A 72,089-nucleotide genomic window follows, 5' to 3' on the forward strand; every position below is an offset into this window, starting at 1 on the left:
CTTAAAGACAACCAACCCTTCCTCTGGATGCCGGATTGTCAGGAGGCGTTCTGCAGCCTAAAAAGAGCCCTCATGAATGCTCCTGTTCTCACCCCGCCAGATCCAGCCTTACCTTTTGTGCTGGACACGGACGCAAGTAATGTCGGCATGGGGGCGGTGTTGTCACAGGTGGGGCCGGAAGGTGAGCGAGTGGTGGCCTATTTCAGCCGCACTTTCAATAAGAGTGAACGACGCTACTGTGTTACCAGACGTGAACTGTTAGCAGTTGTTTTGGCTACACGCCATTTCAAGTATTACCTGTGTGGCGTGCCTTTCACCATCAGGACAGATCACGCCGCACTACAGTGGCTGATGTCATTCAAGGAACCAGAAGGCCAAGTAGCACGGTGGCTGGAGGAGCTGCAGGCGTTCCACTTCACGGTGGTACATCGGGCTGGAGCTCAACATGCCAATGCGGACGCCCTTTCCCGGCGGCCATGTTCGGTTAGTGGCTGCAGCTACTGCGACCGGCGGGATGCCAGGGAGTTGGAGCTGCGTGGGGAAGCGACTGCTGCTGGACCGTCATGCTGCACCTTGGAGGCTGTGGACACTACAGAGTGGGCTGCCAAGCAGGAAGAGGACCGTGATCTCAACCCTGTGTGACAGTGGGTCCAGAGTGGCAGGAGGCCACCCTGGGAAGGAGTGATGGGACTCTCCGCTGCCACCAAAGGCCTTTGGAGCAAGTTTGCTGTGTTACGCATGAAGGACGGCGTGTTGCAGCGTGCCTGGAAGGAACCAGCCACCGGGGAGGAGAGATGGCAGGTGGTAGTGCCCGGAGCTCTTAAAGAGATGGTGCTGAGAGCATGCCATGGGAGCACTGGCTCAGGACACTTTGGCAGCACCAAGACCCTCCGACGGCTGCGCCAAGGGTTCTATTGGGGTCAGCATCGACGGGACGTAGAGGACTTCTGCCGGCGCTGTGACGAGTGTGCAGCCTACAAGGGACCTCAAGACCAATTGCACGTACCGCTTCAGCAACAGAGGGTTGGGGCGCCCATGGAGAGGATTGCTGTGGACATTATGGGCCCTTTCCCCGTGACGGACAGAGGGAACCGTTACGTGCTATGTGCGATGGACTATTTTACTAAGTGGCCTGAGGCATACGCACTGCCAGACCAAGAGGCGGAGACAGTGGCGGATGCGCTACTGGAGGGCATGTTCTGTCGGTTTGGGACTGCAGATATCCTCCACAGTGACCAAGGTAGAAATTTTGAGTCCAAAGTATTTGCTGCTCTTTGTAAACGTCTGGACATGCAGAAAACACGCACCACACCTTTGCATCCGCAGAGCGATGGTCCTGTGGAACGATTTAACCGCACCATGCAGCAGCAGCTCGCCATCCTCACCTCCAAACACCAACGCGATTGGGACCAGCACATTCCGCTGGTACTGATGGCTTATCGTTCGGCGGTCCGAAGTTCCACGAGCTGTACTCCTGCTCTGCTGATGTTGGGCCGGGAAATTCGGACACCGGCAGAGATGGCGTTTGGAAGACCTCCCGGCAGCTCAGAGGACCAGCCGGGACTGGAGTATGCCCGGAGACTGCAGGATCGGCTGGAGGCAGCGCACGCGTTCGCACGGGACCAGCTTGAGAAAGCCGGTGCACGTCAAAAGCGGAACTATGATGTGCGGAGCAAGGGGCGGAACTTCCAGATTGGGGAACTGGTTTGGGTGTATACACCTAAAAGAAAAAAAGGGCGCTGCCCCAAGCTCGACAGCCATTGGGACGGTCCATGTAGGGTACTTGAGCGGGTGGGAGAGGTAGTTTATCGGGTGGCAGTCCCCCCCAGGGGCAGAAAGGTTGCCCTACATCGGGACAGGTTGGCCCCCTACCGGGGCAGCGGTGTTCCTGTATTTGAGGCGGGGTCCGCTTCATCCACCAGTTCAGAACATGTGGTGGATCCATGTTCCCCTGATCCCACCAATGTTGTCCCAAGCTAGCCGGCTGAAGGTGGTATTGACTCAGAGCCAGGCCGACCACAGAGGCTGAGACGAAGACCACGACGGCTGGAGGACTTTTTTTGTTGAACCCTCGGGGCGAGGGTTTCATAAAGGGGAGGGCAGTGTAATATCTGTTTCTTGTATTTGTGTGACATCATAGGGAGGGGAGGAGCCAGGTTGGGAGAATATTGGCTCAGGCAGTTAGTCTGAGTGAGGAGCGCATGGGCGTGAGTTGTGGCTAACAGCAACTCCTTTGAATGCGTGTGTTTATTACTTATTTTGTTATTAAAAATGATTGACAGTATCAGCGACTGCGAGCATCCTTCTCTCCGCTACTGAAGGGCATTACAATACTCTCAGGGTGAACTCATCGTTACCTGAAGAAATTATTTGAAACATTTTTATTTTACAAGACTGTATATATTAAAACTCGCCAAATCGTGTAGCCACCCGAGGTGCAGCTACTAGTGGCACCCTTCAATTAAGTTGTCATGGGAAAGTGTGTCAATTTACCAAATCTATTTGAGTTAGGGTGCACTACTTCAGGTCACAGTGAGATTGGCAACAGCAGACTCTAGTTAGAGTCAAGGGGAAACCTCCAACAGGAAGAAAACACACTGAGTTTTTTACAAAAAAATATATTGAGTAAATATTTACAATAGGAGTAGATGGGAAACGGAATTAATACCGTACACTCCTCTGAACCAGAATACAAAAAGATGAACAAGGAAAAAAACATAAGTTAAATGGTTCTCAGTTCTTATCAGTTGTTTTGGTATCAGATTTGACCCATGAAAAAAACGACTGAGATCTCAGATTTAAAAAAAATGCTGGTTTCGTCAGAAAAAAAAGCAAATCATTTCAACTGTCCTACCACCCTCCAGGGGACGGGTGGCTTTGAAGTCCAAGATTTAAAACTACTTTCAAGCTCATAAACGGACTGGTTTCTTCATATCAAAACGACAGTATTTGAAATCCAAACCACTCACGTGCATGCATAAGTTTGGTGTCTTTTATTTTGAAGGTGGTCAACGGTGGTCTCTGTTGGCAGCTTTCCGTTTTGCAGAGTTTTCACAATCGCTGTCTTGTCCGCAGTCCAGGATTGATGAGCGAGGAGGGATCTACACTCTTGACTAAATTCTCCTGAGTTTGTTGTTAACATGTTCAAACCTCCACTCGGGGCGTCCACCGTCATCTCGCTGGACCAAAACATCTTTCGTTGAAGTTTCATGCCCGATTAAAGTCGTCTCGGTGGACATTGGTGTTTCTCGGCCTAGTTTAGCTTCGGTTAGCTTGCTCGCCGCAAACAAAGGCGCTCGTGCTCAACACATCGCTCTGCAGAAATCGTAAACGTAAAATTGTTGTTGTAATTTCAGTGTGAACAATGTGCACAAGGACATCAGAATACGAGGAGGAACTTTGTGGAGAAAAAGAGGACCACGAGGGACAACGTCAACTGCTGGACGCCATTGGCAGGATGCAGCCAAGAGTTCTTCACAGATTAGGTTTGGTCACAACGTTCGTTTCGCTTGTCTTGTACTCTTTTTAAAAGCCTTTAAATGCTGTCTTTCTTGTACGCAGTGAGTGTGTGTGCGTATATATGTATATATATATTAGAGCTGTCAAATGATTAAAATATTTAATTAAAAATGCAACTGTCATAATTAACTCAAATGAACTAAAACATTTATCGTGATCACTCACGAATTTTTTAGCCTTTCTGAATTTCCTTTTATATATTTTTTTGCCCTATTTTTCCCCATTTTCATGCTCTCATCAACATGGAATCATGAATCAGTTTTCTATGTGCAAAATGCAAATATTTACTGAAATAACAATTTTGATTTTCAATTTTACATGAACAATTTTCACTTGGAGCAGTTATTCACACATAATCTCTCACACAATATTACTGTCCATCAACAACAGTGAAAAAAATATTTTGTCACACGACAGCTGCTTTAACAGCTCTTTTTATGGAATCAAAACAGAGCAATATAACATTATAAAGTGCACATCTAAGGTAAACTAGTACTCAGTCTTTAGTGGATTGAAGCCATGGTTGCATACTTCGTTTTTCTCAAGTTTGCTTTGAACACAGCAGTCAGGCTATGTTGATTCTGTTGGTCCTTCTTGCGCGCAAGTCTCTACAGTTTTGTGTAGACATCATTTCGGATGACTAGACTTGGTTCGATGACAATACTGGAGACGTTTTATTTTCAGTGTGGTCGCTACCACTGCACCGCTAAACTCTCGACGTGCATCAGCGCACAGTCGGTGCCAGACGAACACAGAGAAGCTCCACCCGCTTTATTTATACGGACACAGAACACTGTAACCTTCCACACAAAATAGTTCCAAACAAGTAGCAATCGCGTCAGTGCCATACATCGAACTCAACGTAATGCCTGCTCTTTATTCACCAGAGGCTCATCAACCTAGTCTCTTATTTCTCTCCCGAAATAGTGTCTTCTTCCGCTTGGTGTACCTTACTTAGCCTTCTCCGCTACATACAATTTCTGTACACAGCTTGTAATGGAGGCTCTCGCTGGCAATCCGTAGTGGAGTTGTTAGATGCAATGCGAATGATTTCAGCTTGAGTCGAGCTGTGGACAATGTTGACAGCTTGCATGCAGTAGCCATACATTTAGCTATGGCTTCAGCAAATTTGTTTTTTGTCGTGTTATCCATTTTCTTCACTTTGAAATGATCCATTGCTGTCTGTCTGAGACGAGTCAGCTGTGTGCTTTGCCATTAAGTGGTATTTCAGACTCGACGTGCTATGATGATAGCTCAGTTTACGACTGCAAAACATACAGGTAACTTTGGTCTTGTCATTGGAACAATCTGGCAACTTTTTAAAAGTAAACTTTCCATTCATAAACTCTTAAAGTATCCGTTTTCGGTGTCTCGCGTTGCCGTGGCTGGCAAAACAAACGTGCGTGGACCTGTGCAGCGCGCTTGTTGTTTTGTTTCTGGTTTATTTATAGAGAAACATAACATCCGCTGTGACGTGTGCCGCGTTAATCTCGCGAGAAAAAATTTAATCCCGTTAAAATTCATTGAAATTAATGCCAACAAAAACGCACTAAACTGACAGCTCTAATATATATATATATCCATCCATCCATTTTCCGAACCGCTTGATCCTCACTAGGGTCGCGGGGGGTGCTGGAGCCTATCCCAGCTGTCGGGCAGTAGGCGGGGGACACCCTGAATCGGTTGCCAGCCAATCGCAGGGCACACAGAGACAAACAACCATCCACGCTCACAATCACACCTAGGGACAATTTTAGAGAGTTCAATCCGCCTGCCACACATGTTTTTGGAATGTGGGAGGAAACCGGAGTACCCGGAGAAAACCCACGGAGAACATGCAAACTCCACACAGGGAGGCCGGAGCTGGAATTGAACCCGGTACCTCTGCACTGTGAAGTCGACGTGCTAACCACTGGACTACCGGGCCGCCCACAAAGAGAGAGAGAGAGAGAGAGAGAGAGAGAGAGAGAGAGAGAGAGAGAGAGAGAGATATATGTATATATATATATATATATATATATATGTACACACGCACACACACACACACTGTATATATTCACGGTCACACCTCGGGACAATTTTGAGCAGGGGTCGGGAAACTTTTTGACTGAGAGCCATGAAAGCAAAATATTTGGAAATGTATTTCAGTGAGAGCCATATAATATCGTGCATTTTAAAAATGAATTCAACATAATGCCCGTATAATAAGCCTCTGAATGTATTCTTTGAAATAGTTTTGTTATAATAATCACTATTAATGGAAATGGTTTTCCGTTCCTCACTATTGCTCAAGATCCAGCAAAGCTAATGGACTTGCCGGCGGGTCCATATGCGGAGTTGCTGCTGGCCAGCTTGCATCCTGCTCAGTAGCTTGCACGCTTCCTTTCTGCTGTCTCCGGCAGTGTGTTTTGTTTCGAACGTAGAATGGTGTCAAAGTGCCGCGCGACATCAGACTGTTTCATCGATGGTATTTTGTCATCGCAAATTCGGCACAGCGCAGAACCTGTTCTCTTCACAAAAGTGAATGCTTCGGTCCATTCGCCCTGAAGTGGACCATACTCGTCATCTTTTTTTTTCCTTTTCACCAACTGCTTTGTTGAAGGTTAGCTTTGAGCGAATGACCATGGCAGACTGATTCAAAAGGGGGCGTTTACCTGTTGACCCAGCAATGGCCAACGTAGTTTCAACAGTATCATCCACTTGTTAAATGGATGGATGAAACAAGTGAAAATATTTTGTTTTATCTGCAAGCCAGATGATATCATCCAAAGAGCCGCACCTGGCTGGCGAGCTATAGGTTCCTAACTCCAGATTTTTTTAGCATCAGTGTCCAAGTCGTACTTGATTTTCCCAACCACCCGCATCACTGCATTTCCCTGAATTTGTATTAAATCCACGAATACAGGACATGTGGTACCGTGTTTCCAGATAAAAACACCTTGTGTGAAATCTTCATGTCCAGTTACAGTTGTATCGGTACTCGTCAGGACTTCTCGGCCGAGTTTAGTCTGCTCTTAGCTTCCTCGCCTCGAATCGAGAATTGTGAATCGCTTGCTGGGATCAAAAACAGGTTTAAAAGTCAAGTTTAAAAAAAACGATTTAAATCAGATTAAAGTTGGTAAAATTATTAAATGCTGCATTGTAAGTGAATATTGATTGAGTCTGAGAGTAGAGTGATATAGAAATGTGCCAGTGTACATTGACTTTTTCCTTTCAGATTGCGAAATGCCAAATGAACAATCAATGACAATTTTAAAATAAATCAAGTTAAAACTCACAAAAAAACAAGGGGTGGGACTAGATTCGTTTTTTTTCTTCTTACTTCCTTTGACCATGTATATTGTGTTCAATTATCACTATTTGTTTTTATTTTTTTTAACTTCCCTTGCTCCCAAATTTCTGTTATCTGTTTCTTAGTTCAATAAACAAACAACCCAAAGAAGGCCCTTGTGAGGATAAGCGGATCAGAAAATGGATGAATGGGTGTACCGTGCCTCAATAACAATGTTTGTGATGCATGCTTGTCCAATTTTTTTCTTGGCGTCAAAGACGGGTCCAACCTGAAATGCGTGTTACACAACTCACTGCACAGGGTGTCCTCGATTTCGGACAGTTTCCTTCCAACGTTGGAAATACTGCATAACCCGAAATTTTAAATCGAAGTGTGCTGATCACTTTACAACCCGTCAGGATTTTAGTGTACATGTGTACAGAAAAACGGCTTTTGGCCATGAATGTAAAAGACACGCAAAAGGGTTGTTCTTGTACCAAGTGTAAAATAAACTTCAATAAGATCGTGGCTCACGTCGTTCAACCCTGTCATCAATCGAGGACTCCCGTTTGATTGACCAGCCAGTTGTCTGCGACACAATTTTGGTGACTAAACATTACAGAAGGACTGCCCTAGGCGAAGATGCCGACAACAGATAAACTACCTGCGTGATCATGCTAAAAGTACTTTATACTTTATTCTGGAGTTCCCCGCTAACTTGAGTTAGCTATAGCTGAAGCAGGCTTGCTAACACGAAAGAGTGACAAACGATCACGGGCAATGACTAAATACACAAACATGTTCTGGATCCATTGGGATGTGGAAGTCTTCTGGTACACGGCGAATTTTGTAAATAGCTCAGCAACAGGGACGTGCGGTCAGGGGAGGCAGGTGAGGCAGAGCCGCACCTCTGAATGCGCAATTATCACAAACTGGGTTGATACATGCAACTGGCACATGCTGCTTGCCGTACATCTGCACGTCGCCAATATAATGGTTGCAGATACGTTTATTTGACCTGTTTTTCCACAGTCTGGCTAATGTTTTTAACCATTAAAGGTTAAGGTTTTTTTTGTGTGACATATTTAGATTTGCTGATGGGAAATAAAACCGCAGCGAAAAGGCACAGGTTGCGGCAGATAGTTCTCTGCCGCAATTAAGAGGGCGCACGTGAGCCAACCGGTACGTTGCGCTGTTCTTCTGCGCAGAGGCGCCAGGCGAGTCAAGTGCGATCCTTTTTTTGATTTGCTACGTCGGACTGCCAAAATGGAAGAAGAGGATTATATATCAAAGCTTAAAAACTTCTCAAAACTGGACTTTCAGTCAAAAGTGGACGTGATTAACACAGCTAGACCAACGCCGGAGCGAAAAGGTTTGCTTCAAACTACGGGACAGCCCGGACAACTTTTCAAACGGAGTGGTACAGCCGAAAAGAACGCTGATGTGGTTGTCCTTCGAAAACCCGTCTTTACTGTTTTCCCTGCTTTTTGTTCTCAACTTGTGACAATGTCTGGACTAACACGGGATATTGTGACATGAAAAGCGCAAGGATCGATTTGGCACTGAACGAACAGCGCGGGCTCAACGTTAGCATCCACAATGCCAAGGTAAAGGAAAACCGAGAGATTTTGAAAGACCTCATTCATGCAACCTGCTTTTTCGCGAAACAGGAGTTGGCATTTCGTGGTCACGACGAGAAGGCAAGCTCTTCTAATTGTGGCAATTATGTAGAACTATTACATGCTTTTGCTGAGAAAGACGAGAGGTTATCTAGACATTTGGACTCATCCACTGTGTTTTCTGGCTTGTCCAATAGAATACAGAACGATCTAATTGAAGCAATCGGTGATGTGATAATAAATGATCTAAAAAGGGAGATCAATGCTGCCCCATTTGTTGCTGTAGAGGTGGACGAGACTAGGGACATCACAAACAAAGCACAGATCTGTTATTTTGCGCTATGTAGCCAAAAGTGAAGTGGACTGTGTGGTGAAGGAAGCATTTTTAGGATTTGATTACGTAAGTGATGATAGGCGAGCCCCTGCTGTAGCTGCGTATGTCTTGGAAGTGTTGGAGAAAAACAGCTGTGTTAAAAAACTAGTAGCGCAAACATATGATCCCGATCACTGGGACAATGACACTCAAATGATGGATGTCACTGGATATGATCGATGGCTGTCAAAAGCATCGACGTGCTTTTTAATGAGGGCATTTTCAGCGAAACTGATGCACTTTTTAGAGTGCTGCAAAACAAAGTCATGGACATTGGATATTGTTGTGCGCAAACCCACATCACCATCAGAGTTGTTGAACGCATGAGACGAGACTTTAACACACTGTATGATTGATTTGAGCAGAAATGCTGCACACTTGGCCGAAACGACAGCGGAAGAAATCAGTCAGTCAGAGATGAGAGCAAACAAATGTTTTACAAGATTATGGGCAACATCAGTGTTCAGATGAAATAAATTCTATATCCCCCCCCGCGACAGAACTTATTTTGTGATTTTCTCGCTTGATTTTCTTCGTGATTTCATTGAATAAAAATTAATTTACATTTTTCGTAGGTGGCCATGAACGCCTCTCGAGTGGAACGGAGGAAAGCACGGAGACGGACAAAGACGTACAGTACCTGAACTTTCTGAGACTGTGAAAATCATTGATAAAGTCTGCGTTTAAAAAAATAATAAAACCACAACCACAGCTCTCCTTTTTTCAACAAATACAGGTGAGTCTTTGTCTGTCTCAGTGCCTTCTCGTATTCCGTTCAACAGGAGAGGCGTTCATAACCACCTCCGAAAAACGCATTGGCATTTCCTGTATTGTAGCTCCACCAGCACGACCAGATAAGATAAGATAAGAAAACTTTTAATAGTCTCACAATGGAGAAATTCCCACTTCACAGCAGCAGTTATGAGAGGAAGAAGTAGAAAAACAAAATAGGAGCTGCTGGAAAGGCAGCCACTCTCACGGCGCCATCTTGAAGTCAAAATAACACAAGATGTCAGTTGTAGTTATGTATTCCTTTGTTGTGAATTCACAAATGATGAAATCACAATATAAATTCCTTCGGGGGGGGGCTGTTGAATTTATTTTGTGATATCCTCGCTTGCTTTTCAGTTTTGATGGATTATTTTCAATTTTTGTCATTTCATTTAAGTAATCGTTTACGTTTTTCGGGGGCGGTCTTGAACATCTCTCGAGTCGAATGGAAGAAGGCATGGACAGACAAAGACGTACCTGTATTTGTTGAGACTGTTTGAAAAAATTAACAACACAGCTCTCCTTTTTTTGGAGCTGCAACACAAACTTATTTAATAAAGCAGCGACACAGTTCACTGAACCAACAGCAAGTTATAACATTGGAAGCATAAGGTGCTCGGTGAGCTTTTAAGAAAATGGAAGACTTTTTGGTGCGCTCTACAGTGCGGAAAATACGGTGTGTGTGTGTGTATACATATATATATATACATATATATATATCAGTGTTGTGTCCAAGGACCGGCAACCCAAGGCCAAGACCAAGGACATGACTCCGAGGCCAAGGCCAAGGACTTGGAAAATTTTCCGGGGCAAGGCCAAGGACCAAGGACTTGCCTCCGAGGCCAAGGACCAAGGACTGATTTTAAAACTGAGGCCTAGCCGAGGACATGTATAAAACAATGCTATCATACCACTTGGCAGGTCTTCATGATTTGCAACACCCTTCCATCATAACCCTTTGCACTCCCGAACGCTTGAATGAAGATGTTTTTATTCAAAGAGTAGAACAGTCAGGGTACGTGTTATTTATACTGAGAAAAAAAAATAAAATCACATGGTATACATTTATGAATTAATGTTTCAGTGCAGTAGTTTCTTAATATGAAGTAAATCAACACTCAACAGGCATGACATGGCTCGGAACACAAGTTGAGAAATGACTGCATAGAAGTCAATCACTGGCTGCAGAAAAAGGGCTAATCTCTCAGTCATAATTTTACAGTTTACCGGCAACGAGTCGCAGGGACTCGCTGATCAGAAAAGTAGGAGTGCCATTATGGATTGAGAGAGTCCCAAATTTCGAAATCTGAAAGGGTCTACTTATTCAATTGCATATGATAATAACACAAACAACAACATATAAATACAATGATAAACAAATGCTGCAAAAATTTTAATAATTCAGGAGCAGGCCTGAGGATTTCGGAAATTCATGGTAACCGTTTTTCAGTTCCGTCGGATTACTGAATGGGAAACCACGATAACAAATGTTGGGTTCCGTAAACGTTCATCATGGGAACCCATTTTTCTATTTTGACTGATCTTGATAATCAAGAATTCCCAAACTCAGAAGTATAATGTTTCAAGGCTCAATGTTTGAAATCTATGCATTAACAATGAATGAACATTACAACAGCAGCCGTGTACTCCAGGTTTATTTATTATTATTTATTATAAAAGATAAATGGATCAAAAACTGGTGTACTCATGTGGCATCATCAGAGTATTTTTTCCAATCTCACACTGCAAAGATTAATTGACTGATAATCATTAATACAGGTAAGTATTGATGTGGCTTGACATCCTCTTCCCAAGAAGATGCATGTGTAATCTACGATCAATTTGACGAAATAATTTAACACACGTCATCATTCGTTCTACCAACAGTTAACATTAGCATTACTACACCTTGTGACGAATATTTTATTCATAAAGTTACCATGCTACAACCAGTAAATTATAGAATAACCAATACTGTTTCATAATATTTTTCACAGCGATTAGCCTACAAATCTAATGACCAATTTGCCTCGTAATCGTGCCTCGCGTCGTATTTCGCTCTCGCGTTCTGTGCATACGTCACAGGTGAGTTTAGTGATACGCCCTTTGGACGATTCATACGAAAAATCAGACAAGCATTCCCATTTCTTAAATATCGTAATTAGTAGACCTTGGTGAGTTTTTTTCGCCGCCATCTCAAACTTTCATCCGCGCGATTCCTCAGTTTGCGGACTAAAATAACAACCCGCAAGCGCACATAACGTCATCTGTTGTGTCCCCCCCAGCCCTGAAAACAAAACAAAACGAAAGTAAATTAGAAGAAACACACACCACACCACATCACAAACACACATACAGGTGCAGTGAAATCGCGTGGATCACACAGTCAATTCAAGTGCGGTGACTTTTATAATTAAACTATTTTTCGGAAACGACACGCGACCGGAAACGATTGTTACTTTGAAATCCTCAGGCTTGCCGTAGTTTTTTTGTTTGTTTGTTTTGACTGAGAAATTTCTTTGCGTCCGAAAAACGCACATTGTTTGGAACTGTGCGTCACGTGAGAAAATTATGCGCCTAGGCCGCGGGACGCAGAGGTAATGAGATGGCTGAATCCCGAACCATTCTCTGAGTACGACTATTATTACCACTAATACTACATTAATTACAAGTTACATTAATTAATACCTTCAACTTCATAATAATAATAATATAAAAATGATTTATTAGATACAATCACATAACGGGGTAGGACTAGATAAGTTTTTTACTTCTTCCTACTCCCTTGAACATAATAACTGTGTTGAATGAAGATTGATTTCTTTCTTTTTACTTTTTTTATCTACCTTATTTTCTGTCAAATTATTACTGTATATATGTTTTATGTTCAATAAACAAACAAACAATAATAAATAATTAAATCAACCATGATTTTATACTATGTATTATCAATATTCATTATTCCAAACATGAGAAAGCATTCAGGAAACAAAACTGGAATCGAGCAAAAGGACTCCAAATCCCAACGGCCAAACCCGGAAGTGAACTGCCGACATTATTGACTCCAGCTGTAACGCAAATTACTTGGTTCAAACAAACATTCTAGTGCAACCGCACAAACGTGACGACTGTGCAAAAATAACTAAATAAAAGACACCACTGTTACAGAAAGGCTTTACACGCTATTTAAACTGCCGATCGCGAACGCAACAAACCGTGATTGAAACTAACTGTGATGCCGCTCTTTATCCGTTGCGCCTACTGTTTTCTCTCAGTGGCAGACCAGCCCCTCTTAAAGCGGCAGAGTTAATCCATCAATATGGGTTTCCTTGGAGGGAATTCAATAGATTCCTTCGTAATTACTGCGGTTCTTATACAAGGGATTCGAGGCTCAAATCCCTCATTGTGTCCGAGGACCGGCAATCCAAGGCCAAGGACTTGACTCCCGAGGCCAAGGACTTGACTCCGAGGCCAAGGCCGAGGACCAAGGACCGCCCCCTGGTCCTCGAGGCCAAGGACCGGCTCGAGGAACACATCTCTGATATATATATATATATATATATATATATATGTATATATATATGTATATAAAAAATCCTTTTCTCACCCCTCGGCTGGTGTCTGTCCCTCATTCAGCTCGGGTCCCTACCAGAGGCCAGGAAGCTTGAGGGTTCTGCGCAGTATCCTTGCTGTTCCCAGCACTGCACATTTCTGGACTGAGATGTCCGATGTTGTTCCCGGGATCTGTTGCAACCACTCATCTAGTTTGGGGGTCACTGCCCCGAGTGCTCCGACCACCACAGGCACGACTGTTACCTTTACCTTCCAGGCTCTCTCCAGCTCCTCTCTGAGCCCTTGGTGTTTCTCGTGTTCCTTCTTTCTGATGTTTCCATCACTTGGGACCTCTACATCCACTACAACGGCTTTCCTCTGCCCTTTATCTATGATCACGATATCTGGTTGGTTCGCCATTAACATCTTGTCAGTCTGGATCTGGAAGTCCCACAGGATCTTCGCTCTGTCATTCTCCACCACCTTCGGAGGTATTTCCCATTTTGACCTTGGGGTTTCCAGTCCATACTCCGCACAGATGTTTCGGTAGACTATGCCAGCCACCTGGTTATGGCGTTCCATGTCGGCTTTCCCAGCCAGCATCTTACACCCTGCAGTTATGTGTTGGATCGTCTCAGGTGCCTCTTTGCACAACCTACACCTGGTGTGGTATATCTGTGCCTCAATGGCTCTGGTGGTCAGGGCCTGCTCCTGAACAGCCAGGATGAGTGCCTCTGTGCTGTCCACTGATAGGACTTCTTGAGATCAGCCACTTCAGTTATGGTCCGGTGGTACATCCCGTGTAGGGGTTCTCTGAGTACGTCATCCGTTGGAGCCTTCTCCTTGATGTATTCATGGAGCTTGGATAATTCATCCTGGACAGTGGCTCTCACACTCACTAGTCCCCGGCCTCCTTCCTTTTGGCTTGCGTACAGTCTCAGGGTGCTGGATTTGGGATGGAACCCTCCATGCATGGTCAGGAGCTTTCGGGTCTTAACGTCTGTGGTCTGAATCTCTTTCTTTGGCCACCTTATTATTCCTGCAGGGTATCTGATCACTGGCAGGGCATAGCTGTTTTTTGCCCGTGTCTTATTCCTGCCATTGAGCAGGCTTCTTAGGACTTGCCTCACTCGCTAGAGGTATTTGGCCGTAGCCGCTTTCCTTGTTGCCAGTTCGAGGTTGCCGTTGGCTTGTGGCATACCGAGGTACTTGTAGCTGTCCTCAATGTCTGCTATTGTTCCTTCAGGGAGTGAGACCCCTTCAGTGCGGACTACCTTTCCTCTCGTAGTCACCATCCGACTACATTTCTCAAGCTCGAATGACATCCCGATGTCGCTGCTGTGGATCCTGGTTGTGTGGATCAGGGAGTCTATGTCCCTTTCACTCTTAGCATACAGCTTTATGTCATCCATGTAGAGGAGGTGACTGATCGTAGCTCCATTTTTGAGGTGGTATCCATAGCCTGTCTGGTGATTACTTGGCTTAGGGGGTTTAGTCCTATGCAGAACAGCAATGGGGAGAGTGCATCGCCTTGGTATATGCCACATTTGATGGACACTTGGGTCAGTGGCTTGCCATTGGGTTCAAGTGTGGTTTTCCACATCCTCATCGAATTTGCAACGATGGGTCTTAGGGTCCTGTTCACCTGATACAACTCCGAGCATTCAGTGATCCATGTATGTGGCATCGAGTCATAGGCTTTCTTGTAATCCAGGCTGTGCACAGGTTGGTATGTCGGGACCTGCAGTCTTGTGCGACTGTTCTGTCAACCAGGAGCTGATGTTTGGCTCCTCTGGTATCTCTACCAATGCCCTTCTGTGCTTCACTCATGTATTGATCCATGTGTCCACTTATCTTAGCCGCAATGATGCCTGACATGAGCTTCCATGTTGTGGAGAGACAGGTTATTGGCTGATAGTTGGATGGGACTGCACCCTTTGAGGGATCCTTCATGATCAGGATCGTTCGGCCTTCGGTTAGCCATCCTGGGTGAGTCCCTTCCCTCAGCAGCTGGTTCATTTGTGCTGCTAGGCGCTCATGGAGTGCTGTGAGTTTCTTTAGCCAGTAGGTGTGGACCGTCCGGGCCTTGTAATGTCCAGTTCCTCATATCTGAGACTCTTTCCTGTATGTCTGCCACTGTTATGGTAACTGGGTTCTGTTCAGGGAGGTTGCTGTGCTCCTCTCTCAGGGTCACAAGCCATTGTGCACTGCTGTTATGTGCAACCTCCTTCTCCCATATGCCTTTCCAGTACCTTTCAGTTTCCAGTCTTGGTGGGTCAGCTCTGTTGTTAGGACCCTGCCACTGAGCGTACACTTTCGCAGGTTGTGTTGCAAACAGCCTGTTTATTTGTCTGGCCTCATTCTCTTTCATGTACCGCTTTAGGCGGCTGGACAAGGCTTGGAGCCTTTGTTTGGCAGTTTCGAGTGCTTCAGGTATGGTCATCTGGATATACCTCTCGGGTATTGGCCTTTTCATCACACCTCTCTGGGCCTCTGTCAATTGACTCACATCTGTCCGAGCCGCCTTGATCTTAGCCTCCAACCATCTTTTCCATGGTAACCTGGTATGACCTCCTCCTCTGATCTGGCAGCCCGGGGCCCTTCACCATGGAACCTGCGTTGTACCTCATCAATCTCAAGTTGTGACAGCAGTTGCTGTTTGTGGATGTTGGAACACTGAGCTACTAGTTGTTTCGTTGTCAACCGTGACTGTGGATTCCTTGTGTAGTAGCATTCCAACAGAGCCATGTTATCGCATCTCGCCCATCTCCGCTTTGTTCCAGTAGCCCATCAAGGTGCTCTGACGCAGACCTTGTTTGGCCGGGCGACGTCTGGCATGTCATTCATTTTATTGTCTCTCATCATTGTATGAGGTAGGCATTAGCGTAAAGGATCTTGCCCAAGGACCCACACTGGATGGTGTGCTAATTTTTTGCCCCAAGCGGGATTCGAACCACCGTCTCCCGTACTCCAACCGATGCCTTACCAACTGAGGTATCCAGCCATATATATATATATAGATTAGAGCTTTCAAACGATTAAAATATTTAATCTAATTAAAAATGCAACTGTCATAATTAACTCAAATGAACTAAAAAATTAATCGTGATTACTCACACATTTTTTATCATTTCTGAATTTCCTTTTACATTTACAGGCTCATTTCCCAAATTCCTCATTTGGGAAATGAGCCTGATGTATGTCCTTTATGAACCTGCATGTATGTTGACAAAATGCACGTGTAACAACCCAATCAATAAAATGCAAAAATACTGTATACTGTCCAAAAACTGTTTATATCACAAAAACTGCAATACAGCTGTATCCAAAAAAATCACAACAGTACAATACGTACAGTATTTTAATGTTTTTTTTTCTGTCTTGGGAAAAATGTGTCAATTCTGGATTGTTTTGTTGGATGCATTCTTTGGTTTATGACAATGTTTGCCTGCGTGTCATACAGTTTTCTTACTAGTTGCAAGTAACTGTCCCGTTGATCACCGCTGTGGACCAGACATTATCAGAAGTACCAAGAACTAAACTGAGGCTCAGAGGGGATCGAGTCTTTTCTGTTGCTGGTCCCTCTCTCTGGAACGACCTCCCACTGAACATTCGGCAAGCCTCATCGCTGACCATCTTCAAAACCCGCCTCAAAACTCACTTGTATTCTTTGGCAATATACTCACCATGACTTAGATTTGTTCTTGGTTTTGCTGTTCGGTGCTTTCTACCATCTTTACGGATTTGCTTTACTGTTGTATATGTTCATTGCTCCATGTACAGCACTTTGTATAGCACTTTGTATGCAGCGATGGCTGTTTGAAAGTGCTCTATAAATACAGTTGAGTTGAGTTGAGTTTCGTAGATTTGCCTCTTTCCGACTCCAAGTGTCTCCTGGATGCTTTTTACTTTGTGTCCAGCCTCGCTCAAACGGATGCATTTCACTCGCTCCGCTGCAGTCATTACAGTTCTTCTGTTTCGATGCCATGATCTACAGGACGCAAGTGAATAAAGTTAAAATCTTTCGTAATTACAGTAAAACGCACGCAAATATAAACTCACTTACACGTCGTCGTTTCAGATCTGATGATAGAAAAAGGCGAAGTGAAAATGTGTCTTCTGTCGTGTCTTTCCGTCGCATCGGGTGGGGGTTGCGTGTATTTAAGCTGGCCGCGGCCTTCCGTCTCCATCCGAGTAATGGCTCGTGGAGTAATGTAATATCGTAGTCAAAATGTTCATGCATAGGTTTTTATTCCGGGTGAAGGAAATTCCTTTTCATAGAATTCCAGCGATGTGAATGTTTACTGTACCTTTTGTCAAACACAAAATGTGTTTGTCTTGAAATGCTGGTGGCATTTTATTTATAAGACTCTTATTAACACGTTAAAGTCTGTGTGCATTGGCATCTGGTGATATGTATCTGTGTATGTTGTGGAGTGAGGAGAAGGGTCCTCCTTTTGTGTTTTAAATTAGATTTTTTTAATTGCACTTTTCAGTTGCACTTTTATGTTTGAAAAGTGCTATCCAAATTCACTTTGATTGATTGATCCGGCTCTTCGAATAGCCTTCGTTCTAAATCTAAACCATAATACTAAGATAAGATAACCTTTATTTGTCCCACACTGGGGAAATTTGCAGTCTGCAGCAGCAAAATTAGTGGGGGGAACAAAATGTTTCAGAAAAGAACTGTACACAGTTCAATATAAGTGTTATATAAACTATTTGTAGAATAAATGTGATGAATTAGCAATAGCATAGAAAACACTGTGTAAGGTGGGTGTGCTATTTACAGTGGTTACAGGTTTCCATGTATGTTTATTCAGCAGCCTGACAGCAGTCGGTAGGCATCAGCGGCGGTATCTCTCCTTCTTGCAGCGCGGGTGTAACAGTCTCTGGCTGAAGGAGCTACGCAGTGCTGTCAGGGCGGGCTGGAGGCTGTGGGAGGGACTGTCCATCATAGCTTTTAGCTTAGCGAGCATCCTCCTGTTGCCCACCTCCTCCAGAGTGTCCAGGGAGCAGCCCAGGACAGAACTGGCCCTCCTGACCAGTTCAGTTTCCTGAGTAGGAAGAGTCGGCTCTGTCCCTTCCTAATCAGGGCGTCCGTGTTGGTTGACCATTCCAGTTTATTGTTGAGAAGAACACCCAGGTACTTGTCGGAGGTCACCCTCTCTATGTCCGTACCCTCGATGTTCATCAGTGCAGGTGAGGACTGGTTTCTGCAGAAATCCACAACCAACTTTTCCCGGGGTTGATCTAGAGGTGATTCTGCTGGCACCCCACACTCTCCACAAAGTCCGCACGTGTTTGTCTTCTTGTGTCTTTCAGACATCAGCGAAGATGTTTGTCCTGAGCGGCTGGGTGATGAGCCTTCTCACAGTAAGATAAGATAAGATATCCCTTTATTTGTCCCGCAATGGGGAAATTACAGTCAAAATTCATAAAGGAAAACACTGGGTAGGGAGAGGGGAAAAAAAACCCACGCTCGAACTATCCTCTTCCGAGGATAATTAAAGTCCAGGATAAAAAATACCTGAGCACATAAATAAGCTATGACAGTTACAACAAGGCACAAGACATAACATGTAATAAGGGGGAGGATGAATGGGAAGGGGGGGGGGGGGTGACCGCGACGCGGCTGACCTGGCCAGCTGCACGGACACGAGCGCTCTGCAGATCGAACCACGTCACGGGGGGGGGGGGGAAAAGAATCGGAGCGATGAAGACGGTGATAATAAGGATGTGTATGCGCGTGTGATTGTCCAGTTGTGTATGTGTATGCGTGTACAGGTCATAGCTGCTTCGTCGAGGTCTGCTCATGAAGACAGTCCCGGCTTATCAGTCCATGGCCGAGAAGGAGGTGGGTGATGGTGGGGGCCCTAGATTCCATGCATACTTCCATCCAGGGGAAAGGGCCAGATAGCGTTGTTTGTTTTGGAGGGACGGCCGCCAACAATTTCAGACAGCCTTGAGTCCGTGGCCTGTATCTCTTCACTGGCGCCGATCAGCCAAATCCGCAATCTCTTTCCGCAGTGCGGATTCCAACTTCTCCATGTTGTTGTCGATCGTACAGTCGCTCCAAAACCGCAACAATAATTGCGGTTGAGCTCAGTCACCGCTTGAGTCTGAGTGTTGGACATTCGCGCCAAATCATCCAGAATGACCGGCAGCTTCTTCACTTCCAATAAAGCCGCTCCCGTCGGTTGAATTTTGCGATAGAACAGAAAGCTGCTAATACCAAACAGCAGCATACCTGTTATCAGAAGGCCGATATTGTAGATGTCTTCCACATCCTCAACGGACAGTATTGACAGGCACACCATTCTCCACTTTCTCCATGGATCAAGGGCGTGTCCGGCAGCAAATGTCCCAGAGGGGCAAGCAGGCTCCCCACTGCCTGCTCTTTTCGTCGAAAAAATTTTGTCGATTGCATCAAGAGACCAGCTAACTAATTCCATGGTTAGTTCTTTGGATGAAAATACGGTAGGAGGCTAGGAAAAGTTAGACAAAGACAGCACAAAGACTAAGTGGCGACCAAGGGGAGGGTGGGGTTGAGGTCAGGAGCAGGAGTTGAGCAAAAAGCGTCCGCCTTCGTCGAGAGCCAAGCAGAAAAGAGGAAGAGGAGAAAAAAGAGGTATCCTACTTGAAAGAGGAAGAGGAGCAGCAGGCCCATTATATTAAAGAGGAGGAGCTTGAGCACCCTTGCACAAAAGCGGAGGTGGAGGAGCCTAGAGGTAAGATCTAAAGCCTGAGCCCGACTCGAATTTAGGGCCTAAAATGTCCGTCATTGCTTCAGGTTGGGTCGGGCCGGGCTTCTCTCTCGCTGACTTTTTAAAAAATAAATATCACTGTGATGTTGCTTCCCAAACAACAGTGCGCTGAGGCGTTTCGAGGCCGTGAATAGTTTTGGCCATGAGAGACTGTATTTTCCAAAAAAACAGAAGTCACCTCATCACAACACGGACGAACGACTCTTACAATGGCAATTCAAAGAACTCCTTCCTGTCTCTGTGATGGGCGTCATGAAGCGTGTTGACACAATGACACACTCTGTTGATACTGTGTCGCTGACCACTGACACCTGCTGGACATTCAAAATCCCTCAAGGCAACTGTTGGGGGAAGAGTGGCCTCCTCTTCCCCTTGTATTCGTTGAAATTCGGACGAGGGGAATGTTGGTTCTTCAAATAAAGGCTGGAATTGATGAACAATTTCTTCAAAGCTATTAATGACAGAATATTCCAGGGACCCGCGGTTACAGACAATGGCTGCGATGGTCACGAGTGCGAAGCAGGAAGAGAATCACATCATTTTTATATCATCAGAAGGGCGTTACCAGGACGCAAGGTGTGATATCATAACTTTCGTTTCTCCTAAAACGATTCTCAGCTTGGTGCATTCCAAAGTTTGTGCGTCTTCAGCAGGGAGTATTCCAATTCTAGGTGAGGATTGTTACAAGTACGCCAAGCTGCACTGCGGGCATTGGAAAGTTATACAGCATGGCTAAATATGAGCAGAATACAGACTTCACAACCCGCTTGACATACTGAACTGACTGATTTGAAAATGAAGAGTATACAATATCATTCACACCTATGCATTCATATTGTATTATTCAATATGTTTGAATAATGTGAAAATGATGTAAATGAGGATGCTTGTGGGCTTTGTCTTCATAAATTTTTATTCAGAAAAAAAAAATTGCTCCAGTGTTTTGAATTTCAGTCTGTTGCGTTTCTTGCATGCTATTTCCCCTGCTGTGGAGAACACAAGCTCGCATGGTAGTGGTGATGCCGGCGTACAGAAACTGCTTTGCGAGGTTGGACAGGTTTGGAACAGTCGTGTGTTGGTCCTTCGATGACAATAGAAAGTCTTGACTGCGTGCAATTTTCCCCTCTGCCAGGTATCGCAACTGCTGTTTCACTTCTTCGCAGTCTCCCTACTTCATCATCCAAATGTTACCACAGGTCATCTAAAAAACCAAACCTAACAACATTGGCATTTTGAACAGTTTCCAAAAAAAAACTTACTAATAATGGTGAGTAACATGCCAGATGTAGTTGCAGAGGTGCTTTTGTTGGCATATGATATTTTTGTATGGCAAATACGACATTTCACCTGCAATAAAATATGTGAATAGTGAACTAAGTTACCTTGAAATTCATTTCAATTAGGATGGAATAAGACATGTCAAAAATCCGAGAGGCACTTGGTGAGACAAGAAGATTTGAAGAAATACTTTATTCTCCAAAAGGAGATCAAAATGGCTGTACACGGCGGACAATTTGCGTTTCTCTGGGAGCTGCTCCATAATACGCACGGACTAGCAATGCCACTCGAGTGAAGCGCGCCTCAGCAGTCGATAGTCAGCTGCTCTCTGCTGTGCGCGGTAGTCAGCTGCTCTCTGCTGTGCGCGGGTGAGCGCAAGGACATGCTCACCTGGTTCAACCAATCAGCGCCGACGCCAACTACGTCACATATCAAAGAAGCTTTGAACCACGACAACAGCTAAGCTAGCCTAGCCGACACGACGCTCAAAGTCAGACGGACACGTTTTTCTGATAATCTGTATGTTTTCTTTTTTGCCCAAATATATGCAGTATTTTTGTTCGAGCGAGGGTGAGGTCTGGCTTGCTTCGGCAGGCGGCATCGCATCGCTCGATGCACTTCCTTAGAAACACAGTTTGGCGGGCTTTTGCGCCATCGACTCCCGCTGGATTGAGTCGACGCAGTTCATGTATTGGTCACGTGATCGTCTTGAAGTAGAACGTTCACCGAACCAGGGATTTCTCAGTGAGCTCGACCCGTGCGTCGACGCATCCGTGTTGCGGGAGCCATCACTACAAGACGGCCATCATTGCTTTATTGGACTGTAACATCAATATCTCAAGCTTTGGGGCCGAGTTGAGCTGACTTCGATCAACTTACTTGGCCTCGCTTGCTAGCCGCTGCGTTGCAAAACAGATCACGTGTGAATGTAAAGTGTTGTGATTTTTCCCTAAAAATGTGCACAACAAGAGAAAGGGTGGAGTACGAGGAGCAACTTTGTAGGGAAAAAGAGGACAGCGGGGCTGTTTTCAACAAGTCTTAATCTCGATTTGGCTCACGCAGAGCAGGTTTGGTCATTACTAGTTCTTTATCTATAGGTCACGACCTACTTTTCTTCCTGTCATTATTAACCATTTTACGCGACGTCTCTGATACACTGGTGAAAGGACACTTTGATTCTTTCCTCTTTCATCTCAAACTGCTTTAAACAATAAAGCGTGTGAGGGAAAAGTGGTTAGGATTGCACAACTGTCCGTGTTTTATGTGTTGTCTATTATCTTACTTTATGTTAACTGTTTTGTCAAGCGCTTCGTTACAGCTGTTGTGAAAGTGCTATATAAATCAGCATGTATTGTATTCTGTCAAAAGCATTTAAGAGAGCCAAACAGACTTTTTATTTATTTTCTCCCAGTTGTCTTTCCTGAACTTGAGGACTGCGTTTACTTTTTGGAAACTATTTTATTCTTTTCTGGGAAGGGGCGTTGATTTGACGGACACGTCAGCTAGCTCCCATTGGGTGCTCTTTTCCTCATGGTTCTTGAAGCCATCATTTATCTATTTGCATGTTTTGCTTGAACTACCATATTTTCACGACTATAAGGCGCCATTAAAAGTCTTAAATTTTCTCCAAAATGGACAGGACGCCTTATAATGCGAACCGTCTCGTGTATTAGCTGAGTTTCAAAGCATGACTGAGAGCGCTTCTGGCCGACAAGCTGTTTATATAGAGAACAGGCGGAGTGAGTGACGACAGGCATGCGGAAGTCCGCCAATGACTGAAGGGTGGGCGTGTAAGAGGACGCTAAAGGCACGTCCCGAGCAGGTACCAGTCGCCAATGAGTGAAGGGTGAGCGTATAAGAGGTGAAGAGAAAAACGTGAGTACCGACTATAAGGCGCCATTAAAAGTCTTAAATTTTCTCCAAAATGGACAGGACGCCTTATGATGCGGAGCGTCTAGTGTATGCGCTGAGTTCCAAAACCTGACTGACAGCCGACACGCTGTTTATATAGAGAAAAGGCAGAAGTGACTGTGGACAGGCATGCGGCAAAGAAGTCGGCCAATCAGTGAAGGGTGGGCGTGTATATATACATATATGGAGAGAGAGAAAAGGCAGACGTGAGTGAGGACAGGCATGCGGGGAAGAAGTCCGCCAATGAGTGAAGGGTGGGCGTGTAAGTGGACGCTAAAGGGACGCTACAAGCAGGTACCAACACCTGTATAGAGTGTGGCTATGTGCATTGTTGCAAAACAACTTCGGTTTTGGTTTCTAAGAACCCCTGAAAATAAATTCTACAAAGAGACACGCCTACGAAGCTCAGTTCAAACGTCAAGCCATCGGTTATGCTTTTGGCATGCGTGCCCATCTCACAGCAGCGGTGAAAAACCAAGTCAAGCAAATGAACTCTGAGCTTGCCGTTATTCCCGGAGGCTTGACTAAAGAACTCCAACCGCTGGACATCGGCATCAACCGGGCGTTCAAAGTAAAGTTGCGAACGGCATGGGAACAATGAATGATCGATGGCAAACACAACTTTACAAAGAGTGAGAGGCAGCGCCGGGCGAGTTACGCCACAATTTGCAAATGGATTGTGGCTGCTTGGACGAACGTGTCTGCTTGCACTGTTGTTCGAGTTTTTGGCAAAGCCAGCATCATTTCTGTGGAGCCACATGGCAATGAGAGTGACTGACAACGAGAGGGAACACGGCGTTTTTGATGGATTACCGGTACTTGCACAATTGTTCAATTCTGATACAGAGGATGAGGACTTTGATGGATTTCTGGGTGATGATTGATCGAAAAACGTGAGTACATTGTACGATGGCTAAATAAAATACAACGGAACTCAGTTTGGCTTTCGTTGCCTTTTTAAAAACGTGTTTTTAGCTTGTATCTGTATGTCTTGGCATGCTACCGTATGCTTCAAGCTAATGTGTTTTTAGCGTGCGCGCATGCATGCCGTATGTTTAAGCTGGCGTATGTTTTACCACTTTAAAATTGCGCCCAATAATACAGTGCGTTTTGTCTATGTGTAAAATACAGAAATGGCACCCAATAATGAAACTGCGCCCAACCATACGGTGCGCCGAATGGTCGTGAAAATACGGTACATTGTAAAGTGGCTAAAAAAAGTACCACCGAACTCAGTTTTGCTTCCGTTGCCTTTTTAAAAACGTATTTTTGGCGTGCGTGCATGCATGCCGTATGTTTAAGCTGGCATATGTTTTACCATGCCTGGCTGCGCCCAATAATACAGTGAGGTTTGTGTATGTGTCAAACACAGAAATAGCACCCATTACTGAGACTGCGCCCAACAATACGGTGCGCCAAATGGTCGTGAAAATACGGTATGTCAGAATTTGTTATCCGCAGGACCGAATCGGGGAACAGTCCTGATCGACTCCCCTGACTCACGGGCCCGAACCCCCGTTTATGTCTCGCCCCCTCCTCGTGGTAACGCGGGACGGCTGGAGAGACGGGGGTTCTTTATTTCATGCGAGTCGATTACGAAAGAGATGCGGCTAGGTTCCTGACCGCTTTTGATTTCACAAAGCCAACCCGAATCCGCCTTCGCTTATTTGAACTCTAATAAGTAACCGACAATTAAAGGTTAATAGGTGACCGCTTCGCTTTAACGACGGCTCTCTTTCGATTTTTTTACTTCTGTAGCAAGTGGTGCAGACCTAGTATTGATTTAACAATCAGGATCGTTCTAATTTGTTTCGTTACGCTGTAGTAAATTATTTTAATTAACTATTCATTTTTCGAGACGGATCAAGCGGCCCGTTGTGAGCGAGGACACAACCTTTGATTAATCTATGAAGGTTGAATGGTGATATGAATTAAATCATAAAAACAACTGTGGCAGACGATATAATGAATTTTGACACATTTATTAAGATGACAATTATTGTGAAACATGCATTCATCAATCGTCATGTAACCGCAAGACGCAGAATACTATTGCGGAATACAAGAAAAACATTGTTTAAATGATATTTTTCGATTTAATATCAAATGAGAATTATGTAACAACACAGTGATTATAATGAGAATAAAATGAGAGTAAGGTAAAAAAGATTACAAATGAATACGAGTAAAAATGATGATAAGAATAAAAATGAATAAATGAAACGAGCACCTGTCTATCATCATTGAGGGAGTCAAGATTGATCAGGTCTTAAACGCCCCGTGATTTTACTTATTAATTTTTATCATAATATTTTAGTACCATTTCTATACTTCCTATTTTTACATAATCAGGACAACAATTTTGGGTGAGAGACATTTAATACATACGGTTGGCTTGTTTCTTCCAACACGCAAGAGTAGTATATTGTTTATGTCTCCTTACAGACACAATGGCCTGATTCGTCCACCCGCGCGCCACCGGACTGCGGTTTTTATAGCCCTGAATAGGCTACTGTGGTTATGTCTACCTACAGCTGGTCCGGTTTCTGCAAATGATGTTTTTTCTGTTCACAGCTGTTTTTCCCTTCAAAGGGTGAGGCGGCTTCTTTCACTTTCTAGCTGATCAGAAATTTCCACTGCTGTGCAGTCAGGCGTCCTATCACACCCTCACAGCTCTTCTATTTGAATTCGATACTTTCCGGTTTATCTCTTTTTTTTTCCATTTCGTTTATTTATTGAACATAAAACATATACAGTAATAATTTGACGGAAAGTAAGGTAAGTAAAACAGTAAAAAGGAAAGAGAAATCAGTCATCATTCAACAGTTATTTTGTTCAAGGGAGTAGGAAGAAGTAAAGTAATCTTTCGCGCTTTAACCCGTAATCTTCCCTCAAATCAATGATAGTCATCGTGCACATACTTGAATTAAAATCACATGTCAAAATCACATCAATGCATCTTAAAAAGGATATCATGTTTACACAATTCATATTGATTCATTATCTCCCATGCAATCAACAGGTTTTTGATCTTGTCTGGTTCTTCATCAGGAGGCACCTTTTGGGAGTAAATAACGTTCTCTAGCAAAAATATTTACACCAAGCAGTTTCAAAGTGTTTATCACAGCACACAACTATTCTAAATTAAATGAATAATACCATGTTGTTATTTCATGACAACACTCAAAAAGAAGAAAGAAAAATAATAATCATAAAAAAACAGTTAACAGTAAATTCTGTAAAACTGTATGATCGCATCTTATGTATTGCCATTTGTTAAACATTTGTTTAAGGCGTATTTTAAAGGCATTGACTTTGGGATGTTCGATTTAACCATATTTAGTTTATATACCGTACTCTGTAAATGGACCTTTCGCGAGCTGGCGAGAGCTCAGTGGACAATTTGTTCTGATGTTATCTAGTGGTCAAATTGGATAATGCATCCTTAGGCTGAATTTGAGTCTAGTTTTTAGGTCAATGTCATATTTAACTATCAATCGTACCATCACTCCTACCATGAAATGGTGCGCCTTCCATCAACGACTGATCGCAGACAGACAGACTTTGACGAAAGCATGACCTTACTCTGAACCTTGCAACATGACCACCACTTGAACCTTATGATGTGACCTTGACTTAATATTATTTTTCGTTGCTAAGACAGTTTAACGGCGGCCCGGTAGTCCAGTGGTTAGCACGTCGGCTTCACAGTGCAGAGGTACCGGGTTCGATTCCAGCTCCGGCCTCCCTGTGTGGAGTTTGCATGTTCTCCCCGGGCCTGCGTGGGTTTTCTCCGGGTGCTCCGGTTTCCTCCCACATTCCAAAAACATGCGTGGCAGGTTGATTGGAAGCTCTAAATTGTCCCTAGGCGTGAGTGTAGGCGTGGATGGTTGTTCGTCTCTGTGTGCCCTGCGATTGGCTGGCAACTGATTCAGGGTGTCCCCCGCCTACTGCCCGAAGACGGCTGGGATAGGCTCCAGCACCCCCCGCGACCCTAGTGAGGATCAAGCGGTTCGGAAAATGGATGGATGGATGGATGAAGACAGTTTAACACCTTTTGCAGGCATAGACCAGACAACGCTGTCAGTGCATCATTTGGCTTGATTGCGGTTTCCTGCTTGCAGCTGTGTTCCAACCAAAAGTAGAGGGCCTACAAGCAATTAGGGTTTTCGTGGAAGCCAGCATTAAGATGACTTCTAAAAACATGTTGTAACATTAGAGCACCTGTCATCATGTTATATGAAAACAAATGTCTTTCAAAAACAAAAGCATTGGATTAAGAAGAAAGATTAAGAAATGAAAAGAAGCCGAAAACATAAGAATGATGGAACGGTCATCCAGAAACACACAGGATGATGTCCATTACAGAAAGGATGTTATCCATTAGGAGTTACGCCCCGCTTAGCATATATAAGACTTGCATAGAGATGTTGCCTTTGCGCATTTGTGCCTTGACCACAACAATTGCTTGTATCACACTTGTGTCCTGAATGTTCAGTAAAGCCTCTTGCAAGAACTTCTCCATTTCCAGCCTCTGATTTCGCACCTCACCTCAGCCTGAATCAAACGAACACGCGGAGGACCTGGGGGGAGCAGAGGACGGTGAAAGGATCCCGCCGTGTCCACAACAACCTCTCCCTCCCCCGCCTCCAACATTCTCTGTGCCTTGCCATGTCTTTTTTTGATGTAGTTCATCAGGGTGTGCGCGCGTGTGTGTGTGTGCGCACATGCAGCACGTGCTCTTAGGTATCCTGGGATATGTGATATGTATCTGTATCTGTTTTGATTGGGCTCTTTTAATAACCGTCATTCTAAATGTAAACCATAATTCCACACGTGTTTGTCTTCTTGTGTCTTTCAGACATCAGCAAAGATGTTTGTCCTGAGCGGCTGGATGCAGAGTCTTCTCACATTAAAGCGAAAGAGGAGAAAAAAGAGATCTCCCACTTAAAAGAGGAAGTGGAGCAGCAGGCCCAATATATTAAAGAGCAGGAGCTACAGTACCGTTGCACGAAAGTGGAGGTGGATGAGCCCCCTGACATCAAAGAAGAGGAGGATGAGGAGGTTATCTGCAAGGTGCCATTTACTGGTGTCCTTCAGAAGAGTATAAATGAGGCAGGCAGAGAGGCTCCAAGCACAAGCTCATGTCAACACATGACAACAAAAGGTGTTGGAAACCACCAGGAAGAATCAAAAGTAAATGGCATCTTAGCTGCACGATCAGAAAGTGACAACATGTCATTAAATGCAGATGAGGATGAGGAGGATGAAGATGACTCTGAAGGTGATCTGACATGTAACGCAGACAACAAACCCTGGAAATGTTCTCACTGTGGGAAAATGTATCCTTGTAAAAGTGCTTTGGAATTCCACATCAGAACACATACTGGTGCAAAACCGTTCACCTGTTCAAACTGTGGCCAGAAATTCTCTTATAAGGCAAGCTTAAAAAGTCACAAAAGAACCCACACTGGTGAGAAACCGTTTACCTGCGAAGTTTGTGGCCGAAGATTCTCTCGTAAGGGATACTTAACACGTCACACAAGAACCCACACTGGTGAGAAACCTTTTGCTTGCACAGTTTGTGGGCAAAGATTTTCTGAGAAGAGAGACTTAACAAACCACATAAGAACCCACACCGGTGAGAAACCTTTTGCTTGCACAGTTTGTGGGCAAAGATTTTCTGAGAAGAGACACTTAACAAACCACGTAAGAACCCACACTGGTGAGAAACCTTTTGCCTGCGCAGTTTGTGGCCAAACATTCTCTCAGAAGGGACACTTAACATGTCACAAAAGAACCCACACTGGTGAGAAACCTTTTGCCTGCGCAGTTTGTGGCCAAAGATTCTCTCAAAAGGGAAACTTAAAAAGTCACAAAAGAACCCACACTGGTGAGAAACCTTTTGCTTGCACAGTTTGTGGGCAAAGATTTTATGAGAGGAGACACTTAACAAACCACGTAAGAACCCACACTGGTGAGAAACCTTTTGCCTGCGCAGTTTGTGGCCAAACATTCTCTCAGAAGGGACACTTAACATGTCACACAAAAAACCACACTGGTGAGAAACCTTTTGCCTGCGCAGTTTGTGGGCAAAGATTTTCTGAGAAGGCAAGCTTAAAAATACACACAAGAATACACACTGGTGAGAAACCTTTTGCCTGCGCAGTTTGTGGCCAAACATTCTCTCAAAAGGGAAATTTAACAAACCACGTAAGAACCCACACTGGTGAGAAACCTTTTGCCTGCGCAGTTTGTGGCCAAACATTCTCTCAGAAGGGACACTTAACATGTCACACAAAAACCCACACTGGTGAGAAACCTTTTGCCTGCGCAGTTTGTGGCCAAAGATTTACTAAGAAGGCAAGCTTTAAAATACACACAAGAATACACACTGGTGAGAAACCTTTTGGCTGCGCAGTTTGTGGCCAAAGATTCTCTTGTAAGGAATACTTAAAAATTCACACAAGAACCCACGCTAGTGAGAAACCTTTTGCCTGCGCAGTTTGTGGCCAAAGATTCTCTCTTAAGGGATACTTAAAAAAACACACAAGAACCCACACTGGTGTGAAACCTTTTGCCTGCGCAGTTTGTGGCCAAAGATTCTCATGGAAGCATCAGATTACGAATCACAAGTGCAATGATGAGACAAGCAGTCATCATTAAGTTTTCACTTCTCACCTGAGAAGGTTTCAGGTTTGCATGCACCAAGGCTGATTGTATTTTATCCACCTTCTTACTGGGATGCTGACGTTTTCCTTGAGTGCAGACGTGCGATGAAATGAAAATCAGTATTATTGTTTCAGAGAAAAACGGACCGCCTCAATGGCAGTAATGGAGTTTGTGGAAGCAATAGCCACTAATATAGACAACAAAGAATTCACTGTTGGGATTTTTAGATATCTAAAAAAAGCTTTTGATGCAATAGATCATTGTATATTATTGAATAAATTAGAGAAATATGGTATTAGAGGCATAGCATATCAATGGATTGAAAGTTATTTAGAAAACAGATATCAGTATGTGCAGTGCAATAACAAAAAATCTAATTTACTCAAGATTACTCATGGACTTCCTCAGGGATCAGTGCTTGGACCAAAACTATTCATCTTATATATAAATTATATCTGTTGTGTCTCAAAACAATTCAAATGTGTCCTATTCACGATGATACAACCTTCTACTGCTCTGGAGAAAATATGAAACAACTCCTGAAAACCGTGGAAAATGAATTAAACAAATTTTCAAAAACTGGTTCGACAGAAATAAACTATCACTAAATTTGACAAAATCTAAGTTTTTGTTTTTGGCACGAGACCAATTAAACACCAAGTTAAAATGAAGATAAACTCAATTGAAATAGAAGGAATTGATGAAAATAAGTTTCTTGGACAAGTAATAGACACTAAACTATCCTGGAAGCCACACATAGATAACGTTAAAAGAAAACTATCCAAAACTATAGGGATCCTCCACAAAACTAAGGATGTGTTGAATAAGAGTTCTTTGTACACATTATATTACTCATTATTACTCCCATATATGACCTACTGTGTGGAAATATGGGGGAACACCTGTAAAACAAACACACTCCCTGTCTTAAAACTACAAAAAAAAGCAATCAGAATAATCAACAGGTCAAAATATATAGAACCCACAAATCCGCTATTCATCAATTCAAGCACAATGAAATTCTATCACCTGGTTGACTTCAAAATCACCCAATTAATGTATAAAGCACATAATAATCTCCTTTGCCAAAATATCCAGAAGCTTTTTGAAATTAGAGATAGTTGTTATAATTTAAGGGGTACCAACCAATACAAAAAATCCAAAACAAGAACAAACATCAAGCAAAGGTGTGTATCAGTAATAGGTGTCAATCTGTGGAATAATTTGGAAACGGACCTGAAAATGAGTCAATTGCTGGTTGGGTTCAAAAACAAATTCAAAAGATGAGTACAAAAAAACTACACAAATCAGAGTTAAGAAGATACATTTGATATACTTTAAAATAAAGTAATCAACAGAATTACATTGATCAATTTATGACATGTATTGAAGAAATGCAGTATTTATAATGAATATGAGAAAATTGATATATAAAGGAGAAAGAATGAGTATATACAGTATATACAAACCAAAAGGTGTATAAATAGATAAGTACAGTACACATAAGAGTAAAAGTATTTGATATGTAGATTTTTTCTTTTCTTCTTTGTCTTGAAAAAAGATGAATTCATATACTGCTACATAACAAGGGGTAGGACTCGATAAGTTATTTACTTCTTCCTACTCCTTTGAACATAAAAACTGTGATGATGTCTGTCTTTATTTTTCTTTTTATAATTTTTACTTGCCTTCACTTTTGTCAATCTGTGATTGTATTGTATGATCTATATGTTCAAGAAACAATAAACAAACAAACAAAAACCCTTTAATGCCTGACCCATCTAGGAATAGACAGAAAAATCTGATTTTTGGGAACTGAGATGTTCATTAACCCATGTTTTTGCCATATTATTTGGTTTTCTATATTGTTTGTGATATTGTATCACATTTATATAAAAATATGTAGATTACATCATAAACTGAAAATTTGGGGAAAATCATATTTTAAACCTGCAGTATATGTACTATAAAGAATGAGTTACATAATGAAACTGCATGTATCAAATATGATACGAATGGCATTATAGGGTTAATTTCCTAAGTAGAGTGGCACAGGTCGTCGAGGAGGCATCCTTTGGCGGGGTGGTGCGGGAACCGTCATGGTTTTGTTTCGTCTCCCGCAGCTGGCAGTGGAGGTTCTTTCCATGCCATTCTGCACCTGTTCCTCATGTCATTATCTGTCACCTGTTAAAAGACACTGCCAAGCTATCGCCAATTGTCGGATAATTCGCCTTGCTCTCAACTCTCGTACCAATGCCAAGTGCTTGTTTACTCGACCTCCTTTGAAATTGCTCATCATCATAGCCCTGTTCAGGATCTCATTTTTTTCCATTTATACATTATCCTTGGTGTGTTCTGGTTTTCCTGCCATTGACTTTTCCTTGTTCTGATTTTGTGTTCTTTTATTTTCCCTTGCCTTTTGCAAGCTCATTTGGTTTGTGTCGTTTTCTTTCAAACATTTTTGAAAAAGCTCCAGGGAGCCACTAGGGCGGTGCTAAGAGCCGCATGCGGGTCCGAAGCCGCAGGCTGCCAACCCCCGAGTTAGAGGAATGTAAATCGCTTCGCAGCTGTCAGAGACCGCAACACATCGAGATCGAGTGGGAGACGCTTTTGGTGTTCTCGTGTGAAAATGTACGTTTGGAACATAACTAAGTACACGGAGGCTTCCTGTGGCCCAAAAGAGGAAAACGAACGTAGTCGTCAACTCTTGGAAGTTCTTTGTCGGCAGAGACGTGCTGTAGTACGCATAACAGGTTTGTTAACTTCTTACTCACTCGCTTCGTACAGAACTGCGCTGTTGAAAATAATATTGCACTGTTTATATTAAAGAGAATCATACTGCATGTCATAGGCACGGTCATGAGGATTCATGTAAAGATGGGCAGATTATGGGACGTCAACAAAAGGATGACAATGTACCTTCAACCATTAATATAAAAAATACTATAAACGCTTCACTTCTAAGTTAAAGGAAAAGGGGTTTCATTGAAATTTATGTCAGAAAATACGAGCAGAAGAGCAATTCAACATCTTCGCAGCATGGGGCCCAAGTGGTTACCTTGTCTGCCAAACAATTGTTGTGCTTTGGATTTGAATTGTATGCTGCTCAGGCTTCCTCTGGCATTCCAAAACCATCCATACAAAACAACCATAGGACAGAAAAGACCTGACAAATATGAAGAAATATATTTTTTCGTATTCAGAATTGTTTTGTTTGTATGAAATCTTTTATACATTTGATGTTCTCAGCATGACGTCTTTGATCCACTGATGAAAGGGCACTTTCATGCTCTCCTCTTTCATCTATAACTGCTTCAAACAACAAAGTGTATGCAGAAAAGTAGTGATGATTGCATGACTGTCTGCGTCTTATGTGTTGTGTTGTAATATTTTGTCAATTTATCTGAACTGTTCTGTTTTTCTTTCCTCTCCTGTGATTGAGAGGAAAGACATTTCATCTGTGCTGGATGTTGCACATAGAGTACATTTGACAATAAAGTTGACTTTATATGGCGTAATCTCAAAATTAAATTCAAAGTATTCAAGTTCCATTACTTGGATATCCTGGGAAATGGATTACGTTCCGAAATGCATTTTATCAGAGGGAACCAGAAACTGTTTCGGAATACATTTTTAATGCGACACTACCGACCCTGGTAGCAACCAGGGGCGCAGCCATGAATCTTTCATTGGGGTGGCCGGGATGAACCCGTGACTCAGCCCAAAAGGTGCCTGGCAGCTTTCAATATCGGTCTGATTTCAGATAGGTGATGTAATTATTTTTTCACAATGTTGGTCCAATAATTATCATGCAACCCGAGAGCTTGGTCACCTGCCAGTTGATTTGAAGCACCTATGGCAAAAGCCAAACTGTTTATAATTTCTCGACCCGGCTTTGAAACCTCTGCTGGGTTAGTTGCTGTATATTTCGAAGTGACAGCGAGAGTTGCACTCCAAAAAGCACGTGACAAAAAAAGGGGTGATCAGAACAGGACAATTAGAACATGAAGACAAAGCATTGAAGCATTCTGTGGTTGAGAGGAAAGAAATTTCATCTGTGCTCTATGTTGCACATTTGACAATAAAGTTGACTTGAGCTTGAACTTGATCCGTGGCAGGTTGTGATTGTGAGCACAAATGATTGCTCCTCTATGTGGGCCCTAGGATTGGCTGGCAACCAGTTTAGGGTGTACCCTGCCTCTTGCCTTGCCTGGCCTGGCGTGTTGGAGCCTCTTGGACAGGCTCCAACACGCCCCGCGACCCTGGTGAAGATAAGTGGACTTGAAAATGGATGAATGTTGCTGATTTTCCATATGTGTGTGTGTGTGTGTGTGTGTGTGTGTGTGTGTGTGTGTGTGTGTGTGTGCGCCCCGCGACCCTGGTAAAGATAAGTGGACTTGAAAATGGATGAATGTTGCTGAATGTTGTTTCCATATGTGTGTGTGTGTGTGTGTGTGTGTATATATATATATATATATATATATATATAAAATAAAATTCCTCGTCTCACCCCCCCTCGGGTGGTGTCCGTCCCTCTTTCAGCTCGGGTCCTCTATCAGAGGCCAGGAAGCTTGAGGGTTCTGCGCAGTATCCTTGCTGTTCCCAGCACTGCACATTTCTGGACTGAGATGTCCGATGTTGTTCCCGGGATCTGTTGCAACCACTCATCTAGTTTGGGGGTCACTGCCCCGAGTGCTCCGACCACCACAGGCACGAGTGTCACCTTTACCTTCCAGGCTCTCTCCAGCTCCTCTCTGAGCCCTTGGTATTTCTCGAGTTTCTCGTGTTCCTTCTTTCTGATGTTTCCATCACTTGGGACCGCTACATCCACTACAACGGCTTTCCTCTGCCCTTTATCTATGATCACGATATCTGGTTGGTTCGCCATTACCATCTTGTCAGTCTGGATCTGGAAGTCCCACAGGATCTTCGCTCTGTCATTCTCCACCACCTTCGGAGGTATTTCCCATTTTGACCTTGGGGTTTCCAGTCCATACTCCGCACAGATGTTTCGGTAGACTATGCCAGCTACCTGGTTATGGCGTTCCATGTCGGCTTTCCCAGCCAGCATCTTACACCCTGCAGTTATGTGTTGGATCGTCTCAGGTGCCTCTTTGCACAACCTACACCTTGGGTCTGGTCTGGTCTGGTATATCTGGGCCTCAATGGCTCTGGTGCTCAGGGCCTGCTCCTGAGCAGCCAGGATGAGTGCCTCTGTGCTGTCCTTCAGCCCAGCCCTCTCTAGCCACTGATAGGACGTCTTGAGATCAGCCACTTCAGTTATGGTCCGGTGGTACATACCGTGTCGCGGCTTGTCCTCCCATGATGGTCCCTCTTCCAGCACCTCATCCTCTGTTCCCCTTTGTCTGAGACATTTCTGAGTACGTCATCCATTTGGAGCCTCCTACTTGATGGATTCATGGAGCTTGGATGTTTCATCCTGGACAGTGGCTCTCACACTCACTAGTGCCCAGCCTCCTTCCTTTCGGCTTGCATACAGTCTCAGGGTGCTGGATTTGGGATGGAACCCTCCATGCATGGTTAGGAGCTTTCAGGTCTTAACGTCCGTGGTCTGAATGTCTTCCTTTGGCCACCTTATTATTCCTGCAGGGTATCTGATCACTGGCAGGGCATAGCTGTTTATTGCCCGGGTCTTATTCCTGCCATTGAGCAGGCTTCTTAGGACTTGCCTCACTCGCTAGAGGTATTTGGCCGTAGCCGCTTTCCTTGTTGCCAGTTCGAGGTTGCCGTTGGCTTGTGGTATACCGAGGTACTTGTAGCTGTCCTCAATGTCTGCTATTGTTCCTTCAGGGAGTGAGACCCTTCAGTGCGGACTACCTTTCCTCTCGTAGTCACCATCCGACTACATTTCTCAAGCTCGAATGACATCCCGATGTTGCTGCTGTAGATCCTGGTTGTGTGGATCAGGGAGTCTATGTCCCTTTCGCTCTTAGCATACAGCTTTATGTCATCCATGTAGAGGAGGTGACTGATCGTAGCTCCATTTCTGAGGCGGTATCCATAGCCTGTCTGGTGATTACTTGGCTTAGGGGGTTCAGTCCTATGCAGAACAGCAATGGGGAGAGTGCATCGCCTTGGTATATGCCACATTTGATGGACATCCTCATCAAATTTGCAACGAAGGCTCTTAGTGTCCTGTTCACCTGATACAACTCCGAGCATTCAGTGATCCATGTATGTGGTATCGAGTCATAGGCTTTCTTGTAATCAATTCAGGCTGTGCACAGATTGGTACGTCGGGACCTGCAGTCTTGTGCGACTGTTCTGTCAACCAGGAGCTGATGTTTGGCTCCTCTGGTGTCTCTACCAATGCCCTTCTGTGCTCCGCTCATGTATTGATCCATGTGTCCACTTATCTTAGCCGCAATGATGCCTGACATGAGCTTCCATGTTGTGGAGAGACAGGTTATTGGCCAATAGTTGGATGGGACTGCACCCTTTGAAGGATCCTTCATGATCAGGATCTTTCGCCCTTCGGTTAGCCATCCTGGGTGAGTCCCATCCCTCAGCAGCTGGTTCATTTGTGCTGCTAGGCGCTCATGGAGTGCTGTGAGTTTCTTTAGCCAGTAGGTGTGGACCATGTCCGGGCCTGGTGCTGTCCAGTTCTTCATATCTGAGACTCTTTCCTGTATGTCTGCCACTGTTATGGTAACTGGGTTTTGTTCAGGGAGGTTGCTGTGCTCCTCTCTCAGGGTCACCAGCCATTGTGCACTGCTGTTATGTGCAACCTCCTTCTCCCATATGCCTTTCCAGTACCTTTCAGTTTCCAGTCTTGGTGGGTCACCTCTGTTGTTATGACCCTGCCACTGAGCGTACACTTTCGCAGGTTGTGTTGCGAACAGCCTGTTTATTCGTATGGCCTCATTCTCTTTCGTGTACCGCTTTAGGTGGCTGGACAAGGCTTGGAGCCTTTGTTTGGCAGTTTCGAGTGCTTCAGGTATGGTCATCTGGATGTACCTCTCGGGTATCGGCCTTTTCATCACACCTCTCTGGGCCTCCGTCAATTGACTCACATCTTTCCGAGCCGCCTTGATCTTAGCCTCCAACCGTCTTTTCCATGGTGGGTAACGTCTCTCATGGCTTCCATGGTTGCTCTTATAGCCAAGCATCTCAAGGATCACTGATGCTGCAGCGTACATCAGCTCATTGGTTTCCGTGATCGTTACGGTAGGGATCGCCCTCAGTGCTGCATTCACACTTTCCATGAGACTTTCAGGTGGTACTTCACATAGCCGTTGTAATCGGTTTCTAGGTTGCCCAGCTTTCATTCTCGCCATGATCTTCGCTTTCAGGTCAGTTGTTGCCTCGCTCAGCATTTCATTCATTGGGGCTGGCCTCCCAATCTCATCATCTGCATTCATTGGGGCTTGCCTCCCAATCTCTGGTATGACCTCCTCCTCTGATCTGGCAGCCTGGGGCCCTTCACCATGGAACCTGCGTTGTACCTCATCAATCTCAAGTTGTGACAGCAGTTGCCGTTTGTGGATGTTGGAACACTGAGCTACTAGTTGTTTCGTGGTCAACCGTGACTGTGGGTTTCGAAGTAACCATTTAGCCCACATTCTCTGCATGTAACCCCTCTGACTAGGGTTGCTTGAGTAGTAGCATTCCAACAGAGCCATGTTATCGCATCTCGCCCATCTCCGCTTTGTTCCAGTAGCCCATTTTTCATCAAGGTGCTCTGGTTCCCCAGCACCTGACGCAGACCTTGTTTGGCCGGGCGACGTCTGAGCCGGCATGTCATTCATTTTACTGTCTCTCATCATTGTATGAGGTAGGCATTAGCGTGAAGGATCTTGCCCAAGGACCCACACTGGATGGTGTTATGTGCTCATTTTTTGCCTCAAGCGGGATTCGAACCACCGTCTCCCGTATGCCTATACATATATATATATATATATATATATATATATATATATATATATATATATGTTCGAATATGGTTCGAATCCCACCACCGTCTCCCGTATGCCTATACATATATATATATATATATATATATATGTTCGAATATGGTTCGAATCCCACTTGGGGCAAAAAATGTAGCTTTCCCAATAAATGAGGAGGTGAAGGGGGAGATCGTTAGGGGTGACGTGCCGAGAACTGAAGCCGAACGCTTCTCCTCGTTCCCTCCTGGTACCAGAATCGAGTCTCCTGTCTCCTCCTTTTGTTTATTCCTCAGTGTCAAATTGGACAAACCTGACATTTTTGGGGGCTCGTCCGGGATCGCAATATACCTGACGCCTCCAGACGCTGAGTCGACGGCCAGGAAGACCGTGGCCACGGCAAAAACACCCTTTCCGGGACTGGGTTTCAGCTCCTCGTCTGGGGGCTGAGGGTTGAAGCGAATCCAGAGCAGAGAGGACTACTCTTGGTGGTAAGTAGGGCGGCGGTGTCCTGTACGTACTTAAACTCCGCTTAAACACTCTAGGTGAGTGTTTGCGCACCGGGTTTGTAAAGACGGAGGTCGGGGTGGTCTTTAAACCTGTTTTTAATTGAAACCCTCTCAGGACAGGTGTTGCAGATTTGTAACATCCGAATACCTAGACTGCACCTGGTTCGAGAACCTATTTGAGCCTGAGAGGGGTTTGTTGAGAAGGGACTCTTTCAACGTTGATTGAGTGTTTGCGCGCCGGCAAAAAAAGACGTGGTCTTTATAAGCCGCAAAGCCCTGAGCCATACTAGTCCCTATCAGGCATATAGACCGGCAAGTCTCATAAACTGGTGAGGGCGACGGTGTCCTGCACGTGCTTAAACTCCGTGTGTAAATAATGTGTATATAGTGCGTTACCTCGGGTGAAGGTAGTCGGATAAAAGCGAATTAAATGCGCTTAATGAATGACTATGTAACTGTGTGAGTGGAGGTTTGTTACCTCATCTGAACAGGACATTTGTTGTGGCAACTGTCTGAGGAAGCAGATGCAAGAATTTCCCGCCACCTTGGTGGTAGAAGGTTGGAAATTACCTCAGTCGGAGAAATTGCCACCCTGTTCAAGGGAAAAGTCAGCCTAGTTACCCTAGGTAATCCGCTGACTCTCAAATTTGCGAAATGGGGGATACCAAATGGATAAAATGGATCCTAAAATGAAGTTAACATGTACGGACTGGAAATTTGTAGAGAGCCAATGTCCTTCTAAGATAAAACATCTAGATTTGTGGATAAAAAATGTATAATTTTGCTGACCGGCTGAACACACAAACATTACTGCACCTGCAGGATATTAGAACTATGTGCGAAAATGACAGAGAAAAAATGGATAAGGATGGGTTCGAAGACATTGAGTTCTGGATGTTCTTGGCTGAAAAGAAGCAGAAAGTGAATGAGGAAAAGGGAATAGAGAAAGTTGAAAGAAGGGAACGCGTCAGTGAGATGGAATTTAACCATGACAAGAGCAAAGGAAACGTTATGTTTCACAGGAGAGAGGATGATGAGTTGGGACCGGTAGGTTTACGGGCAGGAGTAAAACAGAAAGTGGAGAGAGAAAATGAGCTTGAGATGACATCCACAAATCCTGTTACACCATCATTGTATTCATCCCTTCCAACTTCGACATCTCCTTTTCCACCATTATTTTTTAATAATTAATAATTCTTATTTGTTGATGTTGTGGGGCAAAAGGCCACATTTCCCGTGACTGTCCCAAGAGTAAATTTGTAAGTGCATGACGAGACATTCCTGCTTCTCAGCAAGAGATAGCAACTTTCCTTGTTGGCTTCTTGATGGAAGGAAGTTTCATTTTGAAGGAACACGGAAAGTGATAGCGGCTTGTTTGACGGTAAATTGAGGTTGTATATCGATATTTGGATGTAGTGAAGTGTTCTAGCAGGTGACAAAAGTTTGTAGATGCTTAACTTGGTTGAGAGGGGTAGCAAGGTGAATATTTTGGTTTGTCTGTAGAGTTGTGTCTGCGAATATGTGTTGGATTAGTCTTTGCGTGTGTGTGTGTAGATAAGCGTAACTCTTGGCGCGACTCATGGAGTCTTGTTTGTTTTATTTTCTGGCTTTTGCAGTGTAGAAGGTTTGTATGGCATCTATTATAATTACTTGTAATTGTAACTGTTTTTATTATAATTCCTAACGCCACTTAAGCTTCATTATTTCAACCGGCGCTACATGAAGTATGTGTAAATCAGGTAAAGAAAGAAAATGGTTGAGTATGGGTGTGGAGACACAGAGAGTTTTGGATACTTATAGTGGGTGGAAGGCAAGTGAAAATGTTGATGGTGAGACGTAAGGTGATGATGGAAGTTGAGTATGTTGAGAATAAAGAAAGGAACAGGCAGGTGAGGTTTGACACAGTGATGCTACGAATGAGGAGGTCACCGTGTGTTTAGGTTGAAAAGGGCCGGAAGGTCACGAGATGGTTAGAAAGTTGTTTGTAAGTCGTGGACACAATGTTTTGTTTGTGTTGAGTGGTCGTCAGTGGACGTATGTGGGACGTTGTTAAGTTTCTGGGAGGAGGTAGAATGTGTCAGTATACAGTGAAGGCCTTGATTTGGATGATTTGTAACTGTTATCTGTCTGTGGGTTTCAATTATCTTATAACTGCTTCTGTTATGCTGCTAATTGCCAGAATGTTCCGATTATGTTCCAACGTTTTTTAGATTACGTTCATAAGATGCACATTTCTCTTGAAACATGAGAAGAGCCATCACGGCTCCTGATGTGGGAGAAATGATGGTCTTGTGTCATGAAATTTTGTAAATTCAGTTACAACTTTGCTATCCTTAGATTGTGTTGTGCCTTCCCTCATTATGAAATTTAATGGCTAGAGTTGAAGCTATCGTCGAACATACAAATTCTTGTTGGTTTGAGTCATAAAAAAACGTCAGATTTTAAGACATGTCTCATTTGTGCATACACGAGCTGGATATCTAATTTCGTTCGTCACAAGAGCAAAATCTTCCATCTTAATCAATGTTTATGTTCCAGGGTCACGTGTGGATATTTTTAAATTGGCTTCGTTAACTTAGAATGACTGCATGTTTTAAGGTCAGCGGTGGCATTTTGGAAAATCACACACCCTAGGTGGTGTTTACCAAAGACAGTTGCGGCATAGATAAGCCACTTGGCAGCCTTGAGCAGTGTATGGTGCGAGCTCTGCATGCTGGAAGAGTGCTAGGAAAAAAAAACAAAAGGGATGAGCTGTTGCACACTAGCATGACGTTTTTTGTCGCCTGCTTGGCATTTATTTAGCATGGCTATGTTGTCATGTCGATCTGTCAGAGATTTTCTCGGACAAAGTTAAAGAAATGACTCGGCACACAGGAAAATTGTCTTCAATATCGGCGGGAGCGGATCTCTGAGAGCGAACGACGGTGAGTTGCTCCGCGATCACACTCTCAGTCCCGCCACCGCGAGTTCGACATTTTATTGTAACATATGCAAAATACAAGAAAAACACTGCCCCCGATGTTTGCATGCCGCACCCCGGTCCGGCTCCTCGGTAATGATTGGTTACCTGTTTTTCCAACTTGAACCACCAGTACATTGGCGCCTTTTCTGGCTGGTCTACATCGAATTAGCATGTTGTAGACTTTGCGGATGGTCAATGTCGTCTGGGCGCGACGGGTGTTCTCAACTCGTCTTTAGTTGCTCAACCGCTGTTCCCGAATTATTCATTCCCCTTTTGTGACCGAGTGTCGCCTTCTCCCCTGTGGTTGTCCACCTGTATTGACGTGCTAATTGTGGACTTCAACAGTCCCCCGGCCAGATGGCCGGCGCCTTTGTGTGCAGGCATTTGGGGGTGCTGGATACGCACCCAAACGCTTCGATGTGCCCAAATTAAATGAAACTTTAAACATGATACAATTTTGCTCATAGATTCCTCTAACACGATCCAATTTAACACTGGAAAAATGCACAGTGCTTAACCCTGCTACTTTATCGCTTCCTGATGGGTGTTTGTTTGTTTGTTTGTTTGTTTGTTGGGAATGTAAACAGGTAATAGTGATTTGAGAGGTTGTAGGAGGAAGTACAACAACCCCGTCTCATCTTATCTCCCGTTTTGTGTGTGTGTTGATTTGTTTAATATGAATATTGCAATAACATGCATGGTGGGCTGATTGGAAACTCTAAATTGTCCCTAGGTGTGAGCATGGGCTTGGGTGGTTGTGCTTGTGTCTGTGTGCCCTGTAATTGGTTGACGACCGGTTCAGGGTGTCCCCCTCCTACTGCCCGAAGATGGCTGGAATAAGCTCCACCCACCCCCGCGAACCTCGTGAGGGTAAGGCGGATCGGAGAATGGATGATTGAATGAATTGCTTAATATAGTACTGGGTCGTTTTTTGTGTATGTCTCGGTTTAACGGGCGAAGGGAGGAATCTAGATATAAACAAACGCGTTTTGCGGGCTATTTTTAGGTAGGTTTGTGCGACTTTCGGTTTGTGCACGTACTGTTTGAGCATATACGGGAGCATATTTATGCGTCGCTTTTCAAAATTGGTGCCCCGTTACATTACGACATCTCATCAGTTTATTGGCTTAAAACTGATTTGTATAGTTATTTTGCGGTTTGCTTTTGAACCTCTTTTTGGACACAGCAGGTGGGTCGCACATTTTCTGGTCAGCATGGTGGCCAACGGCCATCTTGATGTCCAAGTCGTCAGGGTCCATACTGTCAAGCGCCTCGAGATTTGACGTGCGATGCCCGCAGCTGGAGCTCATTTGGCTTTTCTTTTTGAATGCTTGAAGATCTTTTTGACGAGGAAATGGAACATTTCTTTTTACTTTCTTTGTTAAGGTCGCGGTTGTTGTGAATGCGCCTTGTGAATTAGGGTATGTTGTATAGCACCTGAAGTATTGATAATTCAGTGTGACGAATGCTGTTCGTTATTGTATCAAGTTGTGATATTTACGCGGCTCACACGGCAGCGATTTATTATGTTGAGAGGGGGGACTTGCTGACTATCAGCAACATGATAACGTTTTGGGTTCAGTTCACTTCTGTTTAATATGCGGCAACAAATTCCAATCGGTCGTTGAAGAATGTGGCGAAAAAAAACAGCAGAACTATGTTGCAAGATAAGGTTTATGTCAGCACTGGCAGTGAACCCAAAATTATTTTTTGCGTCATGGATTATCTCACGCGTTGGCAGGGGGAATGGTGTCTCTGGTTCGGAAACATGATGGTTTTAACCAATGTTGTAATACGGTACATTTCGAGCTACATTTCCATTTCAGATAATGCACATGGGTTTCGTTAAATTAATGAGGGGATGCCATATTGCCTGGGTTTGGTTGAGGCTTTTCCAAAATGGGTCAAAAATTGATAAAATAGAATGCATGTTTCACATTTTACTTGAGACACTATTGCTCCTGCCGTCCACAATCTGCAGGATTGGTAGCAAGTCTCAAAGTATATGGTTAAAATTCAATTAAAGAAATTGAATTGAAAGTGAATTGACTTATATGTCAATATTACGTGAATGGTGTTTTCTTCTTTGTTTGAAATATTGTTTGGGAGACCATATAAATTACTGATATTTTCTACAAAATTGTGAACTGGGAAATGAAGCTGCTTTTTCACAGCAGGACAAAATGGTGGTTCCAGCAGACCTGATTCAGAGCATGAAAAAAGAAACATTGTACTTCTTTGAAGTGTTGCTGACCACACCGATTGACGGACATTGTAAAAAGGTCATCTCGATAGAAACATCCACTGAGGAAGGTGAGCGAAGTCCGGTGACGCGATGGGCACAGTATTTTAGTTACTGGGAACATCAAACGACCGGCGGAAGAAGTTTCAAGACACCTTTGCACTCATTTAGGGTGTGTTTCTGTCGACATGCTAGAATATCAGTGGTGGCATGTCATTTCCTGTTATATGATCACACTAACACATGGTTGACTGTTCTCCTTTTTTATATGGTATTTGTGCTCTCCTTTAGCACAAATGAAAGGGGATGTATTTTTTTAATAATAACCTACATTTTGCGAATAGATCTAGACCAGGGGTGTCAAACTCATCTTTGTCACAGGCCGCTTTGGGGTTACACCTTCCTTCGGTGGGCCGGTACGACAGTGAAATTTGATTAAATGGTTATATTTTATTAATTGTACAACTCAACTCAACTGTGTTTATAGAGCAACTTGAATCAACCATCGCTGTATACAAAGTGATGTACATGGAGTGAATATCAGAAATACAATGATTAAATTATTTACTAACAACAACATATGAATGAATTGCCAATTCTGAAGCCAGTCATATTTTGTTCAATTGTTGTTTGGTTGAGTGTTTAACAGGTAACAAAATTATCACAAAATCTTGACATTATTCATATAGAATTTTGACATTTCAGTCCAGATTTTAGCAGGGTTTTTGGAAGTTGATGCGCGTCAATTGCTTTCACGGGCCACATAAGTACGTGGGGTTTCGACTTTGACACCTGTGATCTAGATGATCTTGGGAAGAGAAATGAAAAAACACATTTCGGCACAAATTGTTGTATACATTTTTGTTTTGGCGGCAAAAGTATTTTATTTATAATCAATCTCGTCGATCTCATTATGAAAAAAATAAAAATTGAGAAGTGAACACGCCAAGGGTGATAAAAAAGAGCACAACTTGTTTTATTCGGGTTTGTTTTGGAGGTTGAAGTGATTTGTGTATTGTGCTCCTCTGTTGATGTTGCTCGGCTGAAATTGAATTGATTACCGTTTATTGATTTATACATTTCTTAGGTGATTTTATGCGTTTAGGATCTTTTCTTTGATGGTAAAAGGAAAAAAGAAAACAACCCGACAGTAATATAGTTATTCTCTGCTGAAAGTTGAACTATATTTCTTTCTTTTATTTTATTTTTATTTTATGTTGATGTGGAGACAATGTAATGCAGTAGTGTACTTCGACTGATTTTGAAGGCAAATGATGATTATCGCGGCCGAGAGTTTTTCTTTTTCTTTGCGAAATATCCTGAAAGAGCTCTGCTTTTTTTCAAGGGTTGTCACTGGTGTTTGCGCATTGGTGTCACTGCTTTTACCAATGACTGTTTTTCGTCCACAGGAGAGGATAGTTGAGATTCCCCCTACGTTGGTGTAATTGGGGTTCCTCGTGGCGTACCAGATGAGTATAAATTGGTTAACCAAGTTGCTGCACGATTGGGGTCCATTTTTATCAACGTGCTGACGGGATCTGCTACCTCCACTCCAGTGTCCAGAAGCTTGCAAATTATACCGTGGAAGCCTTTTTGGCGAGTGGAAGTAAAACAGCAATTGACAGTCATCTCTCTGATGGTGTTCCGGGACTGCATAGCGGTCAATGTGCTCTTGGCTGAGGCCAATTGAGCGTGTGCGGTATGTGGTGAGCGGTGCTGTTCAACCACGCCCTGAGGGCCCCGCAACACTGAACCGGATCGCTCCGGCGTGACCGCACCCTTGTCATCGGAGTTGTGGAGTAAGACCTTTGTCACGTAACATATTGGTGTGTTATGTCTTATTCTTTCAAATTATTTTCTCTCAGCTATCTCGACATTGTGTGGATTTGCTGCGGTCCCTGTATCAAAAGCTCTGCTTATCCAATTTGTCACTACGGTTGTGGCACCCACGGCGTCTAAATTGAATGGAATGTACCCTCTGCTGTTACTTTTGGATGGCAGTGATTCTGATGTGGAAAACAACTCGGGTTATGGTGACTTGTTTTCATGTAGATATCGGGATGTTGTGGTCAATGTTTACCATCTTTTCCTGGGTTCTTTTTCAGTTAGGTTTTTGATCTGGTGGTAACCTCTTCCTCTTCAACCCCTGGGTCTACCTATGTTGCATGTGCATGCCTCCGCTGAATATAGTCCGTCGGGAAGGTTCTGTGTGGTGATGTGCGCAAATGTAGGATGAACAGGGGGGAATGTTGGATTGACACTTTTTGCAGGAACTCAGCGAAATGACGCATGACACTCTGGTTTGTGTCGGGAAGGATGCAGGGAAGAGAGCAGCATGGTGGCGCAGGTGCGGCCCTTCTCGGTGGATAGATGCTGTTCCTTGAGGAAGGCCTCCTGCATCTCGGTGGGTAGCACGGGTTCTGGCAACTCCCTGAAGAATTGTTTCACCGGGCCGGCCACGTCACGAGGAAGACAGGCGGACAGGCACTCCTCAGCAGAATCCAATTTTTTTCTGGACACACACGACAAAACTGAATGTCTGAAAGACCTTTCATGGGGTCAGCAATGTTAAGTGAGAGCACAGTCAACCAATCACTCACCTGCAGTGTTTTCAGGCGAGCAAAAGAGAGATATTCTGAACAGGCCCTCTGTATTGACATGCTCCAGCAACTTTATGCAAGCCTCCACCAAAAAACTAGAAGAGTACGTGTACATGTTTCATACTTGCAATTTGACCAATATTCACTGACCAAGGGACACTCCCATACTCCATCCAAGTACATGATAAGCACTCCAAGGGCACACCAAAGACCTCGGTCTGAGAACAAAAAAGGTCGGATGGAGAATTCGATGAGAAATAAACATAACATAATTTTCTCAGAAACATTGAGATGGCAAAAACTGCAACACAGTGAAAATGTTCAAATGATAATGCCACCAGCCACAACGTTAACTGTTAAGGAATCGTGAAAACACATTGATATGTCGTTGAAATGCTTCTCAGAATTATATTATTGTGCTGCTGTTAAATCACCTGTGTGGAAACACTGGTACGGTCGCCTTTTTTAATCGAAATGAGACTGGTCATGTTTTCTCCAACTTACCGAATTTGTTGCCGTCGACTCGGAACTGACTTGTTTTTTTTTTTTTTTTGGTTCCACTTCTTTACCTTGATGCCACACGCTGTTTGGAGATGCTGAACAGCCACCTTTTGAATCACTTTTCTCTCTGATACTCTGATTTTGGCCTCTTCTTTCAAACCTATGGAGTAGAAAAAAAAAAGATTCTGGAAAAAAATCAAATTTGCTTGCCGTTATGAAGACAAGATGGCAAGTGGCGTTCGATTCTGCAGTCAAAAACAATAATAATGGCGACAAAATATTTGGATATTCCGCGCAAATAAAACTCACACCAACATGTCGAAGGTAACATGTAAAACAATGTCGATTTCATCATCTACTACTCCTTTGGCCTGCTGAGGTGCTATGGCCGACCGCCGCGCTCGAAAGCAGTTGAGCACGCGCCCTGGCGATGGGCGGGGCCAATTTTCCAACTTTCAAGGGCATCGACAATCTAACTTACGGCAAACTGTAAAATTATGACGTCAGATATTCATATGATGGGAGAAAATGAAGCAAAGTCCATCGGAATCAGGAGTGGTGAGGTTAAGTACAGTAGTTCAACACAAAACACCACGAGATGTCGATAAAAGGTAAAATTCTGCAGTTGCACAGCAAACTATCGGTAATAGCCTTAGCATTAAATTCATTTTTTGTTTGTTTTTTAACACACGTATTGCAAAGCGTGAACATATGCAATGTAAGCTTATGTTATAATATTAATTACTATCATTTTATGTTGGAGCATCACATTATTTCACGTCAAGCATACCTAAATTATATTCTGTTGTTTAATAATTGTTTCGACATGTTTTTTGTTGATAGCGTCTGATTGGCTGAAGAAAAGAAAAGTAGAAAGTGTTTTAGTTGCGCGTGTTCTCGATCGTGATTTTTTTCAAAGGGTTTTTGCCGTTGCGAGATCTCGCAAAGATTGCGTTCCCTTGCAAAGATTGCGAGATATCGCAATCTTTTCTTTTCGTTTTTTTTTTTTAATGCGCGTTGATCTACGTCCGGGTCAGCTTGGCGAATGTTGACTCTCGTGCGCAGCTGATTTGAGGGACGACACTACCTCGGAGGAGGAGAGAATCACGTGCGCGGCTCGTTTGAGAGACAACACAACCTCGGGGGAGGAGAGAATCATGGAGGAGGACTTGGAACACTTCTTGCGATCAAGAAATGTCCCTCACGTGGACATTATGCGCATGAAAAGTGACAAGGTGGGCATACAGCCACACACTATAACGTAATAAGCGTAACGAGCAAAATGGACACTGGCTCCGACACACTCACTTTCCCTACTGTTAATTTTCTGTTTTGTTAATACGCTACTGTTGTGCAAACCGTTTGACTCTTTTGAGTCATAAGAAAAGCATTACATAAATTGTATTATTATTATTATTAATCGTAGTAGTCGTCATCGTAGTAGTAATTAGTAATGCAGACCTCCAGATACAGTCAGAAACTAACTTGGCAGGGAAAGTGAAGCTAGCATTTCTATCTACTCTACCTGTACTGTTTATGTTCTTACAATAATGACTTTATGTAACACAATTTAAAAACGACATCACAGTTAGTAAATGTGCTGCCGCTTCCTGATGTATCATGATTATATGATGTAATATTGAATATAATAATGAATAATGAAATAATGACTGCTCTGTACCATCACTCATGTTACATTTGTTAAAAGTTATTATTAATCCCGGCGGCCCGGTAGTCCAGTGGTTAGCACGTCGACCCGGTAGACCAGTGGTTAGCACGTCGGCTTCACAGTGCAGAGGTTCCGGGTTCGATTCCAGCTCGGCTCTCCCTGTGTGGATTTTGCATGTTCTCCCCGGGCCTGCGTGGGTTTTCTCCGGGTGCTCCGGTTTCCTCCCACATTCCAAAAACATGCATGGCAGGCTGATTGGACGCTCTAAATTGTCCCTAGGTGTGAGTGTGGGTGTGGATGGTTGTTCGTCTCTGTGTGCCCTGCAATTGGCTGGCAACCGATTCAGGGTGTCCCCTGCCTACTGCCCGAGGACAGCTGGGATAGGCTCCAGCACCCCCCGCGACCCTAGTGAGGATGAAGCGGTTCGGAAGATGAACGACGTAATTAAGTAATCAATTAATTACGTCAAAATTTGAAGTATTCATTCTCACAATTTATCTTTGCAGGTTGACATGGAAGTAATTTCTCTGATGACTGAAGAGCAAATGGGCAAATATATCACTGCCTGTGGTGATCGAATAGCTGTCCTTTGCTTTTGTCAACCAAAAATGTCCAGTGGTGATAATGAAAAGATTATCACCACTCCAAAGATTAAGAGACAAAATAAGATCGAGGAAAAAAGCTGTACTGGGTGGATCTCCAAGTGTGCTCCAAAACCATGATGAGAGAATGGCAAGACTTAAAAATGTTTCTGCTGAAAAGACTCACAGGAAGATTGAAATTGGGTGTCTCCATTTTCATAGCAATGATTACCATCAAGTGAGGGCAAGCAATGGTAGAGGAACAAGGCATGTCATCATGGAAAAAACAGAAACTGTCACTCAGATTTTGGAGTTGGGAAAAGAGCTATTTTTCCCAGATGGAAGCTCAAAATAAGGACCAGTTGGTGACTTTACTTTTGAGGTGTGCGATTTTAAAAGAAATCAGATTGCTCTCGATGAAACGGTTGGCAGACTCTATGAAAAGACCAAATTGAAGCTTCTTAGATTTTGTATTTCCACAAAACAAAATCCTCCAACATGTCAACTGGATGAATGCAGTGAAGCTCCTTTATCTGTTCCCAACATGGTGGGAGAAAGTTCACAGTTGCTTGAAGATGGATCTCACCTTGATGCAAATGATGGACACTTGTCTGACAGTCACATTGGAGAACAGGTTTGTGCCACTTGGTGCAATTTTTGTCATGTTGGATTGAAGTAAAACAGAAGTGAAGTCATTTTGCTCTTTCAAAAATCTAAAAACATTGTGTGTCCCAGCAATCAACATGTTCACAATACAATACAATACATCCTGATTTATATCGCATTTTCACAACAGTAGCAGCTGTAACAAAGCGTTTAACAAAACAGTTAACATAAAGTAAAATAATAAACACAACACATAGCATAAAACACAGACAGTGCAGTGTTTGCTTAAAAATGCATCTCAGGGAAAATTCACAACAATCTAATACTGGTTCTGAAGTTTAATCCTAATCTGTATATGTAACCCAGCCTTGATAAGGCTGTTATTTTATTGTTTGTTCTGGAGGGTGATATTTGTTTGTGATACTGCTGTTTCCGAGGGACAATGAACGCACCGCAGCGCTCGGAGCGAGGACCCGTTAGCGAGAGAGACAGAAACATTCTCGCACTTTTCCCAGGCGGGTCGAAACGAAAGAACGATAAATGAAAACTAGTCCTTGAACCTCTACCTGTACAAGATAGTAAGTTAAATCCTGTGGCAATCTTTCTTTTTTTTCTTCTCAAGGCAAGAGAAGGGTTTAGAAGAGATAACGTTCCTGGTGAGTGTTTTTTGTTGAATATGTCCGATTAGCATTTCTAGCATTCGATTTGTAACATAAAAAAACAGTCAGGAATGGAGTTGGTGAAAATGGAGATTGTTGTTCTGTTGATGTAAGATATAACTGTGCCGTTATAAAAGAAAGAAAAAGGGATAAACCATTGTACCGACACGTGCGCTCCATAGCAAGTGTATTAGCATCGAGCTAAGCTAACGTGCTCACGGCGAATAGCGCTGTGGCCTTCGTTCGAGCCAACTTTAGAAAATCGTTATTTTCCCTAGCCGATTATTGCCACGTTTAGTGAATGCCTTGCGCACTTTGTGCAGGCTGTTTTTTTTGGGACTCATAGACCATCAGAAGATTGGACTACGTAGTCTGGAGATTGGATGCCACGTGGGACGTTGGTGAAGGACATCTTGGACTTCAAAGCCACCCGTCCGCTGGAGGGTGGTAGGACAGTTGAAAGGATTTCCCTCTTTTTTTTGTTGAATCTGAGATCTCAGTCGTTTTTTTATGGGTCAGATCTGATACCAAAAAAACAATTGATAAGAACTGATAACAATTTAACTTACTGTATGTTTTTTTTCCATTTCATCTTTATGCATTCTGGTTCAGTTTCCCATCTACTCCTATTGTAAATATTCACCCAATATATTTTTTTATAAAAACCTCAGTCAGTGTGTCTTCTTCCTGTTGGAGGTTTCCCCTTGACTCTAACTAGAGTCTGCTGTTGCCAATCTCGCTGTGACCTTAAGTAGTGCACCCTAACTCAAATAGATTTCATAGATTGACACACTTCCCCTTGACTGACAACTTAATAGAAGGGTGCCACTAGTAGCTGCACCTAGGGTGGCTACACAATTTGGCGAGCCAGCCAGGAGATTGGCATAGCAGCTTAGTTACCTCCAACGCAACCCCAAAGACACAGGTGACAGGTTAGTCTATTTGATTTTCTTTGCAAAGAAAAAAATGGATCTTTGTGAACGATTTGGAATTGATGGTCAGAAAACCTTGTTTGTTACAGGGGTTGAACAAATTTGCACCGATGATAACATTTCTGATGTGTTTGTGATAAATGGCAAAATAGCTCAGGTCATTCGAGTTCCTGATGAGTTACATCAGCCTAAAGGCAGAACTCTTGTTGTCTATGAATCAGAACAGGCTATTCTGAAAATTGATCCATTGACTTTAGGGGGACTTGTAAGCCCTGTCGATCCAAGTTCAGTTTGGACTTCTAAAACTGTTAGAGACATCACTCAAGGCGAGATGGGCAAAGAAGTGGCCCGTCGATACCTTAGGGAACTTGAGTCTATGGGGAGTAGTGGGAAGGTTGGCTTCCTTAGCTTTCTTCAAAGTGAATCACAGACAGACCCCACACCAAAGATTGCAACACAATCGAATGACGACCAGAATGTTGACACTGCCACTCACTATTCCGATCGAAGTGAACCAATGGAACCCAGTAGCGCTTTTAGCCCTAGGAATGTCCGCATAGATGAGAGCCTTTACAACCCTCCTCATGTTCAGAAGGTAGTAGTTGAGCACATTGTACGTAGTGAGCCAACTCACACATCACACACGAGAATACGCACTTTCTCAGGTCGAAGTCCTAGGCCCAACGGTGAAGTGGATTATGAGACATGGCGCAGCCAAGTCGATCTCTTACTCAGTGACTCTTCTTTGACTGATGCACACAAGGTGAGGAGGATCCTTGAGAGCTTGCTCAGCCCTGCTTCTGAAATTGTAAAGCCCCTTGGTGTCACTGCGTCACCAAACACTTATGTCGATCAGCTAGAATCTGCTTTCGGTGTTGTCGAGGATGGAGAAGAACTCTTCACTTCCTTTCTTTGCTCGAACCAAAACAGCGGAGAAAAATCCTCTGCTTTCTTGAGCCGCCTCCACAGTCTTCTCACCAGAGTAATTTTTAGAGGGGGAGCAGCTGCTACGAATGCAGATGGGCTGCTCCTTAAACAATTTATTCGGGGTTGCTGGGACCAGAGTTTGATAATAGGTCTCCAACTTGAAGGGAAAAAGGGTTCTCCTCCCTCATTCCCTGACCTCCTTCTCATGTTTAGGACAGAAGAAGACCGACGGTCAGCCAAGTTTGATCGTATGAAGAAACATTTGGGTACAACAAAGGCTGCTGCACATGCCCACTCTGCATTTGGCATTCCAGTCTTTGACCAAGTACCGCTTGTAGGCCCCACTTCATCAGATAACGAAACTGTGAAACTTGATTTGAAAATCAATGAACTCATGAGACAAGTCGATAAGTTGAGCAAAAAAGAGAGAGACACCACCCTACTGACAAACACCGCTGTATCCCCACAACCCATTGAGCAACCCCCAAATGAAACTGCTAAACTTGAAAATCAAATTGCTGAATTGACCAGACAAGTTCAAATACTTGTCCAGAACCAGAAGGTTACATGCAAATCCGAACCCCCCAATCCGAAGGAGTTCTCGGCTGTAAATATGAGACAAACACAGGCCTCTACAAGAATCCCTGGAATGCCTCGTGCATGGTTTTGTTTCAAGTGTGGGGAAGGAAATCATATAGCAGTCCATTGCACGAATGAGCCAAATCCCACGCGTGTCAAGAAAAGGAATGCAGAGTTAAAGAAGAAACAAGCAGACTTTGCTGCAAGACAAACTACAGCTCCTTTTCCTTTAAACTAGTGACAGCTCCTGCGGTGGGACGTCCAGGAGTTGAAACCCTTGATTCTCTGAGTCCCAAATCCCTGGGCATTGAATGCCAAACCCAACCTGTTGACATTTTTAACCCTCAATTGATGTTACCCCAAGGTCTTATAGGCCCACGCTGTGCAGCCTCTGTACTTGTTGAAGGTACGCCATGCGAATCCATAATAGATTCCGGTTCACAAGTGACGACAATTTCTGAAACTTTTCACAAAGAGCACCTTTCCCATCTTCTCATCCAACCCATCCACACTATTCTTGAGATTGAAGGAGCTGGAGGACAAAATGTCCCATACTTAGGCTACATTCAAACGAACATTTCGTTTCCACAGCACATAGCGGGGAAAGAGCAGCAATTGGTCGTACTCGCACTTGTGGTTCCTGAATGCCACTTCAACAGTAGAATCCCACTACTGATTGGGACAAACGTGCTTTTGCGACTCCATGAGCAATTAGTGGAGCAAAATGGGCCCAAGTTTATTCAGATCTTACCTTCTAAACAGTTTGCAATGATCCTCCAACATGTTGCCCAGGCACAGAGAAGTGATACTCATTCCTACCCTGTCATGCTGCATAGTAAGAAGCCAATCACAGTCCTTGCAAACCAAAAATTGTGCCTTATGGGGATTGTGAGATTAGGACGGAAGAACCAGAACACAAGATTTGTGCTTGAACAGCATGACCAGTACAGATTACCAGGAGGACTGCTAATCGAATCGACTTTAGTGGACATCCCCTTTAGGGCCAGTACCAAAGTACCGGTCATAGTGCATAATGTGAGCGAACATAGTGTGACATTACGGCCAACTAGTGTCGTGGCTCAAGCTTGTGCAGCCCAGCTGGTTTCCCCTTTAGAATCTGTGCAAGCTCAGTTTTCCCCAAGTCAACCGGAACAGGAAACCAATAGACCCCCATTCAGTCTTGATGAGTCTCCCATCCCATGTGAATGGAAAGAGCGCATCCAGAAAAAGCTACAATCTATTTCTGAAGTTTTTGCCCTTGATGAAATGTCGTATGGCCACACCACTGCTGTAAAACATCAGATCCGGTTACATGATGAGACACCTTTCAAAGAAAGACCAAGACCTATCCACCCAAGTGACAGATAAGCAGTGAAGCAGCATCTCAGACAGTTACTCGATGCTGGAATAATTCGTGAGTCTCAAAGCCCTTTCGCTTCACCCATTGTCTTAGTTAAGAAAAAGAATGGCTCAATTCGCCTATGCATAGACTATCGCAAGCTAAATATGAGGACCATTAGAGATGCATACGCCCTACCGAATATTGAAGAGACCTTTGCAGCTCTCAGTGGAGCAAAGTGGTTCTCTGTCATGGACCTTAAGTCTGGCTATTATCAAGTCGAAGTAGCCGAAGAGGACAAGCCTAAGACGGCTTTCGTGTGCCCCCTTGGCTTCTATGAGTTTAACAGGATGCCACAAGGCGTCACAAATGCTCCAGGCACTTTCCAACGCCTCATGGAGAAGTGTGTTGGTGACCTCCACCTCAACGAAGTGCTTGTTTTTCTGGACGATCTAATTGTGTTCTCAGACACATTAGAGGAGCACGAAAACAGGTTAATGAAGGTGTTGTCACGTCTCAGAGACTATGGACTCAAGTTGTCCCCAGAAAAGTGCCAACTCTTTCGAGATTCAGTGAAATACTTAGGACATGTTGTGGATGCACGTGGAGTTCATACCGATCCTGACAAAATCTCAGCTTTGAAAACCTGGCCACGTCCATCTACTTTCAAAGAATTGAAGGTTTTTCTAGGCTTCGCTGGATACTATCGCCGTTTTGTTGAAGGATACTCCAAGATAACTAAACCCCTTAACCGCCTCACTGCAAACTATCATCCACCAAAGAAACGAGGAAAGATTTCCAAACGAGAGCCATCCCAGTTGTCCCGTCGTCCCAATCACTCACTTGCTGACCTCTGGACTCCAGAGTGTGAGACAGCTTTTCATTCGATCATTGAGAAACTTACCTCAGCACCTATTCTCGCTTTTGCAGACCCACAACTTCCATACATACTACACACTGACGCTTGTCAGGATGGTTTGGGAGCTGTGCTGTATCAACAGCAGGGAGGGAAGCTTCGAGCAGTTGCTTATGCTAGTCGGGGGCTTTCCAAAAGTGAACAAAATTATCCCACACATAAACTTGAATTCTTGGCCCTCAAGTGGGCCGTATGCGACAAGTTTAATGATTACCTGTATGGTTCCTCTTTTGTTGTCCTGACTGATAATAATCCCCTAACATATGTCTTGACAAGTGCCAAACTGGATGCAGCTGGACATAGATGGTTGGCTGCCTTGTCTACGTATCATTTCACCATTAAGTACCGGGCAGGTCAAGCAAACAAAGACGCTGATGGCTTGTCCCGGCGGCCACAAGAGCCACCTCATGAAGATGAGGCCTTTTGCAAGGAGAGAACTCGAATTAATGACATGAAAGAACGCCTCATTGAGGCATCCAACCAAGTAGACCATGGAACTTTCACTGCATTGTGTCAGCGCCATTCTGTTCCATTTCCATCAGAACCGGTTGTTGTTGTGGAGTCCCTAGCTATTGACCCTTCAGCAGTTCCTGAAGCCTATGGGGAAGACGTCTTGCCCTCAATGACAGATGCCGATTGGCGCACAGAACAAGGAGCTGACCCTTCTATTGCTCGCGTCATTACCTTGTTAGAAGGAGGTGTGAAACCTGGACCCAAGGAAATGAAGCGTGAATCTACTGATGTTAAAGCCATGCTAAACCAATGGAACAAACTGGAGCTCAGTAATGGAGTGTTATATCGCAAGTGTAAAGACAAAGATTCACCTGTCTACCAGTTGGTATTACCTCATCAGTACCGTGAAAGAGCCTTGCGAGGTGTACATGATGAGATTGGTCACCTTGGCTTTGACCGTGCCCTACATCTTGCACGAGCTAGGTTTTACTGGCCAAAAATGGCAATGTCCATTGAAGACAAATGCAAAAGATGTCCCCGATGTGTCATGAGGAAGGGGATTCCCCAGAGGGCTGCTCCACTGGAGAACATCCATGCAACTTATCCCCTTGAATTAGTGTGTATGGATTACTTGTCCATTGAGCCAGACAGTCGAGACACAAGAAATGTGTTAGTATTGACGGATCATTTTACGAAATTTGCCATAGCAGTGCCTACGAGAGACCAGAGAGCTAAGACGGTAGCTAAAGCTCTTTGGGATAATTTGATCATTCCATATGGCTTCCCTTGTCGCCTGCTCAGTGATCAAGGCAGAGACTTCGAATCTAAGTTAGTCAAGGAGCTTTGTGAGTTCGTCGGGGTAAAAAAGATTCGTACCACTCCATATCATCCCCGGGCAAACCCAGTACAACGCTATAATCGGACCCTGCTCGACATGTTGGGCACATTAGAGGAAAAGGACAAATCCCATTGGCGAGACTTTGTGAAGCCCTTGACACATGCCTACAATTGTACAAAAAATGACACAACAGGTTATTCCCCATATGAACTAATGTTCGGCAGGCAGCCTCGATTGCCCATTGATCTTGTCCTTGGTACTTACCCCGGTAAAAGTGGCCCCAAATCACATGCAGATTATGTCAGAACTCTTCGTGACAACCTCCAGGAGAGCTACGCTCTTGCTTCCGAACACTCGAAGAAGATGGGTGAGAAGAATAAAACACGGTTTGACAAAAAGGTAAGGGCTGCTGAGCTCTATGTCGGTGACAGAGTCCTGGTAAGGAATGTTAACATCAGAGGAAAACACAAATTTGCAGACCGTTGGGAACGAACCATTCACACAGTTGTAAGACGCATCAGAGACAGTCCTGTTTATGTTGTTAAACCAGAAACCGGAGATGGCCCTCACCGCACTTTACACAGGGATTTACTTCTCCCTTGTGGGTTCTTACCTGTTGTGGACCAAAGTGAATCAGATCCTCAAGGAGGAAATTTGAGAAAGATTTGGACACGAAGCAAAAGAAGCAAGATGAAAACCATCGACGGTGATGCTGAAGCAGTGTACAGTGACATAGAAGAGAGTGATGAAGAGGACACTTATATTGGCTCGTGGGAGCCACAGATAATCACGAAGGGCCCCTATGTCCAAACTGAAAAGTTTCCCCCAAAATCTCAAGCTCCTACACATATTCAACCCAGAGCGTCACCTTCTGATATTGCAGTGCCAGACAGATCGACACTTGACTTTGAAAAATCTGACAAGGCCTCACAACATGAGATTCCTGGTTTGGGTAGTGGTGAGTTATCATCCACAGACGCTAGATGTCCAGACCAGGTTGAAGTTGATATCCAAAAACCTCACATGACAAACACCCCGACTGACAGGGTTTCCATTCCATCAGACTCTAGACCTATTGCTGAGGCTATCGAACTTGATGATGTTGACGTAGAGACGGTAGGCTTGCGACGCTCTGGTAGAGAAAGACGTCGACCTAAAAAGTTTACCTATGATGAGTTGGGAGAGCCACTGAGCTTAGCCATTAATTCTTTTATACAAGCTTTATGTGTTGCGTTCTCGAAGGCTGCAGCATTGCCTTCATAATGTCCAGGATGGGTAACGGGGCATGAAGGGACTCATGCCTTTAGAGGGGGAGAGTGTAACCCAGCCTTGATAAGGCTGTTATTTTATTGTTTGTTCTGGAGGGTGATATTTGTTTGTGATACTGCTGTTTCCGAGGGACAATGAACGCACCGCAGCGCTCGGAGCGAGGACCCGTTAGCGAGAGAGACAGAAACATTCTCGCACTTTTCCCAGGCGGGTCGAAACGAAAGAACGATAAATGAAAACTAGTCCTTGAACCTCTACCTGTACAAGATAGTAAGTTAAATCCTGTGGCAATCTTTCTTTTTTTTCTTCTCAAGGCAAGAGAAGGGTTTAGAAGCGATAACGTTCCTGGTGAGTGTTTTTTGTTGAATATGTCCGATTAGCATTTCTAGCATTCGATTTGTAACATAAAAAAACAGTCAGGAATGAAGTTGGTGAAAATGGAGATTGTTGTTCTGTTGATGTAAGATATAACTGTGCCGTTATAAAAGAAAGAAAAAGGGATAAACCATTGTACCGACACGTGCGCTCCATAGCAAGTGTATTAGCATCGAGCTAAGCTAACGTGCTCACGGCGAATAGCGCTGTGGCCTTCGTTCGAGCCAACTTTAGAAAATCGTTATTTTCCCTAGCCGATTATTGCCACGTTTAGTGAATGCCTTGCGCACTTTGTGCAGGCTGTTTTTTTTTGGGACTCATAGACCATCAGAAGATTGGACTACGTAGTCTGGAGATTGGATGCCACGTGGGACGTTGGTGAAGGACATCTTGGACTTCAAAGCCACCCGTCCGCTGGAGGGTGGTAGGACAGTTGAAAGGATTTCCCTCTTTTTTTTGTTGAATCTGAGATCTCAGTCGTTTTTTTATGGGTCAGATCTGATACCAAAAAAACAATTGATAAGAACTGATAACAATTTAACTTACTGTATGTTTTTTTTCCATTTCATCTTTATGCATTCTGGTTCAGTTTCCTATCTACTCCTATTGTAAATATTCACCCAATATATTTTTTTATAAAAACCTCAGTCAGTGTGTCTTCTTCCTGTTGGAGGTTTCCCCTTGACTCTAACTAGAGTCTGCTGTTGCCAATCTCGCTGTGACCTTAAGTAGTGCACCCTAACTCAAATAGATTTGATAGATTGACACACTTCCCCTTGACTGACAACTTAATAGAAGGGTGCCACTAGTAGCTGCACCTAGGGTGGCTACATATAGTTTGCACAACATGTGTTTGTTGTATTTGTTGCAGAGTCTGCATTTGCAAGCAAGGTTCAAAAAACAAAAAGGAACTACTGAGACTGGAACAGAGGAAGGGGCAGGAAAATCACAACCCCCCAAACAGTGCACAACTTCGATGTAGTAACCTCCAATCAACTTCGGGTCACTATTTGTTGTGTAGGCATTGAGCCACATTATTTTCCTTGAAAAACCATCAATAGCCCCATTGATACAAATTCCAAATGGTTTCAGTTTGTCATAGGAGTCCATGTGCCATATAAAATTTGGCCCTTTGGAGAAGTAGTTTCGTCGTCAGACATCTTGCTTGCCTTAACGACACTCCTCTCGGATCCAACTCTTTCAGGACCAGACGAATGTCCTCTTTCCTGACGAGAAGTCCATATTCTCTGCACTTACTGTACATCCACCTGTAACCGTGTAGTTGTCCGGAATGCTGCAATTGGTTGCGAATGGAGTCAACCAGGACTCCCAAGTCATTGAACGTTTTCTGACGAAAGAGTCCTCTTTGGTTCAGCACTCACTTCAAATGTCTTTCGCTTTTTTGGAAACCGTACTTAACATCAAGAACAGATTTAATGTCTTTGTATTTCAAGTCAATTTCAAAGTAAAATTCTATTAAACTCACGAACGGTTGAACACGCTCTATGATTGTTGTTTTCGGTTACTCGTACGATGACCCGGAGGCATGTACGATGACCCGGAAGCATGTCAACGAGCATTAAAAATAAATAAATAAATAAAGATTGCGAGATCTTGCAATACTTTGGAATACTTTGCGAGATCTCGCAATACTTTGGAATTATTTTTTTCCTTCCATGTCCCCTTGGGGGCTCCGTATGATTCGGTTTGGGACCAACAGGTGGCACTGTAGGGCTCTCCCTGCAGCTGCACACCTGTTGGTCATTATGTAATTAGTACTTTAAAAGGACTCCCAGCCCAAACACTCCGTGTCAGGTCATTGTTGCTGTTGGCTACTGTCATGTTTGTTTGTTTGTTGTTGTTTGCTTGTTGCTTGCTGCTGTCATGCTTTTGTTCCTGTGAGTTTTTTGCCAAAGCCATGGTTTTGGTTTGTTCCTTTGGAATCTTTTTGTTTTCATGACTTTGTTTGTTCGGGATTTATTTTCTGCGTTTGAATACACAACTCGTCAAGTTCACCCCGCTCCTCCCTCTTGCCTGCTTTTTGGGGTCCACCACCACCTTGCAACGTGACAGAATGACCCGACCTCCTGAACCCCGCAGGGACAAAGGACTGGTCCCAATTCCACCATGTGCCTGGCGGAGCACGTCTGCGGCCGACACCCTTTTCCCCTTCAGGCAGCGCTGGTGATGCGGCTGTGCCATGTTCCCCTTTCAGGCAGCGCTGGTGATACGGCTGTCCCATGTTTTTGTCTCGTCAAGCCGCGTCTACGGTGGGCCGAGCCCCGTCCGTGTCCACGTTGAGCCAAGGCTTGTCACGTGTCTGTTCGAGTTGAGTCACATTCACGTCCACGACGAGCCATGCCACATCCACGCCCACGTCAGCCCGAGCCCCTGTTCACATCCGGCTGTCCCATGTCCCCCGCTACATCGAGCTCAGTCCACGTCAGGCCAAGCCCAGCCAAAGGTTTGCCGTCGCTTCTTGATCCTGTTCTCCGGCGAGGCGAAGGTCGCCGTCGCTTTTAGTTCCCGTTCCCCGGCGAGGTAAGCCTTTTGGACAACTTTGGGACATCTGGGATCCGTCCCTTGAGGGAGGGGTTCTGTCATGATTCGGTTTGGGACCAACAGGTGGCACTGTAGGGCTCTCCCTGCAGCTGCACACCTGTTGGTCATTATGTAATTAGTGCTTTAAAAGGACTCCCAGTCCAAACACTCGGTGTCGGGTCATTGTTGCTGTTGGCTACTGTCATGTTTGTTTGTTTGTTGTTATTTGCTTGTTGCTTGCTGCTGTCATGCTTTTGTTTCTGTGAGTTTTTTGCCAAAGCCATGGTTTTGGTTTGTTCCTTTGGAATCTTTTTGTTTTCATGACCTTGTTTTCTTCGGGATTTATTTTCTGCGTTTGAATACACAACTCGTCAAGTTCACCCCGCTCCTCCCTCTTGCCTGCTTTTTGGGGTCCACCACCACGCAACGTGACACCAATACTGTTTCATAACATTTTTCATAGCGATTAGCCTATAGATGAAATGACCAACTTGCCTCGTAAACCTCAGTTGATGATGGTGGTGAGAGTTCTGAAGAGGAGCAAGTTGAAAGCACCAGAGAGGGAGCGTCAAAAGGACACGGGAGTTTGCGTGTACCTGTGTGTGTGACCACATCAGTGGTGAGGGAAGGGCAAAGTCTGGTAATATTGTGGAGGTGGAAATAAGCAGTGCGGGTGATGGTGTTAATATGTGAGTGGAAGGTGAGCATGCTATCCAGGATGACACCCAGACTCTTAACCTGGGGGGAGGGGGACACTAGGGAGCTGTCAATGTTGAAGGAAAAACTGTTTACTTTGGATAAAGTGGATTTGGTGCCAAGAAGGAGGACTTCAGTTTTATTAGCATTTAATTTAAGAAAGTTTGTTGTGAACCATGTTTTGAGTTCGGAGAGGCAAGAGGTGAGGGAGGGGGGTGGGAGTATGGAGTTTGGCTTGCAGGAGAGGTAGAGCTGGGTGTCATCAGCAAAGCAGTGAAAGTGTATATTAAATTTGCGGAAGGATATGGCCAAGAGGCAGGAGGTAGATGATGAAGAGAAGGGGACCTAGGACAGATCCCTGTGGTGACTGGGGAGGACTTTGAGGTGAAGGATTTGAGCTGGACAAACTGAGCGCGGCCAGTGAGGTAGGAGTGGAACCAACTGAGGGGAGTGTGGGAGAGACCAATGGAGGAAAGTCTATTGAGGAGGATAGGGTGAGAGATTGTGTCAAAGGCGGCGCTCAAGTCTAAGAGGATGAGGATGGAGACTAAACCGGAATCAGATGCTATGAGGAGATCATTTACAATACGGATTAGGGCAGTCTCTGTGCTGTGGCGGGGGCGGAAACCGGACTGAAAGGGTTCATAGAGAGAGTGAAGGGACAGGTGGGAGTGGAGTTGAGCAGCAACAGTTTTTTCTAGGATTTTTGAGATAAATGGAAGGTTGGAGATGGGGCGGAGGTTATCGAAGTTGTTGGGGTCAGAGCCTTGTTTTTTCAGTGTGGGGGTGATAGCAGCGGTTTTGAGGAGTGATGGGACAATACCAGAAGAGAGTGAGGAGTGGATAATAGCAGATATGAGAGGAAGCAGGGAAGGAAGGCAGGATTTAACAAGGGATGAAGGGAGGGGATCGAGCTGGCAAGTGGTGGGCTTGGATTTGAGTATGAGGTTGGATAATTCAGCAGTCGTGGGTGGAACAAAACTGGAGAAGAAATGACAAGGAGAAGAAGGTTCAGATGGGGGGGAGCAGGCAGGTTTTGATGGAGTTGGTGATGGATCTTAAGGATTTTGTGATTGAAGTGTTCCATTATGGAGTTGCAGGTTGCTGTGGAGTACAGGTGGAGGGGGAGAGAATTTGGTGGCCGGAGGATTTTGTTCATGACGGAGAAGAGAGTTCTTGAATTTCCTTCGTTGGAGAGGATGAGGCCGGAGTAGTAGCTGGATTTGGTTTGTGCAATTTGGTCCTTGTATTTAGTGATATGGGTAGTGTACATGTCCTTATGGATGGTGAGACCGGTTTTCTTATAGAGTCGCTCAAGTTGGCGGTTTTTTGATTTCAATGACCTAAGAGCGGGTGTAAACCAGGGGGCAGATGTAGAGAATGAAGCAGTCCTGGTCTTCAGGGGGGTGAGAGAATTTAGAATATTTGTGAGGCAAGCATTGTAGTGAGCGGTTGTCACGTTGCGAGGTGGTGGTGGACCCCAAAAAGCAGGCAGGAGGGAGGAGCAGGGTGTATTTGAAGAATTGTATTTAAAACAAAGAAAACTAAAACCCAAAACACACAAAGTCCAAAGTATCAAACAAAAACCATGACTAAAGCAAAAACATAACAATGAACTAAACATGACAGAAACTAAGAGCAAACAGCAACACACATGACAGTAGCAAGAAGCAACAATGACCCGACACCGAGTGTTCGGGCAGGAGTCCTTTTATACGACTAATTACCAAATGGCCAACAGGTGTGCAGCTGCCGGGCGAGCCCTACAGTGCCACCTGTTGGTCCCTAAACCGAATCATGACAGCGCTGAGGTCATCCGGGTTTGAAAGGGCGTCTGGGGGCGGGGTACGGTCGATAATGGAGCAGAAGGTGTCAATGTTTATATTTTTGGTATTACGAAAAAAAATGAGGCGGGAGGTTTTGATTGTAGAGAGACGGAGTACTGTGTTAAAAGTGAGGAGGAAATGATCAGTTTCAGGAAAAACATCAGCAGTGGGCTTGGAGGGGGAGAGGCCAGAGCAGCAAACCAAGTCCAATGTGTGGCCTTTGATGCGGGTGGGGAAGTCAGTAAGACAGTGTATCGCGAGGCTCTCCAGGTATGATGTGAAGTCTCTTGTGAGTGACAGGTCCGGGTCGTCCATGTGAATATTGAAATCTCCCAGCAAAATTAAATTTGGCGAGAGAGTGGATAAGTGTGTGATTAAGCTGGAAAATTCATTGATGAAATCGCTATGTGGCTTCGGGGGGTGATAAACTGTGGCAATGATGGTTGGCGTGGGTCCAGGGAGTTTAAACACCAGGCATTCAAAAGAGCTTGATGCAGGAACGGAGACTGGTAAGACTTTCCACTTCTCGCGGTGGATTACCGCGAGGCCTCCTCCAAGGCCGTTGCCACGGGGACGGCAGATGTAAACAAAGCCGGGAGGAGTGGAGTCACTCAGAGCAGCGAAGTCGTTTGTTTGTTGCCAGGTTTCTGTTAAAACGAGGAAGTCAAGTTTGCGTTCGGTGAGGACGTCTTGAATGAGGTGTCCCTTGTTCGTAAGTGAGCGGATGTTCAGCAGTCCAAAGTTGACGGCGGAGGTGTTATGTTTGACGGCGGCAATGCTGTTAGCCGACCTAGCCAGGCGGGCTACTGCACGGTAGTTGGTGTTGCGGCCGCGGTTTCTGGGAGGACGTCGAGAAGTGGACCAGGTCGAGTTGATTGAGCCAGGGTTTTTGTAGTCAACATGTCTACGCGACCCGCGGTGAATTTAGCGACGTTGAGGCAGGCGAGCGATGTCAGGATGATGGTGCAGTTCCGGCGGTGGAGGCTCCGGTGCAATCCTCCGGATCCGGAGAAGATCCGCGACAGAATAGTGGAGTAGTCCTGTCACTGGATGATGGCAGAACTTCAGGAGTATCATAAATAACCCAAAGGCGGCGAAGTTGTGGCGCCCCATGACGAGGGAGAAAGGCCGGTGCGGTGACAGCCGGTAAGTTTAAGCTACCGGCGTTAGCCCGTGGACTAAGTTACGATTTGGGGTTTGATTGATCGGGTGAAGCTATGATTTGTTACATCATCACAGTCCAAACCATCCAAAAACAGAAGGGCAAAAGAAAAATCAGAAGAAATATCTGAGCTTTTTGAAAAGTTTGGAAACGTTTTGAGTGAGAAGCGGCGACATACACGCCAGCGTCCTCTCACCCCTGAAGTTCTTCATATCTATATATATATATATATATATGTGTGTACAGTAAACATTCTCTCGTACGGACTCTTATTTGCGCTGTCCAATCTGTCCTGATAACAGAAATTCCTCATTTGGGAAATGAGCCTGATATATGTCCTTTATGAACCTGCATGTATGTTGACAAAATGCACGTGTAACTACCCAATCAATAAAATGCAAAAATTTACTGTCCAAAAACTGTTTATATCACAAAAACGGCAATATACAGGTGTATCCAAAAAAATCACAACAGTTCAATACGTACAGTATTTTAATGGGGTTTTTTTTTCCGTCTTGGGAAAAAATGTGTCTATTCTGGATTGTTTTGTTGGATGTATTCTTTGGTTTATGACAATGTTTGCCTGCGTGTCATACAGTTTTCTTACTAGTTGCAAGTAACTGTCCCGTTGATCACCACTGTGGACCAGACATTATCAGAAGTACCAAGAACTAAACTGAGGCTCAGAGGGGATCGAGTCTTTTCTGTTGCTGGTCCCTCTCTCTGGAACGACCTCCCACTGAACATTCGGCAAGCCTCCTCGCTGACCATCTTCAAAACCCGCCTCAAAACTCACTTGTATTCTTTGGCAATATATTCAGCATGACTTAGATTTGTTCTTGGTTTTGCTGTTCGGTGCTTTCTACCATCTTTACGGATTTGCTTTACTGTTGTATATGTTAATTGCTCCATGTACAGCACTTTGTATAGCACTTTGTATGCAGCGATGGCTGTTTGAAAGTGCTCTATAAATACAGTTGAGTTGAGTTTCGTAGATTTGCCTCTTTCCGACTCCAAGTGTCTCCTGGATGCTTTTTACTTTGTGTCCAGCCTCGCTCAAACGGATGCATTTCACTCGCTCCGCTGCAGTCATTACAGTTCTTCTATGTTTCGATGCCATGATCTACAGGACGCAAGTGAATAAAGTTAAAATCCTTCGCAATTACAGTAAAACGCACGCAAATATAAACTCACTTACACGTCGTCGTTTCAGATCTGATGATAGAAAAAGGCGAAGTGAAAACGTGTCTTCTGTCGTGTCTTTCCGTCGCATTCGGTGGGCGTTGCGTGTATTTAAGCTGGCTGCGGCCTTCCGTCTCCATCCGGGTTATGGCTCGTGGAGTAAGTTCCCATAACATGTAATATCGTAGTCAAAATGTTCATGCATAGGTTTTTATTCCGGGTGAAGGAAATTCCTTTTAATAGAATTCCAGGGATGGGAATGTTTACTGTACTTTTTGTCAAACACAAAATGTGTTTGTCTTGAAATGCTGGTGGCATTTTATTTATAAGACTCTTATTAACACATTAAAGTGTGTGTGCATCGGCATCTGGTGGTATGTATCTGTGTATGTTGTGGAGGGAGGAGAAGGGTCCTCCTTTTGTGTTTTAAATTTGATTTTTTTAATTGCACTTTTATGTTTGAAAAGTGCTATCCAAATTCACTTTGATTGATTGATCTGGCTCTTCGAATAGCCTTCGTTCTAAATCTAAACCATAATACTAAGATAAGATAACCTTTATTTGTCCCACACTGGGGAAATTTGCAGTCTGCAGCAGCAAAATTAGGGGGGGGGGGGAACAAAATGTTTCAGAAAAAAACTGTACACAGTTCAATATAAGTGTGTCAGAGATTTTCTCGGACAAAGTTAAAGAAATGACTCGGCACACAGGAAAATTGTCTTCAATATCGGCGGAAGCGGATCTCTGAGAGCGAACGACGGTTAGTTGCTCCGCGATCACACTCAAAAGTCCCGCCGCCGCGAGTTCGACATTTTATTGTAGCATATGCAAAATACAGAGAGGCACAGGAAGCAGCCGAGAACAACAACACGACGACCCTATACAAGATCGTGCGGGAGCTAACCAACTCCAGGAGCAGCTCTAGCGTGCCAATCAGGAGCAAGGATGGCAGGACACTTCTAAGCGACGAGGAGCAAGAAGCAAGATGGCCGGAACACTTCAGGGAGGTTCTCAACCAACCAATGCCTCCCGTGCTCTTCAATTTCGATCAAGAGACACCAGCTCCAGCTCTAAATATTACATCGAAAGAGATATCCGAGACTGAGGTTGCCAGAGCAATCAAGGGCCTTAAGAACAACAAGGCACCGGGACTCGATGAGGTAGCTGCCGAGATGTTGAAACACGGCCAAGACGCTGTTGTGGAGAGCCTTACCCACCTGTTCGACCTGATTTGGCATGCTGAAGAGGTTCCTGCCGACTGGAGACGTGGGGTCATTGTCACGCTTCCTAAGAAGGGAAACCTCGCAGACTGCAATAACTGGCGGGGCATTACACTGCTGTCAATCCCCAGCAAGGTATTCTGCAATGTCCTGCTACATCGCCTTAAAGATGAAGTGGATAACATCTTGAGGGAAGAGCAAGCCGGTTTCAGGAAGGGAAGGGCTTGCGCCGAACAGATCTTTACCCTTCGAAACATCATAGAGCAGTGCCAAGAACTTCAGACACCACTCATGATCAACTATATCGATTTCAAGAAAGCCTTCGACAGCATCCCCCGGGAGTCACTGTGGCAGATCGTCCAGCTGTATGGTGTACCCCTCAAGTACATCAACATCTTCAGGTCATTGTACCACAACTCAACCTGTTGTGTCAAAACCAACAGTGGCACAACTGATGATTTTGACATTGTCACTGGTGTAAGACAGTCACCCCTACTCTTCATCATCATAATTGACTTTGTGATGAGGAAGTCCATCACAGGGGAAAAAGTTGTTATCAAGTGGGGAGGGAGCAGACTAACTGACCTGGAATTTGCAGATGATTTGGCTCTGTTAAGTCACACCCAGCCCGCACTCCAGGAGTTGACCAACAATCTGCATGAGCACGGAGTTAAGGTCGGTTTACGAATTAGCCAGGAAAAGACCAAGGCCATGGCCGTCGGACAGCACCAACACCTTCAACCACTCACTCTACACCAACATGACATAGAGTACATTGACAGCTTCACATATCTTGGGAGTAACATCTCAAATACAGGTGGTGTGGAGAAAGACGTCAACAGTAGACTTGGTAAAGCTGCGGGAGTGTTCCAACGCCTCCGCAACATCTGGTCATCGAAAGCCATCACTACGACCACCAAGCTACGCCTCTATATGTCAGTGGTTATCCCAACAGCGATTTACGCCTGTGAGACATGGATGAAGACAGCCAACATTACCAACAAGTTAGATGTCTTTCATCGGCGTTGCCTGAGATCCATCCTGAGGATCTCATGGAGAGACCACATCACCAACGAGGAGGTGATGAAGAGGGCAGGAGTGGCTGAACTGTCAGACATTGTCTCTGAAAGGAGAAGGAAAATGATCGGCCACGTACTCCGGCTGCCAAGAGAGAGACTGGCAAGTGTGGCCATGGACTGGATGCCAGAGGGTGGAAAGAGGAAGAGAGGTAGGCCAAAGAAGATGTGGAGACAGACTGCCAAAGAAGACCTCAGTGAGATGGGTGTCAGCTGGCATGGAGCAAGAAGGGTCGCCAGTGACCGGAACAAATGGAGGAGGCTCGTCGCCCAATGTTCCAAATAGGAGCGGGCGGAACTAACTAACTAACGATATGCAAAATACAAGAAAAACACCGTCCCCGATATTTGCATGCCGCACCCCCGGTCCGGCTCCTCAGTAGTGATTGGTTACCTGTTTTTCAAACTTGAACCACCAGTACATTGGCGCCTTTTCTGGCTGATCTAAATCGAATTAGCATGTTGTAGACTTTGCGGATGGTCAATGTCGTCTGGGCGCGACGGGTGTTCTCAACTCGTCTTTTGTTGCTCAACCGCTGTTCCCGAATTATTCATTCCCCTTTTGTGACCGAGTTTCGCCCTCTCCCCCGTGATCGCCCACCTACATTGACGTGCTAATTGTGGACGTCAACAGCCCTCCGGCCAGGTAGCTGGCGCCTTTATGCACAGGCATTTCGGGGGGTGCTGGATACGCACCCAAACGTTTCGATGTGCCCAAATTAAGATGAAACTTTAAACATGATACAATTTTGCTCATAGATTCCTCTAACAAAGTGTTATATAAAATATAGCATTAGCAATATATTTGTAGAATAAATCTAATAAATTCGCAATAGCATAGAAAACACTGCATAAGGTGGGTGTGCTATTTACAGTGGTTACAGGTTTCCACGTATGTTTATTCAGCAGCCTGACAGCAGTCGGTAGAATCAGCGGCGGTATCTCTCCTTCTTGCAGCGCGGGTGTAACAGTCTCTGGCTGAAGGAGCTATGCAGTGCTGTCAGGGCGGGCTGGAGGGTGTGGGAGGGACTGTCCATCATAGCTTTTAGCTTAGCGAGCATCCTCCTGTTGCCCACCTCCTCCAGAGTGTCCAGGGAGCAGCCCAGGACAGAACTGGCCCTCCTGACCAGTTCAGTTTCCTGAGTAGGAAGAGTCGGCTCTGTCCCTTCCTAAAGGGCGTCCGTGTTGGTTGACCATTCCAGTTTATTGTTTAGAAGAACACCCAGGTACTTGTAGGAGGTCACCCTCTCTATGTCCGTACCCTCGATGTTCATCAGTGCAGGTGAGGACTGGTTTCTGCAGAAATCCACAACCAACTATTCCCGGGGTTGATCTAGAGGTGATTCTGCTGGCACCAGTCCACAAAGTCCGCACGTGTTTGTCTTTTTGTGTCTTTCAGACATCAGCGAAGATGTTTGTCCTGAGCGGCTGGGTGCTGAGCCTTCTCACATTAAAGAGGAAGAGGAGAAAAAAGAGGTATCCTACTTGAAAGAGGAAGAGGAGCAGCAGGCCCATTATATTAAAGAGGAGGAGCTCGAGTACCCTTAAACAAAAGCGAAGGTGGAGGAGCCTAGAGGTAAGATCTAAAGCCTGAGCCCGACTCGAATTTAGGGCCTAAAATGTCCGTCATTGCTTCAGGTCGGGTCGGGCCGGGCTTCTCTCTCGCTGACTTTTTAAAAAATAAATATCACTGTGATGTTGCTTCCCAAACAACACAGTGCGCTGAGGCGTTTCGAGGCCGTGAATAGTTTTGGCCACGAGAGACTGTGTTTTGCAAAAAAACAGAAGTCACCTCATCACAACACGGACTGTACTCTTACAATGGCAATTCAAAGAACTCCTTCCTGTCTCTGTGATGGGCGTCATGAAGCGTGTTGACACAATGACACACTCTGTTGATACTGTGTCGCTGACCACTGACACCTTCTGGACTTTCAAAATCCCTGAAGGCAACTGTTGGGGGAAGAATGGCCTCCTCTTCCCCGTGTATTTGTTGAATTTCGGACGAGGTGAATGTTGGTTCTTCAAATAAAGGCTGGAATCGATGAACAGTTTCTTCAAAGCTTTCCCTCTCCCTACCCAGCGTTTTACTTTCTGAATTCTGACTGTAATTTCCCCATTACGGGACAAATAAAGGGATATCATATCTTATATCTTTAATGACAGAATATTCTGGGGACCCGGGTTACAGACAATGGCTGCGATGGTCACGAGTGCGAAGCAGGAAGAGAATCGCATCATTTTTATATCATCAGAAGGGCGTTACCGGGACGCAAGGTGTGATATCATAACTTGCGTTTCTCCTAAAACGATTCTCAGCTTGGCGCATTCCAAAGTTTGTGCGTCTTCAGCAGGGAGTATTCCAATTCTAGGTGAGGATTGTTACAAGTACGCCAAGCTGCACTGCGGGCATGGGAAAGTTATACAGCATGGCTAAATATGTGCAGAGTACAGACTAAATATGAGCAGAATACAGACTTCACAACCCACTTGACATACTGAACTGACTGATTTGAAAATGAAGAGTATACAATATCATTCACACCTATGCATTCATATTGTATGATTCAATATGTTTGAATAATGTGAAAATGATGTAAATGAGGATGCTTGTGGGCTTTGTCTTCATAAATTTTTATTCAGAAAAAAAATTGCTCCAGTGTTTTGAATTTCAGTCTGTTGCGTTTCTTGCATGCTATTTCCCCTGCTGTGGAGAACACAAGCTCGCATGGTAGTGGTGATGCCGGCGTACAGAGAAACTGCTTTGCAAGGTTGGGAGAGGTTTGGAACAGTCGTGTGTTGGTCCTTCGATGACAATAGAGGGTCTTGACTGCGTGCAATTTTCCCCTCTGCCAGGTATCGCATCCGCTCTTGCACTTCTTCGCAGTCTCCCTACTTCATCATCCAAATGTTACCACAGGTCATCTAAAAAACCAAACCTAACAACATTGGCATTTTGAACAGTTTCCAAAAAAACTAACTAATAATGGTGAGTAACATGCCAGATGTAGTTGCAGAGGTGCTTTTGTTGGTATATGATATTTTTGTATGGCAAATTCGACATTTCACCTGCAATAAAATATGTGAATAGTGAACTAAGAGTTACCTTGAAATTCATTTCAATTAGAATGGAATAAAACATGTCAAAAATCCGAGAGGCACATGGTGAGACAAGGAGATTTGAAGAAATAGTTTATTCTCCAAAAGGAGATCAAAATGGCTGTACACGGCGGACAATTTGTGTTTCTCCGGGAGCTGCTCCATAATACGCACGGACTGTAGCAATGCCCCTCGAGTGAAGCGCCCCTCAGCAATCGATAGTCAGCTGCTCTCTGCTGTGCGCGAGGACATATTCACCTGGTTCAACCAATCAGCGCTGACGCAAACTACGTCACATATCAAAGAAGCTTTGAACCACGACAACAGCGAAGCTCGACGCACACTGCAGCCCGGACCTGGAGTCGCTGTCTTTAAACTGCAAGCCATTCTACTCGCCACGTGAGTTCACCTCCTTTTTACTAATCGGTGTTTACATTGCGCCACAAGCTAACGCTAACACGGCGATACAAACGCTAGCCGAACAAGTAAACAACCTCGAACTAAAATACCCAGAGTCACCCCTGATAATTTTGGGCGATTTTAATAGAGCACATCTTAACCGTGAACTTCCCAGATATAAGCAGCACATCGACTGTTTCACCAGAGAAGGCAACATTCTAGACCACTGCTATACAACAATCAAAAATTCATACCGATCGGTCGCCCGTGCAGCATTGGGTCTTTCTGACCACAATTTAATCCACTTAATACCTACATACAGACAGAAACTCAAATGTGCTAAACCGGTTGTTAAGACTGTGAAAAAATGGACAGATGAAGCAAAGCTAGCTCTACAAGAATGCTTAGACTGCACTGATTGGGGCGTCTTTCAAACTTCAACGGGCACACTGGATGAATACACAGACACTGTAACATCATACATCAGTTTCTGTGAGGACATGTGTGTACCAACGAAGTCCTTCCGCTCCTTCAACAATAACAAGCCATGGTTTACTCCCAAACTCAGGCAACTCAGGAAAGAGAAAGAGGCCGCATTTAGAAGTGGAGATCGGGCACTGTACAAACACGCCCGAAACCAATTGACAAAGGAAATTAACATCGCTAAGAGAAGCTATGCAGAGAGGCTGAAAAACCAGTTCTCTGCTAACGACTCTGCATCTGTATGGAATGGCCTGAAAGCAATCACTAACTATAGAATGCCATCCCCCCAAACAGTGAACAATAAGGGTCTTGCTAATGAACTAAACATGTTTTTCTGCCGATTTGAAAAGGACACCCCCATTTCCCACACACACCCACCTCTACCAGAAACTACTCTATCTACCCCCCCACCCTCTTTTTCTCCACTACAGATCCACGAACAGGACGTGAGACGGCTCTTCAAGCAGCAGAAGATCAAGAAAGCTGCGGGGCCCGACAAAGTGTCCCCCTCCTGCCTGAAAGTCTGCGCTGACCAGCTGGCTCCGGTCTTCACACAAATCTTCAACAGATCTCTGAAGCTGTGTGAGGTCCCATCCTGCTTCAAACAGTCTACCATCATCCCAGTTCCCAAGAAATCGGCAACATCGGAACTGAACGACTATAGGCCTGTCGCCCTGACGTCTGTGGTCATGAAGTCCTTTGAACGCCTTGTGCTGAACCACCTAAAGAACGTCACCGGACCCCTGCTGGACCCTCTCCAGTTTGCCTACCGGGCAAACAGGTCTGTGGAAGACGCGGTCAACATAGG

The 72,089-nt window shown here is 44.4% G+C and overlaps 1 protein-coding gene and 1 pseudogene across 1 annotated transcript; one reads left to right on the plus strand and one right to left on the minus strand.

Moving 5' to 3' along the window:
- The first annotated feature begins 3,054 nt into the window (after positions 1 to 3,054).
- Positions 3,055 to 31,502, plus strand: LOC147185907 (uncharacterized). Its single transcript, XM_086102931.1, has 3 exons — positions 3,055 to 3,267; positions 3,357 to 3,485; positions 27,923 to 31,502. The coding sequence occupies exons 2-3, from the start codon at positions 3,365 to 3,367 to the stop codon at positions 29,725 to 29,727; spliced, it is 1,926 nt and encodes a 641-aa protein (XP_085959057.1). The 5' UTR covers positions 3,055 to 3,267; positions 3,357 to 3,364; the 3' UTR covers positions 29,728 to 31,502.
- Positions 31,503 to 58,508: 27,006 nt separating this feature from the next.
- On the minus strand, positions 58,509 to 59,165 carry LOC147185908 (uncharacterized; annotated as a pseudogene).
- Positions 59,166 to 72,089: the final 12,924 nt, after the last annotated feature.

This window comes from Hippocampus guttulatus, chromosome 22, assembly GCF_054856545.1.
Source record: "Hippocampus guttulatus isolate MCC_2025c chromosome 22, RoL_Hgut_1.0, whole genome shotgun sequence".
In the NCBI taxonomy this organism is placed as follows: Eukaryota; Metazoa; Chordata; class Actinopteri; order Syngnathiformes; family Syngnathidae; genus Hippocampus; species Hippocampus guttulatus.

Excerpts from the sequence above, each read along its gene's own strand:
- LOC147185907 (XM_086102931.1), top strand. The coding sequence starts at position 3,365 with ATGTGCACAAGGACATCAGAATACGAGGAGGAACTTTGTGGAGAAAAA. Across the intron at positions 3,486-27,922 it reads AAGAGTTCTTCACAGATTAG|ACATCAGCAAAGATGTTTGT; the intron begins GTTTGGTCACAA and ends TGTGTCTTTCAG.